Source organism: Rhopalosiphum maidis, chromosome 4, assembly GCF_003676215.2.
Source record: "Rhopalosiphum maidis isolate BTI-1 chromosome 4, ASM367621v3, whole genome shotgun sequence".
NCBI lineage: Eukaryota > Metazoa > Arthropoda > Insecta > Hemiptera > Aphididae > Rhopalosiphum > Rhopalosiphum maidis.
In genome coordinates, this window is record NC_040880.1 from 14,879,896 (window position 1) to 14,949,733 (window position 69,838).

At 27.0% G+C, this 69,838-nt stretch overlaps 4 protein-coding genes and 1 non-coding gene across 6 annotated transcripts; all 5 read left to right on the top strand.

The window, feature by feature from the left end:
* Window positions 1-7,614: 7,614 nt before the first annotated feature.
* LOC113550054 lies at window positions 7,615-12,981 on the top strand. The gene is given in 14 exon segments (XM_026951664.1): window positions 7,615-7,769; window positions 7,868-8,138; window positions 8,211-8,345; window positions 8,347-8,409; window positions 8,682-8,797; window positions 8,855-9,046; window positions 9,144-9,276; window positions 9,336-9,473; window positions 9,599-9,747; window positions 10,885-11,089; window positions 11,198-11,278; window positions 12,034-12,189; window positions 12,385-12,740; window positions 12,774-12,981. Coding segments are annotated over 14 exon segments (2,358 nt in total).
* Window positions 12,982-17,955: 4,974 nt separating this feature from the next.
* On the top strand, window positions 17,956-18,074 carry LOC113550736. Its single transcript, XR_003405047.1, has one exon. It is a non-coding gene; the product is annotated as a 5S ribosomal RNA (ribosomal RNA).
* Window positions 18,075-26,829: 8,755 nt separating this feature from the next.
* Window positions 26,830-31,122, top strand: LOC113561230 (ATP-binding cassette sub-family B member 10, mitochondrial). Its single transcript, XM_026967532.1, has 10 exons — window positions 26,830-27,206; window positions 27,274-27,474; window positions 28,121-28,323; window positions 28,398-28,508; window positions 29,408-29,578; window positions 29,679-29,910; window positions 29,998-30,284; window positions 30,355-30,608; window positions 30,690-30,799; window positions 30,905-31,122. Exons 1-10 carry the CDS (start codon window positions 26,972-26,974, stop codon window positions 31,021-31,023), a joined length of 1,923 nt encoding a protein of 640 aa, XP_026823333.1. The 5' UTR covers window positions 26,830-26,971; the 3' UTR covers window positions 31,024-31,122.
* Window positions 31,123-34,538: 3,416 nt separating this feature from the next.
* Window positions 34,539-37,262, top strand: LOC113548403 (galectin-9B). Of its 2 annotated transcripts, XM_026949267.1 has the most exons (7): window positions 34,539-34,683; window positions 34,816-34,932; window positions 35,169-35,257; window positions 35,354-35,564; window positions 35,648-36,022; window positions 36,350-36,427; window positions 37,011-37,262. In XM_026949267.1, exons 2-7 carry the CDS (start codon window positions 34,906-34,908, stop codon window positions 37,209-37,211), a joined length of 981 nt encoding a protein of 326 aa, XP_026805068.1. In that variant the 5' UTR covers window positions 34,539-34,683; window positions 34,816-34,905; the 3' UTR covers window positions 37,212-37,262. The 2 variants fall into 2 exon arrangements, with proteins under 2 accessions (XP_026805068.1, XP_026805069.1); XM_026949268.1 differs by lacking the exon at window positions 36,350-36,427 and having other exon boundaries at window positions 34,612-34,932.
* Window positions 37,263-46,585: 9,323 nt separating this feature from the next.
* On the top strand, window positions 46,586-51,947 carry LOC113548269. Its single transcript, XM_026949069.1, has 8 exons — window positions 46,586-46,655; window positions 46,743-46,916; window positions 47,802-47,989; window positions 49,209-49,341; window positions 50,202-50,344; window positions 50,893-51,006; window positions 51,068-51,133; window positions 51,759-51,947. The coding sequence occupies exons 1-8, from the start codon at window positions 46,586-46,588 to the stop codon at window positions 51,945-51,947; spliced, it is 1,077 nt and encodes a 358-aa protein (XP_026804870.1).
* The last annotated feature ends 17,891 nt before the right edge of the window (window positions 51,948-69,838 follow it).

Sequence of the window (69,838 nt, forward strand, 5' to 3'; positions counted from 1 at the left end):
ATGATTGGCATTCATTTTTGACTCGATTGGCCGTGGTTCACGTACAAACAAGCACTGGACTATAGTGACGGCACTAAGTACTTTTACTCTGCGATTTGGCGGACGCCACAGGTGCTCTGTTGGGCGTATCGATTTACAACAATAATAATAATGATAATGAATAATAACCGATAACTAGACATTCAAACTCGGCTTTCGTGAACTTTCGTCCCTTTAAAACAAGATCACCAAAGTTTCAGTTTTCTAATCGGTGGTACCAACGTCACAGACATAACTATCACACATCAACAAAACCCGCAACTTGCATTAATGACTTACTAAAAACGGTCGCATTAAGAGACTATTAAGACCAAGGCAATTTATTTCTAAAACTAAACAACATAAATATCATCATCAGAAACTAACTCTTGTTTCAAAGTAGACTTCGGATATTTGTAATTTCTAACAGACATAGTGTATTTCAACACAGAGGACATTTTCTAGGACGTTTCAATATTGTGATTACAAATAATTCACAAACGATCACAACAAAATGAAAACGTCTAGCTCAATCATCATCGTTTTATTTGTATGCCTCGTCTGTTCCCTCGCTGAGGTGAGCTGCAAAAAAACAAAGGCGGTGCGCCTAATTATCAAGAATTCTCAGACGTCATAAACTCAACAATATATAAAGTAAAAGATACATTTTACCCCAATATCAGTCATGGTGATCTGTACGCAAATAAACCGACGTTATACAATGCCCAATCGTGTGATGGCTGTTCAAATCAACCATTCGAAAATATCCACAATTGCGTTAGATGGTGTAGACCGCCGTGCATGTGCTTTAGTCCCGCGAATGGAAAACACGATGACATATTGTGTTCAAAATCCACCATTTAGAAATTCACATACAGCGTAGTAGCAGATACACTATGTAAACAATATATGAATTAAGTAGGGTTGATTAAAAAATAATCTAATCTGGTCAATACACAAAGTTAAAAAATGTACATATTTTTAAATTGTATATGTTCTCAATTCAAAAACAACAGAATACAATTAATATAAACAATTTAAAACTAACTATTTATCAAATTATTTATCCAGTAAAGATATAATATTAGCATCAATTTAAATATTGTTGCATATTCCATAGGTAAAGATAAACTTGTTTGAATCCAGCGTATGAATTATGAATGTATGGATATATATGAACGTATTTACATATACGCAATGAATAAAGTCGATCTGGCACGTACTCAGGTTTATGTCAAGGGGAAGGAAGCTTACAAATGTTTCTGCTTTTCCTATACACAAGTAAACAAAAATTATACTTACTAAATAACATACCTATATTGAAATTTAAATAATAATATTATGCACTCTTTAATACGTTTAAAAGTAATTGCTGTTTATGAAAAAAATACTATGAAATAAATCTTTTTTTTTTTGCCACCGCAGTAGTGCAGTTACATAGATGAGCAAGTATAGGTAACATACCGCTGTTAAAAAGCTGTATCTAAAATGGTTTTCGATGGGTATAAATAAATGATACAGAAATATCATAAAAATTTATCAAAAAGACTTATTTATTAATTATTAAATTCCGTGGTATTGTGGAACACTTTGTTTGTCTGCAACCGCATTATTAATTGTGGTTACTGGAAGTTAGGAATTGAGTGCATGCTGGGAGGGATGTTTTATTATATTGTTATCATATTATAGTATTATACCGACGAAATGAAAATAAAAAAATACCATAATATCTTTTTATAATATTATAGTGATATTAGTACTTAAATTGTATAACACGTAGCGTGAATTTATTACTAATTATTAATTGTTCTTGTACTCGCAGTTGCATAGATTATAACACGATATTATATTTTAACTTACAATACATAACATTATACTACGTATTATTGTTGTGATATTCGTGACTTTCTTTTGAATAAATACAATTTTAAAGGTCGGTCATTTTTATGTAAGCCGTTTAAACAAACATCTGATTTTAGAGCGAAAAAAGTTTCAGCTCGTCTAAAATATATATGAGTTGCGTGCTAAATCTCACAGACGGCGTGGCGTGGCGATGCAGTCGTCCGACGGTCAGGTGGTTGGTGGTAGTAGGCTTTTCGGCGGTTTGAGTGCGTGCGGGTGGCATTATGTCGTCATATTGCACATATTATTAAATATATGTATATGTATACATATATATATATATATATATATATTTATGATGTGTTTAGCCGAACAGTCCGACGGCAGAACAAATCGGTAGTCTGAGTCGGCGACGACGACGATTGCTGTTGCAGCGGTCGAAAAAGGGACCGACCGCCGTCACCTCTGACGTATGAGTTTCGCGGTGACTGTGGTTGCGAAACAGGCCGTGCTCGTGTATCTATATATATATATATATACCTATAGTTAATCATTACCTATTACATTATATATCGTACGAAATATATGCGCACACGTTGGCATCGGTTTCACGGACTGTTTGTGTCGGTATATCGGTCTCCTGGCTGTCTGGCAGCGACCGACTGCGCACGATGTATATATATATATACAATATTGCACACACACACACACACACACACATGTATATTATGTTATGTTATACATCATATAATATATCATATTATATGTGTTTATTACGATAATAACATGACCCACAACACGCACGTACGTGCGCGTGTAATATAATATTGAAAACTGCTATTATACATGCGAATGTAGTGCGCGGGCGCGTGAGTTCAGTATATAGGAGGCTAAACGTGAAAATATTATCCTCTGTAAAAGCAGTGACGCTGACGGGGCGGCGTGTGAGTTGGGGGTGGATTGATGGGCAAAGGGGGCGGCGAAAATAAAACGAAAACGACAGAAATATAATATTTATATACATCGCATTATTGTTATAGCCTGCGCGCATGTACGAGTATGCATGTGTGTGTGTGTGTGTGTGTGTGTGTGTGTGTGTGTGTGTGTGTGTGTGTGTGTGTGTGTGTGTGTGTGGTATTACTTCTCGACTGCTGAACTGTATACATATATATATATATATAAAAATAAACGCGGGGGCGGTACAGCAGCGACGTTCGCATAACAACCGTTTTTTTCGTCATCGCGACGTGTCGTAGACAATAAAATATATAAAAAAAATCATTGAGAACTTTGTTCACTATAATCACAATTCACAATACGTGCTGCACAAAGATAACGACTAAATAAAAATGTCCTGTCCATTCATTATATAGGTACAATAGCCCTAATGTGTATACGTACTTCATAATATATATTATATGCATAGTTTATTATAAAATTTAAAATAATATACGTATGCAGTATGCACATATATGTTATTTAATATGTGGATACCTATTATGTGTGCATAATGTTGAAACATTCTTTTTTCTATAATTTAATACTTTTTTCCAAAGAGTTGTTAGTAGTAATAAACTATATTCTGCCTTTTGGAACGTAAATTAATGATCATTGTTGAACTTTTGATGCGAAACTTAAAATTATTATTTCTACGTTTTATTGTTAGAACAAGGAATATTGAGTATTCAGTAATATAAAAAAAATCATCGGCATGTACTGTGTTTAATAAATGTGTCTTTGTTAAAAATAAAATAAAAATCTACAAAAAATAATGTAAGTATTATATTATTGTATTGATTATAATTTAAAATGCGATTTGCGATAAGCTGCAAGTTTATCCACTTCATACCTGTGTTAATAACACGCCAAATAAATTTATAATACATTGTCGGTCTTTTATATGCATATGATCCACCTGCAAGGCTTCCACTAATAGACACTAACGATAAGACATACTTATAAATATCATTATAACTTATTTATTATAATATGATGATTTTTAATTGTGATATTGTAATATTTTTTATTGCTAAGCAACTGTATATAACATATATGATAATTTATGTACGAACACAAAATGTAATACATTTGATGAAAATGTCATAATGCGTTGTGTATTGCCGTATTGTCTCTGTATGTATGACGTATAGGTATATGGTAATTATATATATATATACCGTACAATTTTGTGCTCACAGTTTGTGACTCCGTACTACAGTATAATTAATTTTGCTAAATTGATTTTATAATGTCTGAATTTTCGAATTTGGAAAAGTCATTTCAATCATTAGCTCCTACAAATTATTCCTCTGAAATAGAAATTGAGCAACTAAGCATCCATGGCGAGCGAAGGTTATCATTATCCGTGGAAACAATCGATACCAAACCGACCGATCGAATGTTACAGAAAAATTTAATAGACGTCGTCAATAATAACGAAACGATTAGTGACTGTGAATCGTCCGCGAAAAAGCAAATTCGGCACGAATATCCGTTGACAAAATGGTCGAAACGCAAGAGAGCCGCAAAAATTAATACGGAACGTGATAGGAAATTTGAAAATATTAAAAGGTTTAACGAGACAATTACGCGTGGCGCCGAAATCATCAAAGTACATTCTATTGCAGTGTACACAGCTTTTATTCTCATTTAACATAATCTATTATATAGATGTGTTTTATTTCAGAACCCTTCTGGAAAAACGCACATCGACAAATTGGATAAGCTTAAAAAATTAAACAACGACCAATTGTATCACGACAGAAGCTCTATTTAGTATGCTTCTATATTGTTTTCAACGTATTTAATATATATATAAATATTTGAGGTTTCTTTATTTATCCACAATATTTACTTTAGTAACGATGATATGCAAAGTGTATCACTTAATACCAAAATAGAAGCGCTTGAATTGAATTTAAAAAAAATTCAAGACGAGTTGACAACGGAAAAAAATCGGCTTGGTGGCGATACGGCAGAACATTTGAATATAATCGAAGATCATAATATTAATAATAAGTCTGAAGAAAAATCTATTAATACGTATATCGATACAAACGATGAATTAGCTGAAAAATATCGTTCAAATTCAGTGAGACGATAATACAGAGTGATTTTTTTTATCTTTGAACACTTATTATTTCGGAGTGTCGACTTTTTTAAATTTTTCTTTTTTTTCAAAATATTTAGTTTTATGCTTTTCTAAAACATTTTTATATTTTCACCCTTATATTTAAAAGTGAAACCACTCAACTTTTGATTTTGAAATGACAACCTATATCATAAAATAATAAGGCTATTTTTTATGAATTTTAACGTTAAAATTATTATTTTTCATTTAATCGTTATAGGGAATTATAGCTGCTCAAATTTAGTTGATTTGAAGTTTTCAGGTGCTCGTTCTACAGGTTATTACGGCTGTAGCATGTAAGGCGTTGATTGTAACACAATTGCTATTTACAAAGATTACATTTTTTATAAAAACTACTGGCATACCCCTGGTTACTTTTTAAGTGGAATATTACAATATCTTTTATTGTACTAAAGGTACTAAGTTTATAATTGAGTCGAACGGTAGTGGATAACGAGTTTATTACATGTGAAAATAATAAATATGTACCTATTATTATTATTATTATTAATATTTATTAGTTATTACTATTAGTTATTTGACTATTGATCTTTAGAAATTTAAAGTAGATTCATCCAACTTTGAAAAGCTATACCTCGCTAACAAATAGTCTTATTAATTTAGTAAATTTTTAATATAGGTTGCCATTTGAAAATCAAAAGCTGATTGTGGTTTCACTATTCAGTAGAAGGTGAAAAAAATAAAAAAAATTACAGTTAGAGAAAAGCATGAAACGACAAATTTTGAAAAAAAAATGAAAAAAATCTATACTTGATGAAATAATGAGTGTTGAATGTTAAAGAACCACTCTGTATGAATATAAAACAAAACATCATCTATATAATTTTTATAATTAATTAAATTATTTTTTTAAGTACAATTTTATAATACATGTATAAATGTATGATACATGTTTAGATAAAATTCACATTAGAAAACATTGATGACAATACGATAAATGTTGATGATTGCTCTATAAACGAGCACGTTTTTGAGACAATTTCAAATGTGGAAACTAGATTAAAATTCAGTCCAAATATTATCGAATTTAGGGTTAGTCATACATAACATATTTATGTATATAACATAAACATGTTTTAAATTATAAATGTATTTATTTTCTGTGGATATAAAATTATTAAAGGTTTTGAGAAGTTATTCAAACGACATGATGGAAGTTAGTATTTTGGAACAACAGATAAAAGTTACTAATCGTAGTAAAACCACCGTATTGTGTCTTTATAGCCATTTGTTTGATCCAAACTCGGTACTTCGAGATAATATGAATATCATAAAAGTATAACATAACTTTAATTTAGTTGAAATGGCCAAAATAAAATTGTTTATTTGTTGGTTAGGTAATACCAGTCACTTGGTGTCGTGTGCAGCCTGCTACAACGATCGTTTACTCGGTAATATTTAAACCGACGGTATTGCCCGATTTCAAAACCTATCTGAGTTTATATGGAATAAAGCTAGTGTTTGAAACTGTGACAAATAATCAACCGGATTTAAAATACGTGTTGAATATTCCAGTAAAGTTTTGCATGATTAAACCGGAACCGGAATTGGTTACCAAAACGATAATGTACGAAAATATTGTCTATACTATAAATTATAATACGCACGTCATCGATACGTCATAATAATATATAAATTACCAACTGCGTGTACTATTTTTTATCTAAAATCGTTTCAGTTTTCCGGTTACACGCAACTCAAATGAAAATTATAACTCTAAACAATATTTAATCATGAAAAATAACGGTTATGCCGATTGTGTTTTTAGCGTACTTACAGAGACGGAGTATCAGAAAAAACAAAACTCCAGTAAATAATATACATATTACTATAATAATGATGACAAAAATATTAATCATTAATATTTCTCAAAACAATTTATTGCGATACTCAATATTTACTTTATTAAAATAATATTTAGTCAAAACTAATTATTGAAAATAAAAACAATTGAATTAGGTACACATATTTAGTGCCGCCGATAAATATTGACATTGATTATTATTTATATTTGCTCTTTGAACAATTGCATTATCATATTGTTGTATAATACCTGACTAATTTAAAATTTAAAATTATTTTTTTGTTCAGGTTACTCATCAAGTTATGACTTAAATGAAACGGAAACGGACGATGGCGGCATAAAACCCGGTATTATTATCGATTATATTATTCATAAGATGTTCAGTTACTTTATGTGGAGACATCATATTAACGTGTTATTACCAGCGAAAAAATCCGTTAAAGTTCCGGTTATATTTAACCGACATTTGGCCCATTCGCCGATCACTGAATGTTATATAATAGAATTTGATAACTCAGAATATTCGATTCCAAATCAGGTACCTAATAGGATACATTTAATTACCTTCGACGAACGTTGCCACTGTGGGTTATGTCAAAGCCTGACGTTAAGCGCCGTCTCGAAATTGGACGTATCGCATACAATATTATACAGACTACGTTGCATAATAACGGGTTATAGTTTTTTCTCTTTTTCATTTTAGAGGGTAAACGTTATCGGACGGGTCATGGATCAACAAATCGTCATAGACCCAAACGTGATCGATGCCGGGCTGTGCTACTTAACAAGTTCCACGAAGATGGTCAGCTTCCAATTGCACAACACCAGCAGGGTGGTAGTACCGTACGAAATTAGACTACCACGGGAACTGTTCAAACACGCGGAGCTCAGTCATTCGAAAGGATACCTCAGAGCTGGGTCTTCGCTGGAAATTTTCATTCGGCTGCGTTTTAAGTGCCTATACAATATTCAATATAATTATAATTTATTGTACCTAAACACGGAACGCGTGTCGTTATACTTACAAAGTTGGCGAATACTATCATTTTAAGGTACGAAATCTTGCTCCCAGGCGAATGCAAATTATATTTTGACGCAAAAAGCGGTGTTCTGAATTTCCCGGTTCGAGTTTATCCGTCAAACAGTCAAAAATTTCACGAGGTACGCGTTTTGGCGGTGGTGACCACGCCATTCGGCCTGAAACTAACACCCGACACGTTAGATTTCGGTACGGTCAACACGACGGAAACCGTCGTTCGGAGTGTCATGTTATCCAACCATTCTAGAACCAAAATGGATTACGGATTCTTGAAACTACCAGAAGTAATTATGTGTATAACGTTAACAAAGAAAAACACGGTGAACAACATTCAAATTGTTTTAATAATTTTTCAGAGAGTTTCAGTACGTCCGAATGCATTTGGTACTATATTTTCTGGCGAGCAAATTCGTTTACACTTGCATTATAGCCCCAGTGCCAGTGACTTGCCACAAAATGTCCATGCGTACAACGATGATTTCGTATTGACAGTGCAATACAGTTACCGGCGTAAATGCAGAAATATGTCCTTTTCAAAACGATGCAATCGCACAAGTAAGCCGATCGAGCACAACATAATGTTATAATATATGTATTATTCATATGTGTACACATTGAATGCAAATATTACTTTAGTATCTGTAGAAATTATATTAATTTTATAATTAACAATTATTTATAATAATTTGAGTCCGGTAATATTATTGACTGTAGTCGGTAAATAGCGAATTAGCCAAATTGTTAAATGCAAATAACTGTATTATTGCTTGTTAAATTTGCAAGTGGTCAAAAAAGTCGAAATTCGTTTTACACATATTTTTTTTTAGATTGATGAAACAATTAATGAAACAATAGATGAACAAATATCAAGTACAGTTATTATAGATCAAAAGCCAGCAGTCAGCGAAAAACAAATAAAAGAATTAGATCACGGAGCAGATAAGTTAATAATTTTAAGTATATTGATTTTCAACAATTGACTCAAATTGATACGAAATAGGATTCACTTTTCTGCAATATTAAAAGACGAAGTTGAAGTATGTTTTTTCGACGATAGAAATGCTATCCTTAAAGAGGCTACTTTAAGATGCCATGCAAAAATTCATGATGTACCTGTAGAACTTTCCGTCCAAAAAATTATATTTGGAAAAACTCATTTCATGTCTTATTCGGTATTCAAAATTGATTTGAGGTAATTAATTGCATACTATGTATCTATTTTACACGTTTATGGAATTAATAATACATAGAAATTAATGTTAAGATTTATAATTATAATAAAATTTAAGAGCATCGAATTTGGCATATATAACCGAGCGCAATATCAATTCATTTCCGGATTTCAAAATTAGATTTGAGTTTATCTCCAATGATTCTGCGGTAGAATTTAAACCAAGGAACGGAATACTACATTCAAATGAAGTTAATAAATTTAAAAACATTTGTCTTTATTTTTATGATGATTACTATTTTGTATTTAGGTGATTACTATTAATGTGTTATTTCGACCAAAACTTGATGATGAGGTCCAAAGTGTTTATGAAGAATGTCTGAATTCTGAAGTAATAAAATTCAAGGTCGATCAAATTTTAATGGATACAAATTCTTTCATAAATAAAGTTAGTATAAATATTGGAAATTTTTTATTCTTAAATAATATTATATTATAGTAATACATAATATTATACACTTTTGCAGTACCATTAGAAATAAATGTAATAATTATTTCTATATTCAACTACAGGTTTACTCGAATAAACCGTTTTTTCATGAGCAACTAAAAGTATTCGAAACCAACAAAACATTTTATTCTTTGATGTTTGATACAATGAAAATCATTTCTGCTGCGTGTTTTATACAATTCACAAATCAAAAATCAAAAGAATATTTTGGGTATTGTAATATCAAAAATTTAAATAACTGATAATTATTTATTAACAGTGTTAATTTAACACCTAATATAATAGTATTCTATTATAGTGTTACCTATTACTCTGTAGTCTCTTTCGTAAATACCTATATTGTATAGTTAAATCATTTTTTTTTTTTTTTTTATTAAAAATAAATAAACGTTGTAGGAAACAAGTCATTTCAAATAATAATAAATGTAAAATAATAAATAAATGTTATAAAATTGATTATTATTGATTAGGTATCACTAATCATATTATACTTAGATAAAATGAGCAGAATACGTCAAAGTAATTATAATTTATGATATTTTTTTTGAGTACGATTCATAATAGTCAATAAAAATAATCTTTTACTGGGAAACTATTTTATATTTCATTTTTACAAAAATGTTAATTTTTTTACTTGTATTTTTAATTTTTTTTTTTTTTAACTCATAGTTAAAACGATTTTTGCTTTTAATTTTAGTGATATTCTGATAATGGACATTGAACCACAATAGTATTTTAAATTTAGATAAGTGGAGTAGTAAGTACACCATAACATGTTACGGGCACCTTTTGCCATTGTTCTATAATAATCTACTTTAAATATAAAATAATTTTTATTCAATACTTATAAATCCATATTTTTAGACAAGTATAAATTGTAATCAAAAAAATTAATATATTAATAAGGCATTTAATAAAAAAAAATAAAAAATAACATTTTTCTTTGAAAATTAATGTAATGTTATAAAAAAAAAAGTAATTTTCAAACTGTATAAAAAATATTTTTTCAAACATAAAAATTGAATAAGAAAATTGCTAATAAATTTGAAATACCTAAACAAGTGGACTGATTGCCTGGATTGTGTAATAAAATAATAAATAAATTATTATAAACTTCAGTAATAATGTGAGTCCGACTATCGCGTGTCTCGAATAGTTGCTGTTGTACAGTTCAGAACTCGAGTTTAAAATAATAAATAGTGAATTTGTTAAATATTATTATCCAAAAGTTCGTTCGTTCCAAGTTTATCTTTCCACAAATCGTAATATTTGCCATTGCAGGCAATTCATGCACATATAATATTAAAAACGCAGAATGATATTAATAAATGATATTTATAAATGATAGATTCTGCACGGAATCGTTGAAGCTGAGTCTCGTGTGTCAGACAACAAAACCGAACATAATCTTGTTTAGCGATCGAATAGATTTTGGCAAACGGACCATAGACGTTCGTCACGACGAATGGCTGTTTGTATGTAACCCAACAACACGTCCTGTGCCGTTGAAAGTTTCGCTGCCAAACCCTGTCGGACCATTTTTCTGCGCATTTGTAATATTAAATTATTATTATTAATAACAATAATGTCAATGTGTCATTTTATATGTTATGAAATTGACGGACGGGCGGTAATTTTTATTTCTCTTGTTATCCCATTAGGCTCTGAACGGTGAACAGTTATTATATCCCAATCACACATTGCCGATCAACGTTTCATTCATACCCGAACACGAGGCGACGGTGAGTGACTTTAATGCTGCTCTGTATAATATTGTTGTTAACAGAAACACAAGACAATTTTCATTGCATAATAATATTTTAATGTCAGGAGGTGACTGTGTAATATAGCTGATGCCACAGTGCATATAGCTGCGACGATGATTATGATATCATATTGCGCAGATAAAATTGTATAAAACCGCCGTATAACAATAAAACAAATAAAACCGTATAATTATTACCAGGAAATGTTCCATGGTCCAATCGTCAAATACTCAGTATTGTCAACTTTTTGAAGCAATAAAGCGTACATAAATAAAATCGTTAAAAAATAACATCTTGTGTAGTTACTAGTTTTTTAAAACTCACTACAATTTAAATGGCTTCTACTATAAAATGCAAAAAACATAATAAATATTTAAATTATTTTTTAAATATTTACTGCAGTAGAAATTATTAACACCAGGCACCGGCTAATTTTCGAGGAATCTAAGACATAAAAATTAATTTAACACTATAGCTTGGATATTATAATATGCTATTACAATATAGAAATATAATTTAATATAATACATTATTCACCTGTACTACAATGGTTTATCACGAAAATACTATTAGCATACTCAAATGTAAAATATCTTCAAACACCTTCTTATTAATACACTCTGTACATAATATTATTATAATACTAAAACGTTTATGCATCACGCACATATAACCCGAAAATCCGTTCCATTGCACGTGTACTTATGACATAATTTTGTATTTGCTAAAAGGTAAATGAAATGTTAGAGTTGAGTTCTGAAGCGATGCGGCTACATGTCGTGGTATCCGGTAGTGGTCTCGGACCGTCGTGTACGATCACGCCCGATGACATGTTCAACGTCATACAAACTACGCACAAACACGCGAAAAAAGCGCTTATTTTCCGAGTAATTACTGTTGGCTTTGCGTGTATCAATATCATTGAGTCTATGATCAATCTATAGTGAGAACCCTAACCAAACTGAAATCGTGCGTACACTATATACTGATTTGGGCTGTCTATATTTATTATTCTGACACATTCAAATTTCATATTTTCAACCTATATTTTAAAAATTTTAATTATACATACATACGTGTAGGTAACGAACACCAGTGGGGCGAATGTCCGATTCAACGTGCAAATAGAATGGATGAGGGAGCGGTTGGAGCCAATGACCAACGACGAGACGTACGAGTTCGTCGAAAAGCTCCGTTTGGCGGAGCGGGCAGACCCGAAGCAGCGTGTGGCGATGGCATCGCAGTTCGAAGGAAATGAATGGACCGTAGAACCCGCTAAAGAAAGTGCGTTTGACTTAGGAAACAGTGGTAGGCCACTGTGGTTTCGTTTAGACCCGAAAGGGTCACGTTACATTCAGGTGACTTTAACGCTTCCTCGGCGCAACCGACAACCAGACGAAGACGGCGACGGCGACGGTGACGATGAAGAGTCGTTAGAGTCGCCTTTCGGGAGCACCGAAGAGATGTTAAGGTCTCCTGGCGGAGCGGAAGAGGAAGCGTTAAAATCGCCCAACTACGGTTATGGGACGGAGTCAGCCAAACCTGGTCGAACGGCCACCGCCTTGATTGTTTCCAAGCGTCGCGTCCACGTAGCAAAGTTCAACGTGCACGTAGGCCATTCGGTGCTGCGACAGTTCTACGTCTTTGGTTTTGTAGACGTGGATGAAACTGACTCTTAGATTTTATCGCGATTATTATTACTGTTTTTATTAGTGTCGTACAATATTATAATATTCATATTACGCATTTACGCAATGTAATGTTATCTAGTGTATTATTATAAATCGTTATTGAGTGAAGTGATACAGCCTAATAACCCAAGTATAGGAATTGATTAAAACACCGATAAAAACTTATCCTGCAGGTTAATACGTCGTATTTTAATTTATAATTTTATAAATATTATTCAGCGTTCGTAAATTATAATTTTTAATTTAGTTAATTTTATTATTTTTTAAATTTATTATAATTAATAAAAAAAATAAAAAAATATGTAAGTACATAAATAAAAATTAGCTAAATTGAGCTTATTAATTCGTATTAATATCCAGCTTTACAGTGGTTTAGATTAAAAACATTTAAATAAAATGTCCATTCGGCATACACAATATGCCTTCAATAATATATGTATACCTAATTAATTTATAGGATTTATTGGTTAAATTTCGTCCATCATTATAATGATAAATAAAATTCTTAGCACGTTATGTAAATACTTGTTAATGGCATGCTAGGTAATTTACTAAAAACAGAAATGTTTAAATATTTACCAATGGTAATGAGGGGAGGGGGACACATAAATTAATATGTTCCAATTTCCCGTTTTTATAAACAACTTTTTTGTTATTAGTAATCGTATTAGATTATGTACCAAATTACACTATTATACACATATACTCATGTAGTAATGTATAATATTATACTAAAACGTTGCCAAAATCATTATATTAAATTTTTTCAAATATACTTAATGATAATATTGTAGTCGTCATATAGATTTTACTAAATTAGTTAATAAATCTTGTCAACATGTCAAAAAAACACTTTCATCTTAAAATCTATGTTCTATATTTATCAAAATTATAATGATTTCCTAGAATAATATTTTAATGCTTTTAGAATCAAAAGCAAAAACTAATAAAAAGTAACAAAAAAAATAATCAATCAAAAATGTATTATTATTACTTGGTATATTTTATAATTTATGAAAAAAAAACCTAAAACATCAAATATGAATGCGATCTTATTTGAAATTAATACTTACATTGATTAAAAATAAGATCGTGGTGCACTTTTCTCAGGACAAATAGCGCAGCAGCTATAAATTATTAATTTTAATTTAAAAACAATGAAAAATCAAAGACTATTTTATTATAATACATAGTGGTAATATTTTAAGCGCACTATAGACTATGATATTATAGTAAGAAAAATTTCAATCTTAAATTTCAATCAAGTTTTTAAACAAATTTTAACTAAAAATATTAAATTTAATATACAGTGAGTTCCGCTTAACATGATCATTGTTTATAGAATCAACCGTTTATTGAAATCAAAATTGAAAATCCCAAACCAGTTCTTATGTAACTAATGTTAAATTAACCTTTTATTAAAATTACCAAGTACCGGATATTGAATGAATCATTTTTAAGAACATTTTTATCGCTTTAATGGTATATTAAACTTTCACTAAAAAGAAACAAGAATTGTTTTGAAAAAGTTAAAAGGAGCTATTCAAAAATATGTCGAAAATGATACTTTTCATTTATTCCAAAAGTTATAGTTATAATATATACAATATTATACATACATTATTATTTATTTTTAAATTATAAATTATTATTTTTTATTTTATTTTGTCACACAACATTTAAAAGTCATCCAATTCGTATAATGTAAATGATATGTAGATAAACGCCGCACTACGTAAAATTTGAACGTAATTATAAATGCAAATTATGATCGTGAAGGAAAATAATAATTAAATATGCGTCAAAAATGTATAGTAACATAATATTATTGTTTCCGGTGTCAATATTTTTATGAGTGATAAAATGGTTTATTCTATAATGTTTAAACTTTAAAGAGTATAGTGATTAATGAGCAAAATTTAAATCAAACCATTCGTCCGTATCATTAAATGTTTATGCAAATTTAATTTGACTGATAAAAAATACATCAACGACTTAATACCGAATAAACGAATACATTTTAATGAAACTATTTAATTAAAAACATCAGAAAAATTAATTACAATTTAGAGCCCATCAATAATTAGCACATTACAATGAAAACTAAAGGAAAATAATACTATTGTCTTAGCACCTATTTAAAACAAACTATTTTTTTGGTAGTTAATAATAATAAATTATAATTTGGTTTTAATTTTCTTGATTGACAATAAAAAATTTAGGAACCAAATTAATCAAGTTTTTGAGTAAATGAATTGATTTATTGTAAGATTCATGTATAATCCATTCATTTATTGTACACATATGTAGATATTATACGATTTTTATAATTCTGCTAAAATTAGTATAAAATTACCGTTTTTAAATTGATTAGTTTTGAATTGTTAATTTATAGTAATTAGAGGCTAAGATTCAATGTAATAATATTGTGTAAAGTGTTTTTCTAGAGGATACTATGTAAAAAACAATATATCTTTCAAGTTAGATTCTATTCAAGTAGGTAACAGATATATCAAAATTTAAAAAATTATTTTATATTTTTAAATTAGTTTAATAATTTGTACATTTTTTTGTGCTTTTAGTACAAAATGAAGCAATTCAAAATATTAAGAATATTATCTCAAGAATTTTTTCTAGGTTTAGTACAGTGCGAATCATTTAACAGGTTTAATTAGAAATACATAAATAGCTAAATTTAATATAATCTTAATTTTATAATTTTATATATTTGTATGTTACTTAGAACCAGCCCTAAAGAGATGTTATTCGTTTGTGAAAATTATCCACGATTTTCGGATCATTTTAATTTTTTATTATGAAATATTATATAGTAAATAAATTGTTGTAGTAAAATCAAAAATTAAAAATTGTTTATCAATTCTTTAGTGTATTATTATTATGATCTAAAGACAATAATTTAAAGTGTTTTTGATTATTTATGATAGTTTTAAGGGCATTTAAATCCAAGCCCTAGTTATAAATCATAAGTATCGCGCTCAACAAAATTTATTAATTTACTGTATAATACTTTTTATTATTAATACTACATACAATTTTACGAGTATGAAATAATAAAATCAACGAATAATCATTCTCGCCTGAAATTTAATACACAATGTATTTTATTTATCTTGTGTGTAGACGAGTTTGCCTATGCATCAGGCGTTGCATAATCGACATCACATTCATCACATTGAAGTGTTACATTTAAAATAATAATTGTAACAAAAAACTGTCAAATGTGTATAATATAATATTATATCAATTATATTATATTTATTATCAACAATACGAAAAACAAAAACAATATTTTCTTTTGTAAGACAACGGTAATTTTATTATTGTAACAAATGTCATTCAAACTGTTCAAAGTGGCAGTGGCTCAAACAAAGTTTTATCGAATTTTAAATGTATAGCTTGAATAAGTGGTTCCTCGGTTAAAAAATGTTAGGTTTCGAAATTAAAGCGAAAAAAATACCATTGATGCTTACCACGTGATCAAAAATTAAAAGAAAAAGAAAGAGATATTAATGAAATTATTACGATTTACGCCTCTAAGTGGAGAGAAGATAAAAAACATTAGACTAGACGTATAGGATAACCGTTGAAAGTTCAAGTAAGATGTATTATTAGGACGCAGGGATAGATTCAGGGGGGGCCTAGAGGCACAGGCCCCCCAGACATATTATTTCTCAAATTTTTTTTATAATTCTTCACCTTGTGATATTACTATTTTTCAAATCACATATAATATATATCTGATAATATAAGAATATAACTAATATATAATATATTAAACAAGGTGGATATATATATATACAATACACACCACGAATTAAAATATTTTAATTCGTGATACACGTTACACACTTTGATTTGTACGTATCATCACAGAATAGTATCATTCTGTGGTGCACAAACCATAGAGTATTTACTCTATGGCACTAACATATAGCTAAAAGTTTAGGATTTGATATTCAATTACCACGTATATCCAAAACACAAATGAATAGAGCCAATTACCCTACTCAAAGTGTAGAGGATTATTATCGTTGGTATTATTTATAGATCATTATTAGATGGTGTTCTTGTGGATATGAATACTCGTTTCTGTCCAGATGTGATTGGTGCATTTAATTTAAGACTGTTAATCCCTAAAGTATTTTGTGGAAAAGAAAACAATACTTTGAGTATAAATATACTTGAAGCAAGTAAAAGATTTTTTCCTCTGCTATCATCAGGATCAGATAATACAGCTGATTTACATTTGCAAAGTATTTTTTTATTGATTAATTTGTTAAAGTATGTTTAATTCATTGATAATCGATAAAAATTCTTATTATTTCAGGTGAACTTGAGCTTTGGTTTAAGTTTTGGAATAAAAATATTGGTGTGTGAAGTGAAGATCGAATTCCATCAACATCAATAGACGCCTTAAATAAATGTGATCCAAATATATTTCCTACAGTATACCAGCTTCTAAGTATAGTTTGTACATTACCAATGAGTGTAGCTACCGCAGAACGAAGTTTCTCTACTCTGAGAATAGTAAAAACCTGGCTACGCTCTAGAATGCAGGAGGATCGCCTTATTTCTTTGTGTTTACTATGTGTTCATAGGAAAGTTAAAATGAACATTGACCAAATAATTGATAGATTTGGAAAAAGCTACAATATAGAAAGACGTTTAGATTTTATAATTTCATATATAACGTTTATAAATTAAATAATCATTAATTTATTTATTACATTGATTACCTATGTCCTATACCTACCTACTATTATGAAAAAATTTTTAAATTATGAATTAAGTAACTAGAAAAAAATTGTTGAGGTCCCCTCCCAGATCTTTACTCTGGATCTGTGCCTGTTAGGACGGTATACTGCAATGCATAAAAATTTTTTTGAACAATATTTTTTTTGGTTGATCACTTTAATAACTATTATTTTCACATTATTTGTCGCCAACGACCATACCACGTTGAATACACCAGTTCTCGTCCGATCACTGAAGTTAAGCAACGTCGGGCGTAGTTAGTACTTGGATGGGTGACCGCTTGGGAACACTGCGTGCCGTTGGCTTTTTTTTTGATACTGTAAATCATTATTAAAATACAATTTTTGAATTTCATTAAAAAATTTTCATCATTAATAAATTGTTTATTTTTTAAATGAAACAATATCAATTTTTCAGTCGTCAAGTTTAAGGACTTCTTCATTCTTCATAAATATTATTGCCGATAATCGATATATTGTGAAGTATTTAATTTAAAATTTAAATACTATTGTTTTATCATTTATCGTATTAATTCGCAACAAACTCTTTTTAAATCACAAAAACCAACAAATATTATTTTGTCAACAGCTAGTTATGCATGAAAAATTGAGTTAATTTTATTTCACTTTTTTGTTTTTCTAACAAAGATTCAATATCTTCACTTATGTGCATAAGACCACAAAATCTGAAACATTTTTATCTCCAAAAAAATTGTAAATATCTATTATTAGCTCAAAAATATTTAAGCTGCTTATAGTGCCATCATAGAACATAAGATTAGGTTATGATCTATGATGGTAGGTACCGTGTAAGATATAAAAATGTTAATATACCTAACCTATAAACATTTTGTGAAAATATTAATATTTCAATTAGGAGTAGATATTCGTTTTTGAATTACAATAATATAAGTAAATCGATTTTCTTAAAAACTAATTTTATGTAAAAATGTCAGCTCTTCAAAAATGTTTGTTTGTGGTTTTTTATAAATAAAAAGAAAAGTGTTGAAAATGTTTTATTTTTAACCTCAAATGTCAATTGGATTTTTTTTAATTTTAACTATCTTCAGGTACAAAATAAAAAAACACACATCATTGTAAAATCCGCTCAGAATCTAAATTAAATAGTTTTTGTTTAAAAAAGAAAAAAAGTATATCAACGTACTACCTATCATATATATAAAATGTATTGTATGTGTAATATATAAATGTAATTGCTAATTTGTCGCATCTATATTGTTACATTAATATTATTTATTGTAGACTGTTTCATCGTTTCGTGAAATGAACAGGTTATAATCTATTTTATCTATTTCTATTGGGTATATATAAATATAATGTTTGCATCCTAATAAAATAGGTACATAAAACGGAACATTTTCTTCACATCGTATTGTATATGATCGGGCGATTGTAAACTCCGCCAGAATACCGGTTAAGATAAAAAGGTAATAAAAGGTCTATCGTAAACTCCGTCAGTTTTTTTTCTTACCTAAAATGGGTATATGTAAACTCCACCAAATAAAATAAATTCGAAATCGAAAAAAAAATGACAGTGTTACGGGATGCTATAAATAGGTACACTAATGGAGTAATACAAGACTTAGAATATTTACAAATTGTATTACATCATTTTAGCTTACATACTTGGATTATTAGGTACAGGGCCCCCACATACAATATCGAGCCCATGTACTAAATATTTGTCTGGGTTCTTTATAAAACTTTATAAAAATTACAAATAAATTTCAAAGGGCCCCTGTACTCAAAGTCCATCAGCTCCCCCCTCCCTCTTGTGAGGGCCTTGATTAGGTATAACGATTATTTATTATGACTTTTTTACTATGATTTAAATATTTAATGTGAACGATATGATCATATACATTAAATTATAATTTTTTTTAATAATATATTATATTCATTTTATACTACTACTTGATTTTCTTCACTGGCGGAGTTTACATGAACTCAATTTTACCTAATTTTTTTCAGTGGCGCAGTTTACAGGTAAACGGAAAACTGGTACGGTCCACAATAATCAAGGTTTCCCAAACTTTTATCAAAAAAACTAATAATAAAATATCAACAATTATTTTTAATTTCATTTTACCGACGATCGATTGGAAACCACATACGATTCACGAGTGATTGTGAGTGAAAATAATACGATAACGACAAGATACGATAAATATTTATTAATCGATAATTGTCATGAACTATAATATACAGCAAGTTCTCACCAGTTCATCATTCGCAATAGTGGATTGAGTGTGTTATATTTTTCACTTAAACAAAAATTATACCTAATACTTATCATATAATGGACAATTTTGAAAGTCAAAGAGGCAGTGTGTTAATAGTACATCAGAAATATTCTTATGTGGTTTTGAGGAAGAATAATAATTCTATAAGGTAGATATGCACACAAAACCCCGGGAAAAGTAACAACTAATTTGATCAAACCGGTAGACTATAATATTTTTATATTATAATATATTTTATTTATGTATTTATGGAACTAACTGAAATCCCAGTACGTAAATTTTACTAATGAAATTTCACATAAGTGCACAGTTAACAACAAAATAGAGGAGATAATTGTTGTTTAAAATAGTATTAAGGAAAAATCTGTAGGAACACGAGAAACTCCAAACTAAATATTGCCAACTATCATGCACAACATTCCAAGTTAGACAATAATTATTTAATTATTTAAAAATGTATTGAATATCGTTGTAATTTTATGAATTATATGTACAGAGAATACAGCAGTAGCAGTCGGAAATTTTTACGAAATTATATTATAAACATTGTAAATATTTTAGAACCCCTGAAAATTAAATTTTAAATAGTACCAGTTTTCTGTGTTTTTTTGTTTCTTTTATTATAAATGTATGGACCGTACCAATATTCCGAGCATCGAGTTTACATGCGCCCAATTTTTCTTTCTAATTTACTCTCAGGTAAAATTGACTCCCCAAATCTCCCCTTTTGTATCTGTTTCAAAATTTTTACTTTGTCTATTTGTAATAATTATCGGATTTATATTTCTTCTTGTAATATAAACTATACTGTTAATGACTAATAAGTAATGAGCTACTTGTAAGAATAATGAGAATTTTCAATACTGAACAGTCTCACTCTTCTAATTAACCTATTGTATTTTACTATACATATTTAATGTTTTCTTTGTGGTTCATTGTACATTTTTTCTTATTTTATCTTTTAATTGTTTTATAATATTTTAATTATTAACTGTTACTTGTAATGTAACCATTACTGTTGAGAAACCAGACCATATTTTTAATAAATAAATAAATATAATTCGATATATGTTGTGAAGACATATTTTGTTGCTTGGTCAAAAAAATTATCAGTTATTCTACACAAGATTTTCTACGCGTTTTTTTTACAATCCAAAAATACAGTCATAATTATTTTCATATTGTATAAATTAATTTAACAATACCATTTTGTAATTTTTTAATAATATATGAAGTAAAAACTAATATGAAATAAGTTAACAAAAAACATTTATTCAAGATAGGTAATCATAAACATTATAAATATAAACATAAACAAATATAAACAAACAAGCAAACAAACATGAACATAAACAAACATAAACATATTATTATATATATATATATATAATAAATATATATATAAACGTATAAATATAAATATAAATAAAAAAATAAAACGTATAAATATATGTTTTTCAACAACGACTAAAACTGCTTCAACTATGCGCAGCACAGCATTCGTCTCATACATTTTTTAGTTCTACACCATAAAGATTTACGTTTACGACGTGGCGTATCCGTTATGTGTGATGCCGGTATTGGTGTCAGCTCCTGCGCACCAGTTAAATCTACTTTGCTCCTCTTTGCCATCGGCTGCTATTGTATATAAATTTGGCATTGAAACCGCGGTGCGGCGTAGGCATTTCGTTTTTTTTGTTTCTAATAACTCGTCAGACTCTGTTGATGTAGAAATGTTAGGCAAAGACTTACATTTGATTAGGTTCATGCCATTCATGATTGTTTTCGGCTGATCAGACTCATTCGATAGAATAGTTGTAACGATCACGTCCTTCAACAAACTACTAGAATTTTCCGTAATAGATATATTCGGCATGGAAATTGCGTTGCGGCGTAGGTAATTCAAATTGTTTATTCCTGACAGGTGCAGGTTAGACTCCGATGAGATGTTAGGTAAACTTCCAAAGTTAATTTTGTTCATTGTGACCACAAAACGTTAATATAATTTTAGATAGATACAAGACAGAAAAATAAAAAAATGAAAATAAACTAAGATGACGATTCAAAAATATTCAATTTGGCAGTTAGTAGTTATCCAGCACACTTCTGAATTGGTAATGAGACATAATTTATAAATGTTCATATTTCATACTCATGAAATAAACAATAAGGCTAATCTTTTCCTTGACGACAGCAATTTTATTATTTTTGATAAAAAAAATGGCCAGTATAAAGAAATACGAAAAATAGTATCATAATAGTATAACATATATTATTACTTTGTATTCATTTTTCTCATAAAAATCATTTTATAATACATATTATGATTAATTTATAGTTTTTAGAGTATTATGTTTTAAGGCTATATTTTTGTTGAATATATATAAACAATGGCGAACTAGGAGAAAATAATAGCCCAGGAAAATCATAATTTTAGAGGCCCTCAGTATACTTACGGCCTTATATATATGTATAATATATATTTGTAAACACAATTTAGCTTTTACATTTTTAAGTATTTTAATAAATTGATATAAAACAAGATAAAATAACTATGTATTGTATATTTGTATATACTCTAGTAATTGTCGTGTACATAATTTAGATTACAATCAATTTGATTTTAATGAGAACGTTCATTATTTTTATTGTACTTTTAGGTGTTTTATTTTTAATTATAATATTTTACTTCTTTCGATTGAACTATACGTGAAAATATTTAAACAACACTAATCATACCAAAATTCACTTAACAAACTAACTTCTTAATATTATTTTGTAAAACGTTCAGTACAAATAGTACAATATGAATGCAATAGGCACCAAAGTCAGTTACATATAATATTATGCGCGTTCGTACGTCTAATATTTCCACGGACTGCATAATGATAAATATATATACATTATATTATATTATATATTATATATTATTATTGTTATTATATAATTATTTATTATTATTATTATAATATTATTGGTGGGCAATTTCCGATCGATTGATTGGTAACGTAAATATAACATCATGACAACGCGTATGTTTTGACGACGTCGTTGTTTGTTTAATCAGCAAAGTATTTTAATTTCGAAAAATTACCGACGATTTTTAACCTAATAATGTATATGGCGTAGATGTTTTTATGATTATTTTTTTGTTTTAACGTTTCTTTTAAAAAAGCATAATTCAATATATTATACAATCATCGAGTATAATATAATAATTAATAATTCACGTTTACGAAGATCTTTTGATTCACTGTATTATAATATTATTTCTAAATCAACTACCCGTATCGTGTGTGTTTCGCTTTGGGACACCAAACTTTTTACACTACTGTCTGTAATCTATTATTATTATATAAGTAATAATATTATAATATATCGTAGTCAGACACAGCAGGTCTGTAGACCACGATCGCTCATTATTTTATTGTCTGTTCGTGTAATTTACGATAGTGTTTAAGACGCGTAAAAGTTTGCCTGCGCCGCTGCAGTACCACGATAATTCAATGAACATTTGACGCACCTTTGTGCGACACGTGCACTGGATATCGTTTGATGTGCAAGTCTGAATTTTTTTGTTTGACCAAAACAGCCGAATGAAACCTACAACCGCAAATCATAACGTGCCAATAATATGACGTGTTTAAAACGTCTACGCGTATATGCCCGAAGTCGTATATGAAAATCAGTAAAAACGGTTTCGTGGATGAATGTGTATAATAGATTAATAGCTGTTCAGTGCAGGCAAATTCCGCTTAGATCAAACCAACGGCGACGACTGGACATGAATTAAAATTATATTTTATTGCAGAATTAACGAACATTATATTAGCCACCCCGTGTGTGAAGGAAAGCATTTTCTCTTTTATTCCTATTACGAATATGTAAGTCGATTAAGCGCCATTTCACTATACATAATATGAGTTGTTTACCAATTTTTATTTTCGTTTTTAGTCATTATTTCCGTAAATTATACAAATATTTATGATAAGAATTTTTTCTCAGAAATAATCTTAAAAAAATATGTTTTACAATAATAATATTAATACGGTCATCAGTAATCTTATAAAATGTTTATTCATCCATACACAACCAACGCGTAAATCATTAAAATATTCACATTTCAACGTCTAACGAGATTTGTATTCTATTAATTAACAACACAGAAAACGATTAATTTTGTATTCAATTTTGTAGATTTGTACGTTATCGAAATTCGCGGTCAGTGTCAAGACGATCATATAATACATGAATAATTATGAATGTTGAAGACGTTTGTGGGTATCCAGTCCCGGATTCAGTTCGGTTGATCGTGTAGTAAGGTACCGGCTGATGAGAATTCAGCGCTTTGACATATACCTAATCCAACTATGTTCGCCGGAGTTCACGACAAATAGTATCCGGGAACGGTGTACATGAATTATCTCTGAAGACTTCGAGGAGTCTTTCACAGTCACCTTGGCCATCTTTGTCCTCAATAAAATCTATGAAACGACTGGAACCCCCCAAACAATACGGTAATAAGTTTACGGACATAAAATCGCCGGGCAGAATTCCTGCTTTACCTTTCTGACGGGGAACTATAATACATTATAACCAGTACCGAAGAAATGCTCCATTCTGCAGCATTAATTGTTACCGTGATTATGGTATGAGCCTGAAGCCGTCGGGGACAATTCTATATACTTGGCGAACGGCTCGAGAACAGCAATATAAAAGTGACAGGATAAGTCTGTGCACTACCGATTAACTGAGTGTAGAATTTGAAATTAATTATAAAACGTTAATATTTTTAACATATCTATATATTATTTAATAAAACGTATACGATGTTATTTTTGACGTTTGCAGTGGCGATTCATTTTATAATCATGTAGGTATGTGTTCGGGATTTTTGGATTTCTATGTTTCTAATAATTAAAAAAATTAGGGAAGTAAAAAAATGGTTGAAATATTACTCCCACTTTATGTATCAAGACTATAAGTTAATTTAAATTTTTACACAACTTTGTCAAAGTTGTAGAAGATTGTTAGAAAGGCACAATAGTGGAAGTTTATAAAATATATTATTAAAAAAGCCGTATATAAAAAAAGCTTTGTTAGAAAATGTCGTTAAATCAACAATAATTAAGTATAGAAACAAAATGAATATTTATTAACCGATTTATCATTATTTTGGTTAACATGACAACGAGTTTACCCGTGGTCATTGAGGATGGCTGGACGGTCTGAAAGAAAGTACAACAGGCATACATTATAAGAATTTCTTATAGAATTTAATTTTAAATTTTAAAAATAGCGGTATTAATGTGAAAAGTTTGTGGTAAGTCGTGAGATAATACCTATATAATAATCAAATAATATATTCCATTATAATTGTGCAAATGTGCAATGTTATGCAAAGCAGTTTGGAACTATCACTTTAATTGTTTCGTTAATGTTGAACGAATATTAATATAGTTGCTTATTTAAAATTAATAAATTAATATGAACACTTCAAAAGTTCAAAATTCAAAGTCATAGAGGTTTTATTTCAAAACACAATGATGTGTGAAGAGCTAGTATTAATTAAATTAATTATTCTACATGATTGATTAAATATAGATCAGTCACTGCTTAACGTGACAAAATAATACGTTGAAAATAATACAAATATTCAATCGTCTTAAGAATAACATATATGTTAAATTATAATTTAATTTATTTAATGAAATAATTTGTGCAAATATTGTATACAGACTAATCAATAGGTGATTTTAGCACTATTTATATAATATATAACTACAAAACAATTTAATTTTTAATTACTGTTGTATTTAAATATTGCATACACTTACAAATAGAAAACATTTAATAAAATTTAATAATGTATCTTTTTATATTTTTAAAATCATGGACTTACATGCATTTTGAATTTTCCATAAAATTTTTAGCACCTATTATATGAACCCAATTTTACCTACCTATTTTTTTTTCTGGAGGAGTTTACAGTAAAAAAAGGTACTTATGGCGGAGCTTACATGTGCCCATATGATCAGTACCTATATAATTCGTATGTTTAAAATGACAATCTGGATGTTTTTTATTCTGTTATTCATGAAATAGTCAATGGATACTTTTTATTTTTTTTAACTAACACGATACGGAATCAAGTGCAGATAGAAAGTAGAAACCGGTGAGTTCAGAGTTACCGAATACCGAGTTTAACTTTTTAGTTGTGACTAGATTTCGGTAGATTAACGATTAAGTGTTAAACTTTGTCGTTCAAAAACATTTAACATTTTTACCGGGTTTTGGGTTAATAAAAGCTCTTAAACTTGGTGGGCTAGAACCACGAATTAAAATATATCTTAATTCGTGGCCAAAATTTACTCATCGGGCACTATAGTACTGTACCTGTACAGAATAATGACAACAAAATACATAAGTAAACTGCAGAAGTGTAGAATAGATTAATAGGTGTAAGTAATACAATTAGTTGTTAGCTATCCGTCAACACTCGTAAGACAGACTCAGTCGCCTTTTAGATTTTGGTGACACTACTGCAGAGTACTGACACTGAAATGTAGACATAATATATTGACAACCGTTTCACAGAATATTCTGTGACCGTTTCTTAACGTTATCATAGTTTACTATCAGTTATCGGTCTACAGCTCCGAGTACAATTTTACTAATCACTTGTGACTATTATCACGGAATAGATTAAATATAATATTACAATATTATATTTATTACTGTTACTAGTTAATAGTTAATATGTTTTTATTTCATATTTTATTAGTATTACATTTTTAATTAATTATAAAATTATTATTAGTGACATATATATATATATATAGTTAGTTGCTTTAGTATTTAGATTTATTGCATTACACATATTTTATATAATTTTGTTACTTACAATAACTACTTACAGTAGTTGAATTACTGTGCAATATGACGTTTGGCCTATTGCGTTACAGCTTGTGTACAAAATTTAAATTGCCCATTCATTATCAACTCAATTTTACAGTTCAAATCCCTCGTTGTAGGGCACGAAAGCCTTTATTTAATGAAACTGTACGATGGATGAGCACAAAAAGTACAACGAAGGAATCAAAGAAATTATTTTCTGAATCCAAGTTTCTGAGATTGTATTCGCTTGCTAAACCAGAAAAAAATAAGCTCATATGCAAGTGAAATATGGTAGAAATAGATAAGTTTATATTGTTGACTTATTTTTCTTATTACTTTTTCAGGTGCTGTATGTTTTTTATTAGTATCTAGTGCAGTTACGATGGCGATTCCATTTTCGTTTGGACGGATTGTTGATATAATTTATAAATCTGATATCACAGAAGCTCAATCTAAATTGATTACAATATGTACTATACTGTTACCTATATTTGTAATTGGAGCTGCTTGCAATTTTGGACGCATATATTTAATGAATACTTCTGGTAACCATATTGAACAATTTGTTTCTTTGCATATATTTTAATAATCTATAATACTACAGTTTAAATATATAATAACATTTGTTTTTCTAACAATTTTGTGTATATAATATTAATTTTAAATGATTATAATATATTAATATACTTTAAATTTAAGGTAGATAATTATATATATTTTATAATAAATATTAGCTGTACTAATGTATACCTAGGGCCCTAGAGAACACCTTTAACTCCCATTTCAATCATACTTTTTTTTCTTAAATTTCACTTCCTTACATTGCATAAATTAGGTTAAATAGGTATCTAATTAATAGATAATATTCTACTGGTACTTACCAGTCTTCTACCCAAAAACATAGTCTTATTTATCATAGGACTGTACAAATATTATTTGAATAATTTTTATGTAAAAATTATACATTCATTTTTAATTGTGAGCTTAGAGCCTTAAAATATGATTTTGTACCATTACAGTTAAATCAAATATATGTGTTTTACACGTGTAATTAATAATAGATAATTATATATTTAAATTAAAAAAGAAAAAAGAAATTTCAATTTAGTTTTTATTGATTTTATGTATTTTATGTATCTTATGAATTTATTTGTTTTTTTTATTATTAATTATATTAATTTTATTTATAAGGTTACAAAATAACAAAAACACTTCGAGAATTATTATTTAAATCCCTGTTGTCACAAGAAACTGCATACTTTGATCGTCATAGAACCGGAGAACTTATTAATCGACTATCATCTGATTGTTTACTAGTAAGCCAAACCATCACTACTAATATTTCTGATGGACTGCGTTCTAGTATAATGGTTGCCAGTGGTGTTTCTTTTATGGTAATTTCAATTTTTTACTAATTACTTAATTCTTTAGTGTGACAAATAATGTTTTATGTATACTATGTATTTAGTTTTTTGTATCTCCAAAATTAGCTTTGGTTGGCTTATCCATAGTGCCTCCAATTGCTGCATTGGCTGTGATATATGGACGTTTTGTACGAAAAATTACACGATCTGTACAGGTATATATTATGATACAAAACATTTTTCTTTTTTTCTATTTTTCTATTATAACTTAGCTTTAGATCAGTGGTTGGTAACCGGCGATCTATGGGCTGCATTCGGCCTGCACCGTTATTGTGTACGGCCCACTTTAAATCTTAGAACTACAACATTTTTTTTTATTCATTTCATTATTTCAAAGTTTCAAACAATATTTTTTTTTCATAGTAAATAATTTAGGAGTGCAAAATTTATATTTTTATCTGGTCCACCAACTCTTTTTAATTAGTGAGTGTGGCCCGAAAGTCCAAAAACGGTTGCCGACCATTGCTTTAGATGATGCTTGCTAGATTTTAAAGTTCTAAAAATTTACCTTTTAGTAACTTTGAGCTGCTCATTCCTGTATTAGACCAATGGGTTAAACTAATTTCTTCCAAAAATATTGCATATTAGTATATTACTTTCATGTCAATACATAATATGTAATAAAGTTAGTCTGAATATTTTTAAAATATGTGTTTAGAAAATAATAATATATATTAAAGTGAAACAAAAAAATAGTTTAAAGTCCTTGTAATTTATTTTTTTGAATCACACAAAATTACTTGTATTGATTGAGGAAAAACCATAAATTTTTATTTAAAAATTTAAATTCAAAAATGTCAAGTGTCTATTCATAGCTTAAATAGTGAAATATGTCTAGCTGACATACTTATAAATCTTATAATCTTATAGTTTTCAGTTCATATAATATTTTAATGGCATTTATAATGATAATATTCAATTTTAATAGTTTCTCAGCTAAAAACAAGTACATTCTTGTAATGACACTGTATACTATATATATATTTATTATTCTAATAATATTTTACTATTTAGTATTTATTAAGTAGACAATTAAAGAGTATTGATAATTTAGGATTCATTAGCTGTTACAAATCAAGTTGCTGAAGAAAAAATATCAAATATCAGAACTGTAAAAGCATTTAGCCAAGAAAAAAAAGAAATGTTTTTGTATGAAAAAAAAATGAATGAAGTATTGCAGCTTTCTATTAAAGAATCATTCATGAGAGGGTTGTTTTTTGGGATGGTAAGTTTAACTTTGAATCATTGTTTTAATACTTATTCATATTTTATAAACTATCATTATTGTACCATATTAAATGTTCATTGAATTAATTGTTTGTTAGACAGGATTTGCCGGTAATTTCATAATTATATCTGTATTGTACAGTGGTGGATTGTTGGTCAGTGAACAAGCCATTAGTGTTGGAGAATTGAGCTCATTTTTATTATATGCCGCTTACACGGGAGTGTCTATTGGTGGTTTATCAACATTCTATTCTGACATTAATAGAGGTTTGGGTGCATCATCAAGAATATGGGAAATTATTGATCGTAAACCATCAATACCTATTTCTGGTAATTTTTTTAATTTTAAGTATTACTAACTTAAATATACATTAAATGTTAAGTGTTAGTTTATATATAAAAATATTGATTTTACAGGTGGGCTAAAACCATTGACTGATCCTAAAGGTGATATAAGTTTCCAGAATATTGTATTTAATTATCCAAATCGACCAGACGCACCTATTCTTAATGGATTGAACTTAGAAATACCTAGTGGTATGATATATGCATTAGTTGGCCATAGTGGTAGTGGTAAAAGTACATTAGGTCATTTATTATTAAGACTTTATGATCCACAAAGTGGTCAAGTGTGTTTAGACAAAACAGATTTAAAAATGTATGATCCAATTTGGTTACATAGTCATATTGGAGTAGTTAGTCAAGTAAGTTACAATGGTTTCTCTAAAAGTCTTAATACTACTACTTAAATTTATCAGTTATTATTATTTATAGGAGCCGATTTTATTTTCTGGGACTGTTAAAGAAAATATTGCATATGGCCGTGAAAGTGTTACAGATAATGAAATTATTGATGCTGCTAAAGAAGCAAATGCTTATGATTTTATCGTGAAAACATTTCCAGAAAAATTTGATACAGTTGTTGGAGAACGTGGTGTTCTATTGTCAGGTGGCCAAAAACAAAGGATAGCTATTGCTAGAGCATTACTAAAAAATCCTAAAATCTTATTATTAGATGAAGCTACAAGGTAATTATTATTGTCATTGATTTTAAAGTTATAAAAGATTTATAATTTTTTTGTTTTAATTAATTGATAAAATTAATTCAGTGCATTAGATGCGGAGAGTGAAAAGTTAATTCAAGAAGCGTTGCAGAGAGTTTCAAAAGGAAGAACTGTATTGACAATTGCACATAGGTTATCTACTATTAAGAATGCAGGTAATATACTTAATACATTAATTATAAATTTAATGTTTAAACACAACTGTAGAGTTATTTATTAAGTTATAAATTCAATTGATGTTTTATTTTCATTCATTTTAGATAAATTGGCTGTAATATTCAATGGAAAAATAGTTGAATTAGGTTCTTATGATGAACTTATGTGTATAGAAAATGGTTTATTTAGAAAACTCAACAAAAATCAAGTATTGACAAGTTAATATTGGTATACTACAAATGTAAACTAATATATGGTATTAAGGTGTATTATAAGTGTTCAACATATTATTGTTATTCTTGTTATATTATATATATATATGTGTGTGTATGTACAAAAAAAATAATGATGATAATAATTACACATTTTAATTTATTATGCATGTTGTCCTTTATTAAAGTATATAATTATGTTATGAACTGAATCTATTTAATTAGTATACAATTTGAAAAATGACTTCTGTCAATAAATTTGAAACATTCTATTTTTATAATAATATACAATGTATGTTATACATGAATACCAGAACACAAGTATGTGTCCAAAATCAACGTAATCATATAAAACTATATTTTTAAAAATTTATGAATTTAATGGAAAAATAATATGCATATTTTTTAGCAATGAATGGCAACGCCAATGAACTTTTTTCAACACATTTCGGTAGCTATTAATAAAAAATTAATTAATTATTAGATAATGATTATCTGATACACCCGTGGGGTTGGTAAGAACTAATAATATTTTATAGAAATTAAAAACATTCTTTTTTTTTGCATCCTAAAAATAATGGACTTGTTGTTTTGTGACAAATCAAACATTTCATTTTACTTTTAATCATATAAATGTGTGTGTTAACTACAATACTTTTCAGATTAGATAACCTGTACCTACCTACATCAGTACATCACTAAAACATTCAACAGAACTTGATTTTTTTAAATACATTTTTAGGAAGGCAATACATTATAAATTATCACTGTTTAATTAGGCACATATTGGGTAACAAAATGAATTTGCAAAATGAAATAATGGATATATAAAGTCAGTATTGGAACCGTATTTTATACATTTTTAAAAGCAATTTTTATTAATTAATAATTTACTTTTAAACGGCCACTTCTTTAGTAGTTGCCTTGGTGCCCTGTGACCCTTAAGTTCAGCCCTGACCGAATTTGAAGATAAGTAAGCATCTGTCAAACAAAAGAAATGATATTATTGTTTACTTCTTTTTAGTTATTTTTAAACTTTTATACTTCATATTTCCAAAAGGAAGTTTTGCTTGAAATTTGAAAGTTTAACACTATTTTGATACTTGTTAGAAATACTGGGGCACATAGCTGGGGCATACATGGCTCAAATATGGGTATAAATCATGAATATGTATCATAACTCATAAATTATAAAATATATTTTTATTACTTAACTTAACCGGCACTTATGTATTTAATAATTATATTTAAATATAGTTACGTCAATTAACATTTAACATTATTCGACAAGTGCCTACGCCATCTTCGATAATGTATTAATATTTTAATGCAACTACTGAACAACTGAACTATACCTATGTTTTGTTATGTTGTAAATATATCTAATTATATAAACAATTATGTTAAACACGAGGAGAGCCCACTCGCTGATCATGCTAATTTTCGGGGAATAGTATAAATTAATAAATAAAAATAAAAAATAAGTTATAAGAAGTAATTTGATAATTTATAGGTATATGCCATATGGTTTATCAGTGAAATAGTAATTTAAAGCGATAAGTTAAGAATATAAAAATATTCTTCAATATTATGATATTAATAATTATTAAAAATAGTTTAAATTTGTCGCATGAGGCTTTGTAAAATAGGTAACAAAATATGCAGTAAAACTTTGTACCTATTTAATTTAATCATTTCACAAAAGAAATATATATCTTATATACCTATACCTATCTTACATTCTTATTAAATCTTACCTGGAATATTTTGACTACCACAAAAAAACATACAAAATGCAAACAATTCATAATTTATAATTATAATTCAGAGGCGTATTTGGGTAAACAACTTGGGGATGTACCAAAAACATAAATAAAATAGCATATTGCATATATTTATATTAACTTATTTATATTAAAAACAAATATGCATATCATTCTTTACCTACTAGTTATTAGTTTACTACTGTATAGTTCTTCTCTGTACCTATCGAGAATCAAGTTGTATAGTGCTTTTATATTTTGATAAATTATAATAATTTTCGACGAAAAAATAATACCTATAGCTAGTTATAATGCATTGTAATCTCCAGCACATAAATTCCCAACCTAATAATAAAAATAATAATTAAGAAAACCATACGTAATAAATCATAATATTATTGAGTATTTTCTGTTTTATATAAATTCGTGACAAATTGACAAAATAATAACGTAGATAACGTTGAAACCTTTAAATTATTAACAACGATAGTGATATGAGGAAAACGTTGAAGAAATAATTTAGTAATGTGGTCACTTTACTAGATGTCTTTATATAATAGGCGTGCACAGAGGCAACATGTGATACCAACTCCCAGTGGCGTAACTTGGAAAAAATCTAGGGAGGACAATATAATATATTTATTATTATCAAAACCCTGACACCCCTCCCCCCGGTTAAAACATATACGTTTATCCCTCAAAAAATTGTCAAGGGGCGAGTGTGCCCCACAATTACGGTACTGCCTACTACTAAACTTTTTTTTAGGTAATCACGGATTCACGGCTGTTAAAACATTTAATTATAGCCTATAGGCCTCGGTAAGTTTTTATCTCTTTAAAGTTAAATTTTCACAAAATAAGTAGATTAAAATAAGAAAAATTGATATAGAATCGCAGCTTTAAAATACAAATCCATTAATATATTTATCAGGAACAGTAATTTTAAATTGTAATTATTATAGTATGATTGTTAACAAATCTGAAAATAAATTCGAGTTTTTGAAAAGTTCATCTTATTCAATAAAACTTAATCAAAACAACGTTTAACTAATACAATTTTAATTTTGATACCTAAAATAAAAATGCGCTTATGTGCTGCCCACATGGGCGCAAATAGTGTTTGAAATTTGGAGAAGTTTTGGCCGTTTTAGGGGACTGTATAGCTCAGTTTTACACTGGATTTCCAATGTATTATGCAGTTAAATCATTAGTTTTTAGGGGAATTAAGCCCCCTAAGCCCCACCTTTTTTGCACCTATGGCTGCCCCTGAAATCGGAGTATGGCCAGTATGCGCACGACTGGCCTATGCTAAACATTAAAAACTATTATTATAAGGATAGAGAATATTTGCGCAGGTATGACGTTCTCGTTCTTAACCGCATGCAAATTTATACCTATTTTGTAAATTCCTAAAACGTTTTGGAAGATCGTCAGTATAGTCGAGTGACACATTCTCGGGGTTAAGCCCTAGGGGGTTTGTGGTGTGAAATTGTACATTTATCTATAATAAAATATCTGTGGTGGAGAAGTCAGCCCCCAATTGTCCTCACAATTAAATATTTGAAATTATCGTAAGATATCATCGATATCTGTCTCATCGTCTAATGATTTATTTAGAACGTTGTAACTTGTAAGTGACTTTATTAAACAATCCAATATTCAACATTTCAACACTATTACCTATTATATTTTATACCACGGAACCGGTTCGCCTGTTACTCTTATTTTCCCACACACACACACACACCGCCATAATATAGTGACGTCAATTCAGCGTTCGTGACGTCAACGTGGACCGACCACCACACTTCATGATATTCGTCTCCGATGATAAACAAAAATCTTTTATCATCACAAGTCACACAACTATAAACAAGTTCGCGAAGTCGCGACATTCGGCCGTGAATGGTGAGTCATTACATAGACTTAATATTACAGTGACTAGTCACCACAGTTGATCGTAGTCGATCTCTGCGCTCGACCGTTCGTCGTGTGCTATATAAGCTAGATGATTCATTTCTGACGACGCACTGTTTGCAGTACTTCTCGCAACCAAAGTTCTAGATCTCGTCCAAAGTCGAATCATTCGAGTTTTCTGTTCACGCCGTTGTTCCGTTCATTCCCGTCAATATGGCTCAAGCTCCATTCCTCAATCCGGTAAGTTCCCTACACCATAATATTAAACTTACTGTTGTTTACTTGTATTTTGTATCAACTATTTTTTTACCAATCACTACAAACGATATTGTAGACAGTAGGTACCTAGTAGGCACTGTAATATAATAATAATAGTGCGCTCGTGTGCTGTTTACAGTATTCGATTTAGTTAATTAACCGATCAATAATAGGTATATAGTAATATTGATCAACACATTCAATATTATGGTTTTCAGACTCTTCCGTTTATCGGACCAATCCAAAACGGTTTAAAACAAGGAACGTTGCTCAGCTTCCATGGTACATCATTCCCGTCTTCAAACAGGTAAATATCAATATACAATATTACCATGAAATCGTGATATGTTAAATATCAAATTAATATTAGCATCTTTTTTTGATTTTGTTATTGTCTGTGTAGGGTCTGCATAAATTTACAAATAGGTCCGAGTGTTGCTCCTCGAGACGCTGTCGCCCTATTTGTCGCTTTAGACTTCAACCGCAACTTGATTGTCAGAAATTCTATTCAAGCACAAAATTGGGGCGTAGAGGAAACTCACGGTCCACCTGTGGCTCTCATTCGAGGCCAGCCATTCAAATTGGATATATTGTGCGATACTTATGATTATAAAGTGAGCTTGGATAAATAGTTTGATTGTTTTGTCAAACATGCAGAATTAAATTGTTCTAAACTTACTATTGTATATTATATTAGATTGCATTCAATGGATCCCACTACGCAGAAATGAAACACAGGATACCTTTTCAAAGTGTGTTTTATTTAGCTATTGACGGAGAAGCACAATTACATAGTATACATATAAATTCTGCTGGAAGTACACAGTTTGGTGGTCCGTCAATGCCAATGCCTGGTAATCCACCTGGGTATATGCCAATGCCCGGACAGATGCCAGTCCCTGGACAAATGCCCATGCCTGGACAGATGCCTATGCCTGGTAGCTATGCGCCTGGACATATACCATCAGCAGGTCATATGCATATGCCTGGAGCACCACCTGGAACTGTTCCGCCTTATGCTTCTGGTTATAGTGCCTATCCTGGTCAAACACATAATTCGCCTTATTTACAGGTTCGCTACTAACATAAACATTTTTTTAGTCAATAAACACTATTGAATATCTTACTTTGTACCTACAATTTTTTGTCTTTGTAATTGTGGTTTTTACTAATAGTTGATTAATAAGTTTTGATTGATGTTAGGTACATTTTAATTAAAATGACTATAAAATACTTAATGTGTTAGATAATTGGTAAAGACAATTTATTTCTGAAAGTGTTTAGTATATTACTTACAAATATTGTTATTTATTTCAGTAGGTAGTATATGATTTATTATTATTTAATAATTGTAATATTTAAATGAGATAAATATAGAATATATTTGTTTTAAATATAGAAACACACAAGTTCACCGATTAAAAATGCTATCAATCAAGGATTAACTAATTATGCTCTAACTGGACATATTAGCCCTGTAAGTTTGTATACTAATGTAATAAAAAATAATAATTACAAATAATATATTTATATACACTAATATAATATTCAGATAATGCATGTCATTTGTTAGGTTTGGTGTTTATGTTTATCATATATTATATGCAAGTTATATGTCGCTATTGCACTACATATTATCAAATTTTTTCTTAAAGTAATAATATGTTCTATCTGCTAAGTTTTTAATTAAATCTACTTCATTATAAATATTTTTTTAAATTTTAAATTAAGTATGGAAAAATTACCTACATTATATAATAATAATATTTATAAATCGTATCATTTGAGCATTAAATAATAAAGTTTAGGTGATATTCTCACATTTAAATATGATTATAATATAATTAATTATTGACCTAATAACCCATAATTATATGGATCTCATAATATTTGTTGTTTTGATATACTCCGAGATGGATAATTTGATATGTTTGTGTATAAATAGGATAATACTGTAATAGACAACAATAATAAATTTTACAAATGAAATTAACATTAATTATTAGTATTTCTATTGTTTTAATTAAATAATTAAATAAATAAATTTTGTTATTGTTCAGCGTAAGGCAGCAAAAGCTCAAAGAAAACAAGCCAAAAAAGCTCTGAAATATGGTATCCCTGTAGCTGGAGTTGCTGGAGCTGGTGTTGGTGCTTATGCCATGCACAAAGCTCATAAGCATAAAGGGTATAAACATAAAAAGGGTTCAAAGTCATCAAGCAGTAGCAGTAGTAGCAGTAGCAGCAGCAGCAGCAGTGATTGAATGAATGTTAATTACATATTTTAAAGTTGCTGGTTAACAATTTTATTGCTTTAATATAAAGTTTTAACTGAATATCTGCGTAACAATTATAGTATTATTTTTATATTACTCAGCATAATGAGATCTAATATGTGTTTAAATTAATTTAATTTGTATTTATCATTTGAAAGTTGAAACATACATTTTTGGTATCTACTTATTGTTATTGTTGTATGGCTCTGATAAAATGTAATGTTGTGTTGTTAAATTAATTTTGTAATATTGTGTAAAGCTAATTTATTTTGTTATATTAAATTAATAATTTCAAATTTTTTTAGTTTACCTTTCCTGTATCCTGTCTATTAATAAAATGTGGCAGTTTATGTATATGATTGGATGGTTGTAATAACTTATAATATATGTATTATATTGTATTATGCAATTTGAATCATTGATTTTGTAGTATTCAAATTAACTATTCAATAGGACTATACCATTTACTATTTCATTATGTGTATTGTTTTTTATATTACATTATTAAATCAATGTTACCATTAAGCAATAAGCCCTCTAAAATCTTATAACAAACCCAGTTAGTAGTATTTATTTGAAGTTAACGTTCATTCATTTAAATTATAAATTAACTAATAGGGCTATTTACAATGTGATTACGACTTAAGGTACTATTAAAGATCTCTGATGGATGTCCTTGTATTGAAGTGAATATTTTGGAGAGCTTTGGGGGTACTTAAATACACATTTATTTATGATTTTCAAATTTTTTACTTTTGGTATGCATATGCAGAATACAACTTACAATTTTCTAAATAGTAATACTATTTTTTTCTATATTATAATATCTTAATGAATAGATGAATTAATGATAGATTATTTTTTTCTATTTAAAAAAACTGCCCAAGTTGGAGATATCAACATTTGAGTTTATGTATAATTCGTGCTTAACAAAATTTTCAATTATAATTAGATATTCCCCTGCTACTTTAATAATTTTGAGACTTCATGTAGCCAAATTCATCAGATGCAAAATTTTAATTTGTTAGCATAGAGTCTAGATTTATAATATGCTATGTCTTATCTACATAAAATATGATTAAAATATATGTACCTATATGTTACGGCCAATGTAAAATACAGGGGCATTTATACATTTTCCTGGGCATTGTATTGAATGACCAATTTATCTAGGGCAATATGAAATTAAAAAAATATTGCCATATTTTGTGTTTAGTAAATAACCAATAATATGTAACTAAATTACTATTTACCAATTTAACAGCCTGACTGAATTATCAAGGTTAAACGTACTGAAGAAGTGGCGTACCTATGTATTATTGGACATTTTTACTACTTTTGGTGCACCTTCAATTTTGCAAAGTAATAATGGCCAAGAATTTGCGAATAAAATTGTGACAGAACTTTGTACCATTGGCCAGAACAAAAATAGTCAATAAATAAATCACGCGTCATTCACAAAGCCAATAAGGTTCAATTGAAAGAGTCAACCAAGACGTAGAAAATATTTTAGCTACGTGAGCCACAGGATAATTGTACTAAAAAATGGAAAGAAGGAATAAAGTTTGTGCAGTTTATGAAGAATCGTGGATTACACCAGGGAATAAAATATTCACATTATGAAGCCATGTTTGGTATGCCAATTAAAATTGGACTAAAAAGTACAATTTTACCAGATAATATAATTTGCAGTTTAAAAAGCGAAGAAGACCTCGAAACATCTTAATTCTATTACCACTTCATCAAAAAATTCAGATGACTGCAGTGATAGTGAAATAGAAAATGAAAAATAGAAAATACAATATTATTATAATTTTATTTTATATTAATAATATTATAAAAAAATAATATATATGATTTAATTAAGTCAATTGCTTGATTATACAACTTCTATATAATATTAGATTTTATTTTTGAATTTTTTTTAGGCATATCTTCAAGAATACAACGTATTAAAGACAAAAGAGATAAATCGTTAAAAACTTGGAAATTCAAGCCTATAAGCTTGATTCAAAAAAATGAATCAAGCTTCTGAAAATAGTTTTAGTCAAGGTAAAGTTGGAGTCAGTGGCAATTAAAATCCCAAATATCGATAAATCACGTAGTGATTTTCGTAATATTATTAAAGTCATATTATCTGCAGGTATTTCTAAAAACTATTATTATTTAAGTATGCTTGTTTTAAAAAATAATTTGTTATGGGTTTATATTTATGGTCAATAATAATATGTATGAAATTGGAACATCAGAATGCCGCCTTCCCAACTTCTCAGCCGTAAGCGGCCAATTTAAAATATGTAAGGAGTCCTTCATTAAAATTGAAAATGTACTACAATTAAATATTACTTTAAGGGAAATGGTAAGGAAATGATCAAACTTGGGTGATAACTGTTCAGAGATGTGATAGATGTTCATAGTTCATTACAAAAATGCAAAACAAAAAAATGAAAATGGAAAGCTGAAGGACGCCTTTGTACATCAAAATGCCACGGTAGTAATCCATGTTGTAATAAATATTAATAAAATATAAAATCTTTCTTTTTTTAAAAAAAATATTTAATTATAATTATATTTTTAATTTACCTATATAATAATTTTGTTTTACTAGTTTATAGTTATCTTTACATAAAACACTAAATATTGCATGTTTCATATTGCCTGTTGATTAAGGTTATCGTATAGAATGACTGGGGCCCTGGGCCAAGTGTAATTTTTCTACATTAACCGCCTACATTGGACATTTTATAAATTGCTCGGGAATTTTATAAAATATACCCGATTTAGCCCTATATTGCCTGTAACATATACGCTATTTGTTAGTTTTATATACGCTTCATAATCTGTAAGTACCTGATAACATTAAAAATTAAAATTGGGTATAATTAGGTACCCACCTACTTAATTGTGACACTAAAGTTTAATATTTTTAAATAAATGCATATAAGAATGTTATATATTTTATAAAATAATTTAAACTGAATATTATTTAATAGTAAGCCAAAAGGTATATCTAGTATTTTATTTTTCAAAAATCGATTTTATGATTATTTCAGAAACATGATTAAAATAAGCACGGATGACAGGTAAGATTAGTTATCCTATTCTATACTTTAAATTAATAAAATAACTAATAGATAATTATTAAATGAGTGAATGGAATGAAATCGGGTAATTGCTAGTTGGAGATTTTGTTTTTGTTTTAAATATTTATGCGCCAATCGTATTACGTGACGTCAAAATAAGCGTTTTAAAGTAAACGAATAGATATAGGTATTTAATGTGCCACGATAGATTCATATGAATTGATATTAATTGAATTTTAAAATATGTACCTAATCAATTTTTGTAATTTCAAAAAAATATAATTTGTTAATTTATTATCAAAAAAACCCGTTCGCCATCCATACGAGCACGCGGGCCACATGTTTGATACAATGATATCACTATCGCACTATGGCACTATCGTATTAAATAATTCGCAGTTTTTTTCGAAACTAGAAAAAATATTAAAAATCAGGAAATTAATGAAATTAAAATGTTAAACGTCAATATTTTCAGAAAAAACTCTACGAAATGGCTATCTTCAATTTTTATTAAATAATTAAATAAAAAAATATATTTTTTAATTTTTTTACCAAAACATAAAAATAAATTAAAACATGAAAAATTTGTAGTTCTTATTCCTGTGAATCTTATTATAAAACCAGAATTAGGATATCTTTATTATTTCAGGAGATATCGCAATGGGTAAATCCTCGCGGGACACTCTGTATTTAAATAAATAAATAATCATACGACGCGCCGACGCCCTGTGATATTTTTGTTGGTTGTTAGATTTGTTCAGTATCTATTTATTTTATTTGAAGACCGTTGTGTTCAGAGATTTCCATTTTCAATTTATTCTAGCATAACGTGATCTAAATTCCACAAATCGGTACGGTTTTTTAGCGAGATATTTATGCAAAAGTCCGTTTAATTTTTTTCGAGGTTACTCGCGTTTTTCGTTTTTTTGTTTTTTTTTTTTGGCTGTAGAGCACAATTATTATATTTTAATATTTCCGTATTCTTAATTTATTATTTACATTTTACAATAAATAATTATGGAGTCTCCTGCACCGAATTGCGAACATATTTTCTCAGAAGGTCATAATAGTCCAAGTGTGTGATGTGCACAAACTTGATATTTAAATATACACGACTCAAAATCCGCATTAAGCACCTATCCACTTATGTACAACCCTGCAGTTGTGTACTAGGTAATATTATAGAACCCGGAGTGGTAATATGCTAATGTGGTATAATATATAATTATAATTTCATAAAAATTATGATTCCAGCGCATTTACCGTACAGTCTGTAGCACGCGTGACCGTAATAATTATTATATACATATAATATCGAAATGCTGATAATAATTTTAATATTATATAATTTATAATAATTAATGTGTACGCATTAATAAATCATAAAATACGACATCATGCGTAGTAGGTACCTATGTCAATACTTATATCATATATAGTAAATGCCATTATGATAATGGTGTCGTATGCTATCTACATACTACACATTACACATCACCAAACAAATACATATTAATTGCTCATACAAATTATTAAAGTAAACTTTATTAAATTTTGATTTATGAAAAAGCACGTGATTCATAACACATTGATTTAACTTATCACTTAAAATAACTCGAAAAAACACGAATAAATAATTTATTGAAAGGAGTTTTAAAAAGGTCATAGTATCAAATACAAATTTTACTATTATTATTCTAATTTTATTGATCACTCTCAAAAGATTGCTTTTATGCCATTTAGAAAAATACATTTTTTGATGGGCCGGTGCGGAATGCATTAAATTTATCAAAGGATTCAATAGATCTATATAATATAGATTCTATGGATTTACGCCATTCTTATTGCAACTGTCTTTCAAGGTAAGTTTCGTTGACTCGTATAGAACATTTTGGTTTTGTAATACGCCATAAACATTTACAGGATTGCCGGCTGGATATGGTCGGTGATCTACGTGTAGATGGTACATCATTTACGAAATTGTCATTCATAGGCCATATTTTTAATATGAAATATTTTAGTAGTTGCAGGTGCTGATTTCCCAGATTAAAATTATCCAAATATTTTGTGTGCTCGAAGATCGTGACTAAAATAAAATGTTACCATATGTTTACATTATGTATGTTAAATAAGTAAGTAGGCAAAAATATAACCACGAAATTCCATTTTTAATTAAATTCATTAACTGTAAAATATCAGAATAAAGTATTGCATAAAATAGTTATATACATACACTTAAAATATGTTATAATGAAAACCATACATCTAATTAATATGTTAGAAATAGCACAATCTGCTTCAATATAAATATATTTGAACAGTGAATTTATGACAATACGGGGTAATAAAATTAAACGATGTAAATAATTATTAATATAGTTGCATGAATTCGCGGTAAATGATAAATATTGATAATATTTAGTGCAATTTGTTATGATGTGTTATGTAATACTTAGGCACTAAATGGTATTTGTTCCTATTTATATAGCTAGTTTAAAATTAATATGATCTGGATATTTATAAGCCTTGCAGTTTTATTAGATTTTGCGACCGTACGAAATAGGTACATCATTCACATGACTGACGACTGTTCAAGTTAATCATTTTACGGTCAAAAAGTTAAAGTTAAAAATAGGCGTGCGCTGACCTGAATTTCAGGTGGTGCCTACAGTATTTTTGGATCCCTTTCTATATTTAGGCCTTCTCCTAACAATTTAATTAACGCTAATAAATGATTAAGAATATTTAGCTATCAATTAATTTTTAATGTAACAAAAAATGATGGGAAAATAAAAACTGTAGGTTTTAACATTAATATTTATATATAAACCAATACAATGGTAATGTACATAAAATTATTATTATTATTTTATTTAATGAGATTTTAACAAGTATATTGTAATATTTCGACAATTGCCGGGGACATATAATTTATTATCAAACATATATATGGTAAGGCTCACACTACTAAATTTGGAGGCCAGATTGGAGTATACAATTAATCGTATGTTTAATTAAATTTACATTATTAGCTGGAATAGCGTTGATGAGGGAGAAGTTGATATCTATCTAGAGTAAAAAAAATAGCTTTTAATTGAGTTCTTTGTGGAGAGACAGATGGACAATTTAGGATTAGGTGTTGGAAATCGCATTGTTCGCTGCCGGAGCCAGTTGTAGAAGGTATTATATGAACTAATTTTGAGCCCAATTTTAAATGAATGGTGTGGTAGTAGGCTGTGGTTTTGTTCGTAATTTGGTGTATATTTTGATTACGACAGCGCGGTTTATCTTTAGAGATTAAAACCATAGTTAAGAAGGTATACTTTTAAATAATAATCTATATAACCGGAAGCATAAGACTGGGAGGTTGTTCCATTCCAGGTTCTATAGCTTCTGTGATGTAAAGTGATTAAGTCAGTATAGCTGCAAGGGCACCAGTGTGAATTACACAGGATGGTGGTGGAGCCAGCTAACGAATCAACCATTGCCATTTATGCCTGTGTGTCCTGAATATTATTATTATAACGATGATAATACGATTAGAAAATATATTCTACAAACAGATTTCCAACCGTTCCGGTATTCGGGTACACGTGAAGAATTTGTACGTAATTCTATTACGTTGCATAATATATAATATTATTAATTATTTATTTATAGTATATACTTATTACACTATTATAGTATTACTGACTATTAGCAGTGATTAAAATAAATAAATTATATTAAGTCATTATACAAAGAATAAATACCTTATCAATGCAATTTTATATCATAAAATTTTTCTTCTTCTAAGAATAACGGTTGTTTCGATAGTTGTAGTTTTTTAGAGTAGTTTATTAGTTGTAATTTCTATGATCTAAACCACATGCCATAATTATTAAAGAGAATGGTTTTTTCGGGTGTGTTGCATACAATTTTGTATAAAAATTGTAACTAAAAATGTTGTCCATTTAAATTTATATATATATAATATGTGTACATACTTTAAATTTTCAAGTCAAAAGTCCAGTCAAGTAATGAAACAATTAAAAATATTATTATTTATCATTATTTAATAGATTTTTCTCTAATATTACATAGGTACTCAATAACAATAAAAAAAAAAACGATTGTGAATAAAAATGTTTTGTCTGTGTTGCGAGTTTGGCTAGAAAGATACATCAAATAGTGCGCTGATATCCATTTACTTTATTAGTAAAAAATATTAAATTATGCTCTATATGTTTGAATTGTGTATGAATTTTTATTTATTAAGGTATTTATCATAAATTATTTAATATATATTTTTGTTTTATACAAATATTACATAAGTTAAATATAGTTGTCTAAATTACTATAAATCTTGTACTCTAAAATGTGTTTTGAATAAAAAATAGTAATTATTTAATTGATTGGTTAGAAATAGCATTTGGATTTTTGACAATACGATGTATTTATATACCTATACAGTTTTATAATTATATATTACAAACAACAAATATTTATTTTACAATTATACTTCAGGCGTGTTATATATATTATATAAATATGGGCAGAGGTTATTTAAAATGTTTTGTTTTTTATGATCCTATATAATTTAATTAACAGTTTCTACAAAAAAGAAATCAGTATTTTTTCATGTTAGTAATGTTTTGGTCTTGAATTGAAGTATACAGTTTATTTATTTATAATAATTAAACAATGATTTTGTACTTGTTATTTTCTTATCTCCTCGGTGGGTCGATGGCTGCAAACGAAACGATGAGTATGTATATTTTTTTAAATGGGTAAAGCTATTATTATAATAAATTAGTTTTTTCAGGTTTTATCAGTACAATATAGCACTACGTTAACTCAATTTAAACTTTATTTTTTCATGAAAGCATTAAAATTAGCAATACTTTAATTGAGAGACACTACGAAATGCACAATGAAATTGTAAAAATCTTATCTATCTACTGATGTAACTTGAAGAGGAGGGTGTTTATGCTCAAGAAAATTGTTTGTTGCTTACTTAAAAATTTTCGAGTAAATGTGTGTATAGTATATTTATAATATTGTAAACTTTTTTTTTTGTATGTTCCGTTTTAAAAATATTTATTGACATAATTTTTCGTATAAACTATCAGAAAAATAAAATGAATATTGACTTATTAACACTTTAATACTATTAAGTATTGTTTAGTAATTACAAATAATTTTGACGACTTTTTTAAATTTGTATTTTAAAAACTATCAAAAATAATTGTGTCTAAATATTTTTTAGGATAAAATATGCGTGAGACGATTGTGTATTAACTTTTCATACATTTTTTTTAAACTTCCTATCAATAAAGTCTGCCTATTATGTAACACATTTTAAAGTTTATGTGATAACATTTCAAAAAAATATAAATTTAAAATTACAAAGTACTAGTTGAAGAATGAAGATATTCATGATCTTGATGAATTTCGTAAAAACCTAAATTTGATTATTTATAAAAAAAATTGTGACTATGCATTTATGATATTTTTTTTTTTACTATAAAAACTATTTGCCAAAGACTGCATTACATTTTCAAGGTTTTTTATTCATCCACGAGAACGTTACAAATATTTGTAAATAGCACAACAAGTTCCTAAATACCTGGAAAATTATATCATGCCCATTAGAGGCTAATTAGAGATTTTGGTGAATATTTCAAGTCTCTACAATCATAAAAATAATAAATTATTATTCATTTATGAATTACAAAAAAGAAAAAAAAACATTTTATCAACACTGGTTTTGCATAAAAATTACTGTTTTCCCGATTATTTTGGAAAGTGCTATAAATGTTGACCTTCTATAATATCAACTAAATCTAATTTACTGACAAAAAACACCCTTCACGTGGAAGATCGAAGCATTTTGACATGTATATGTCTTATAGCTGGAGTCATTCTATAAATTTGTTGGACACGGTGAGCGTTATCGTGATGTCACGAACCACCTGTAGGTTTATAACGATCGGTTAATTAGTCAGTAGCCATAAGACATTTACATGTCTGATGTATCTGCATGCAGTGGACGGCTACCGTACCCATTCGATGGACAATGATACAGAGATAATTTTTTTCTAAAATTAACGACCACTATAAACATTATGTACCATATAACATAACATAACATTATTACATTCATCGCTGTGGACAAAATCTAAAAGAATTGTGGAAAAGTATATTGATGTATGAAGATTTAGATTTACAATACAAACTATACAAGCATGTTGTTGTTATGCGAGTATGCGACCATCGTTACTTTTGATCAATGCAATAATGTCATTACTTATTATGTTAAAACTATCTATAATTTATAAACCTAAAGCATTGTCATTTATTTGTAAATGTAAATTACAAATATTTCCTACATAATAATATTAAAATTATAATTTTTTTACCAATATTTAAAGATAATAATTATTTTTTAATTTAGGTGTAGGAGGCACTGATATTTCTAAAAAGGTAATGTGCTATATTAAAGGAAATTTGATGGATTCTAGCACAGATTTAATTAATCTAGAGGCTAAAGACATACCATGTGAATGTGAAGTAATTATGTACTCTCGATTTTCAATCAACGAAGAATCCATAATAAATGTTGATGAAGGTAAATTAATTTTTATTGAGTATTTACCTATACATACATTTAAAACTTTGTTTGAAGTTTATAAAGTACTTTTATACCTAATAACAATATCGTAGAATCGGTTGATTTACTGTAATTTTGTAACATTATTCTATGATCTTGAGTGATTTTTAAGGGGTCGATAATATTTGAATATGTGATAGGAGTATTTATAGGACTTACTTATTATATAATAAGTTATAGGTTATAGCTATAAATACTTTTGATTCGCATAGTTTTGGTCTTAATTTAGTGGTATTAGTTGTAGCCACCGTTACGAAAGTAGTCGTTTTAGTGAAATGCATTTCAATGATAAACGTAAACGATAATTTGATTAACTCAATATCACATTTAGGAAATATAAATATATTGATAAATTATTATCGATAAGTAATAACCCACAATTCTTTTCTATTTGGAATGTATAAAATACTTAGATTTACCAAATAAAATTGATTATTACTTTTAACTTGTTTATATTATATATACATACTTTATGTATATAATAGTACAACGTGCCCGTGTTCTGCATTTTATTTTTTAACCAATTTACTAAAGTTATAAAATAGCTACAAGAAGTTATATTAAAGTCATTAGATAATTATATAAAAAAAAAGATAATAACTTATTATGAGTCGTGTTAACAATAGACTAAAATGTTTTTATAATGATGAAATTATCATGCAATATATATAAAATAAATGGTGATTAAGTTTTAGAAATTTGGTTTTTTCGTTAGTAATATAAATAAATAATATTTTTTCAAATAATTTAAATAAATAAAAAAAGTTATTTATTTGATAATTTATTTAAATAGTTATGACTAAAGAATTTACAATACTAATAAATAATATAAATATGTTTTAGCTCTTCTTAAATCAGTAACAGACTTGAATAAACCTGTGATCCTGACAGTTTCACGAGAAGAACTGTATTTAGATTGGATTAAAATATTGAAACCTGATGGTAATGCTAAAGACGCAAAAGTCTTATGTGATTTCGCATTAAAACATAATGTACAAGGATATATTTTAAATTCGATTACACCACAATGCGTATGTATACTCAACGTGTACTAATAAAGTAACTATCACGCGTGATGAGTTTTTTATTATATTATATTGATAAGTACTAAAAATAATAATAAAAAATTAAATAGTATTATAAATAATTAAAAAAAAAAAAATTCTGGAAAGTTGCTTGTTATATAGTTTGTTTAGAATGTACTTTGAAGTTGAGTAGACCGCTGTAATGTATCTTTTATGTTTGAATATAATATCTTTGCATACAAAAAATTAAGTAATTAATTAAGTTTACATTTGAATTTCAAAAGCATATAAAAAAATATTGTACCTATGTTCGTTATTTTTGAATTGCATTAAGTAAAATTTATGAGAAATCATATTCATACTTTTTACTGAATAATTTTTATAGAACTAAAATAATAACAGTGGATAAGTAGGTAATTACTCTGCTGCTGTACTGTAGTCTGTAGGTGTCAAGTATACATCGCCATTGAATAGGTCGAGAAAAGTTGAAAACCTCAAATATCTATAAATAGCACATAATAAACAAAACAATTGAAAATATAATATCCTTTCTAGTAATATGAATATTAAGGGATGTAAAGGTTTTACGGTTAATGATTTTTAAATTACCTACAAAGAAAAAATTTTGAAAAAATATTATTTTTCTCGATTATTTTTTCGTTGATTATTTTTAAAAGTAGTAACTGAAAAAATTCACTTTTGACTTACCAAAAAATAACTAGATCCAATTTGTTACCAAAAACCACCATTGAAATAGAAGATCTAAATATTCTAAATATTTTTCGTTTGTTAACTATAATAAAATATGTACATAGATACACCCACACAAAATAACATGTGATCGTAAAATCAATATATTCATTGGTTCGGTCGGAATATAATATTCAAAATTTCAGATGCTTATAAATAGCTAAACATTATTCTTAATATTTTGAAAATGTTACAGTTACATACAATGATAATTTTTATAAGTGACATTTACGTCAATACGGCTATACTATGCATATCATTTGAATTATAACAAAATAATAATCATTAATTTAATTATGAATTTGTTTCAAAAAAAAAAAACCCATTTTTTTAAAAAAATTAAGTTTTGTGTATAATTATCTTTTTTCCATTACTTATTTTGTTAGTTTTACATATATCTTAATAAAATATAGGACATTTTCTAACTTAACGACACTTGACTGTTACTTACCTATTTGTTTTTGTACGTTTTTAGGTGTTTAGATCGTTCAATGAAAACGTTGGAAAATATATTATACCTTATATAAAACAATTAAAACAATGCGGTCCTGACTTAATAATCGGTGTCACTGTTGAAGCAATTCCATCATCTATAAAGAATCCATGCAGTACGTTATAAATGTTTTATTTTGTATTAATTTAAGGGGCTGCTACACCAGAATTTGTTTTCTCTGTCTATCTCCCACATAATATAGGAACAAAGATATTCCGTATTTCCACGATTACGACTTTCTAGTTCAGTTTAGGACAAAAGCACCTATTATATATTTTATAAAGTGTGCATTGACCGGATAGATTTTTAATATTTACATTTTTTATAAATATAAGTATGTTTTAATTTAAAATAATTTCGATTATTTTTAACCATTAATTATTTATTCAAAATTGTAAACATTAAAAATCTATCCGGTCAATGCATAGGAGATACTCTTCTTTATAAAATATATAATAGGTGCTTTTGTCCTAAACTGAACTAGAGAGTCGTAATCGTGGAAATACGGAGTATCTTTGTTCCTATATTATGTGGGAGATAGACAAAGAAAACAAATGCTGGTGTAGCGGCCTCTTAATTAATAAGGTCTAATAGGTTATATATAATTTTACACAGAGAATTATCGAACTTTGTTAATTTGTATACAATTCGAACACCATTAAGTAGATACTTGGGAAACGTTTTATTATTATTTTTCATCAATTAAGATATTTTACAATTAGTTTAGAAAATAGATATATTTTAAGGTATTCAATTATTGTCGATCATAATAAAATCATTAAAATACAACAGATACTCCAATACTCTACGGTTTGTTGAATTTCAGATTAATATTATAATTGTTTTATATTATTTAAGTAAAAACGATGAATTAACTATAATATTGTATTGTAACCTAAAAATTAAAAATTATATTTTTAATTTATTTTTACGCATTAAGTATGTTATAACTCACATTTTTATTTTTTATTAAAGTGTACAATTTTGAAGAATTGAACGATTTAGTAAACTTCTATGAAGTACAAACGTTTAAATTGAATGAATGTGTTCCCAATTTGTATAATGGCAGAACTCCAATTACAAAAAGTGAACATGGTGCTAATTATCTCTATGGAATGGTAAAAATATTTAATGTTGTTTTTTAATAATGGTTGAGGTGTTTATGTATAAGATAATACGTTCCAATTTTAGGAATAATCGAATTAAACATCGATTAGTATTGGAAGAATAGCGGGAAACCGATTGCCATTATTATTATTTTTTAAACGTTCTATTGTCTCGCATATAAAGAACTATTTTAGTCATTAATACATTACTCAATTTTCTTTATATTTTATTTAATTTGTAGTAGGCTAATCTTTTTTACCCAAGTATCATTTCCTATTATCTACCATATTCCTAGTCGACCATTCTAATATTTTAGTTTAACGCTTATGAATTTAAAAAAATGATGAAGTATTGTAATTTTAACTAATAAAAAATGTCTGGAAAAGCCTAAATTATTAAAAAAATTATAAATACTTTTAAAAATGTCTTTGGCAGAATTAAAATTTAATAATCCAAAAATGGTTAGTTATTACTGTTATTAGACAAGAAAATATAATTTATAATATTAGTGTAAAATTGTTTCAACATGCTTTTAATTAATTATGTTTTAATTTTTTAGGAAGAAGTAGCATCATATCTGAAGGAATCGAAAATATGTCTTACAAAACTAAGCTATAATATTGAAATGTACCCAGTCTACAATGATCAAACAACTTATACTTCTTATAAAAAAGTATCGTTAATTAAATATTTTAAGATCAATATTGATTATTTCATTATTTTAATTGTTTTAGGTGTGTAAAGGAGAATTTGATTGTTCAACTTATTGTGTACAAACTACAAAAAATTTTTATGATAAGGTAAAATAATAAATTTTAGATTGAAAATATCAATATACAAAATAATGAAATTAACCAAATGCAATCATTTCTGGAAGATTTATTGTCTTGAAATTATATTTTACTACACAATATTATGTACTTATTTACTTATTATTAGTAAATAAGATTGTTATTCAGAACCATAATAATCGCATTTATACTCTCCTCCATAGTTTAAATAAAATCGTAGGGTTAAAGGGCAAAACGGCGAATAGTAGCAATAGCCTCGAAACCTAAAGTGTTACTAGAGTTTATTGTGTTTTACTGAAAATATTTAATATATACTTATACCTACATAAAATATTTATAATTAGAGAAAAATGGACAATTTATTTTCTTGTGAATAATCTAAAAGTAGCCAAACCCACATTATCGTGTTTCTTTCACAGATATCATTATATTATCTATCAATAATCAGTACATTTTCCGCATTTTCGGACATAAAACGTAATGCTTAAATATAAAACCAAAACCTTGAATATATATTATGTTGAAGAGTAGACACGATATTATTATTTGAACTAGGCATATAAGATTTTGTTTTATTTAAATAGTTATTCTTTTAAAAACCAAGTAATTATATTTTTTTTTTATGGTTTTTTAGGGGAAATTTGTACATGATGAAAACAGTGGAATAATTGTCATGATTTTGGATCTTGATGATATTGGAAACGATTGTCAGTGTACTTCGGCGTTCATTGGATTTAAAAACATAATTGCTGGCTTCGTTGGTGGTTCACACATACCCTGTACAAAATTTGACATTCAATCAATTGAATATCCAATTAAATAACCAGTAATTTCATTAACTGATAAATAAATACAGAAATTTAACCAATTTTCAAATCTTTTTTACGAATATCCTAGTATACAAAGATTTAAAATATTTTTGAAGTCGAAGACTAAAAGTGGTATGAGATATTTTACTGTGTCGCTGAAATTTCAATTATTGTAGTCTTGTCTAATATAGACAGAAGTAATTAGTTATAGTTATTATACTACATCGCATCATTATAGTTTAAAATAACTATAAATATTTAATTTATTGATATTTTTAATGACAGTTGTGTTAAACAAAAAATATTAAATTAAATAAAATATTCAATCTTCCTAAAATGTATGTATTTTTACCATTAAATATAGAAATTTGATATTTTTTCCATAATTTTAAAATCTAAGTTGTGTTATTATTATTTTAATTATGCACCATCTACCTAGCTATAGTTGAATTGGAAACATATTTTTAATCGTTTTTAATAATATTTATATATCTATTTAAACCTTCTTATAAGTCGTTACGTATTGGTCAAACAAGTTCAGTAGTAGCCTTGTGGTTTTAATAGACGTTTGAGATACGTTAACGCATGAATAATATTGCTTAGCATATAATAAACGTTCGTTAGTACCGGCGATGAAAGTGTAATGAAATATATTATATAAGTTCCAACACAGTGTTTATTTAAGACCATGTAACGTGACAGCTGGACTGTTCTGCAGGAAAAAAGGATGCAGCACGTGTCGTCACGTTATGTTGTTCCATTCGTGAAAACGTGAACGTTTATCCGCAGAGTACGCTTAATTTTCGCTCTTTGTCCGCTGTCGATCTGTGTAAGTGCTTTTGAAGCATATAAAATCTTAGTAAAATTTTAGTCGAGTTTTGAATAGCCGAGTAGAGACTAGCAAGCATCTCTACTTTTTTAACATAATATTTTATATTTTATACTTTACAGATAAATCATAATAATTAAATTGTTTAATTCTAAGTCCAATAATCTTGTGATTTTAAATAAGCTATCGTCAAGAACAGGGTTCCTTAGCAAAGAGTATAGTGTATAATACAAGTAATATTAACTAAACCTTTGTATAAATTGCTATATCTATTGATTATTTTGCTAGTTTTTTTTAACCACATATCAATAGAATATTGAAAACTTTCTATTGTTTTTGTGCGTTTTTAGAAGAATTTTGCATTCTATGAAAACATTGGAAAATACACTATACCTTATATAAAACAATTAAAACAATGCGGTCCTGATTTAATAATTGGTGTTTCTGTGTATTATGCATTTCTATCAGCTATAAAAAAATCCATGCATATGATTTATATTTTATACTAATGAATTGGTTTAATAACATTGATCACTAAACATTGTTAACTGTTTATAAAAAATGAATACTCAAGTCTAATGTAGGTATTTGGGATATTTTTTATTTTATTTGTATAATATACTAAACAATTATTTTGGAATATTTATGTATTTTCATATATTATTAATAATAATTTTTAATTATACGGAAATCATTAAAATATAATAATAATAAACTTAGTATAATATAACTATGAACTTGTATTTTAATATTTTTTTAGTCATAATTTTGATGAAATGAACGATTTCGTAGACTTTTATAAAATAGAAACGTATGAACTGAATTCATGCAATCCAGATTTGTATAATGGCCTGGCTTCACTTTACAAAAAGTGATTATGGTTCTAAATAACTCTACGGAATGGTAAAATATTTAACGTTGATTTTGAATGTCCTCATCATAGTCATCGAAATGTTTACGTGCAAAATATGTAGTTACCATTTTTGTAAGTTAGATATAAATACGTAGTGGGAAAAGAGCGGGTATTCGATTGCCATTATAATTTTTTTTTTATTATTGTTTATTAATTTAAATAGGTAATAAGAGATACGTATAAAGATAAAACAAGTTGTGAAATCAACAAAATATTAAAATATAAGTAAAAATACTCGAATCCTAAATTTTGCAAAATAAAAATTACAATTAAAATCATTTGTAATACATTATAAGCGTAAGAACTTAAGACATTACCAATACTTTTGAAGTTAAAATTTTTAAAGATCTGTATCGTCATAATAATTGTTATTAAATAAATTAAATTTTTTATTTTTGTTATTAAATATTACGAATGAACAATAATTTCGTTTCTTAGTTCCTTCAATAATTTAAAATATTTTGTATAATTATTTTACTGGTTCTTAATTTACTTCTCAATTACATTTAAATTATATAAAATTATCGTTAGGTAAATATATTTTAATATTACATTCTATCACATTGTCAACTAACGGAATATCCGTGTTGACTATTCTGATTTTTTATATTTTAATTTAATTATTATGAATTTAAATAATTGATATAATATTGTAATTAGAGCTGCTAACAAATGTCGGCCACAGTATAAAATAATAAAAAATAACATAACCAATTAAAAATATTTTATAGCAAAATGAGAATATAATATTTCATTAGTGGTTTGGTAAAACTCAAGAAAATTTAATATTTTAGTTTTAATGTTACTGTATATTTGTTTTAACAATGTATTAATATTTAATATTGATGATTTTAGTAAGAAGTATATCATATCTAAAAGAATAGGTTAAATAATATAAATAATATGTCTTACAAAATTAACCTTTTATATTGGAATGTACCCAATTAGCAATTAACATCGATGCAACGATTTTTAATTTTTATACACAAGTATCGTAAATTTAAACATTTTTAAGAAAATACGTAATTTTATTAATTTATTACTTTATTGGTGAGTTTATCCCGAGTGCGTCCCGTTTTTATTTTTTACCCTTTTCATAGTCCGAGTACGTCCGCAGTTTTATCGACAAATTATATTGAATAGCCGGAGTGCGCCCGCAGTCATATCGATAAATTATGTTAAATAGTCAGAGTGCGTCCTCGGTTCACAGCTATAGGTACCTATTTAATATAAAATAATCGAATAAACCTTTCAAGATACAGGTTTGATGATCGAATATGGTGGTTAAAATAATTAGTTTACCAATTGCACTTAAAATTACTCTTTTATATACCTACCATTGTGCTCTATATATATTAGGGTCGACAGACCAATTGCACTCAACACATTTTAAAACACCTAAGAAAAACTTATTACATAGTTATGAATTTATGATTATATAATAAATGTATACACTAGCTGATTTTTTGGTGAGTGTTAATAGGTACATAATATAACATATATATATAAATAAACAAATAATTTTTTTCTTAAAATTCAACAAGTTACTTTACTTACATAAAAATAATAACGTTTCATAAAATTCCCGATACTGTTATAAAATGTATTATAACTAGTCACTTTAACTAGTAATCAATTGATGATAAATATGTTTTTAATTTTCAAGTCTTTTAGTTTTTAGATTGTTTATGTTGATATAATTAAATCGAACAACAATATTTTGATACCTGAAAGTAGCCAAATTTGAATACAAGCACAATAATTGGAAAACTTTATTTTAGGCGCAATTGGTTCATGCCCATCAAAATCTACAACTATAATACTTTATAGGTGCTTACATTTTACAGCTATAATCGTGAATCACTGGAAATCGTGGGGAAATCGCATTTCATTTTCGGTGGAGTACGGTTGTGCGCGTTTTACTTTTTTAGGTATACGATTGCGCGCAGTGTCAGAATAACAAAGAACATGATTTTAACTATTTAAAGGCGTACGATGGCGTGCGAAATTGGTTGTGACGTTGCCAATTTTTTTATTAAAAAACAATTAAGTTATATCATAATTATTTTTAATATTTAAATACAGATACAAATACGTTTATTAAGTAACTAAGAATGAGAATAGAATGTAATAACAAGTAATAACTAAAAATTAACAACAATTTGTAATTATAATATAACATTTTTATTCATTTTTTATATTCGTGTTATCACATCTAATTAGTAATTATTTATGTATATCTATGAATCGAGTTTTAAAACAATAGTACCGATGGACACGAAATTAAACCTATTTCATATATTGATGTGTCTTTCATTTTAATAAATAATACATAGTTTTTTTTATATAAGATAGCAATAAATAATTAATAGAAAATATAGTTAAATTTATAAAATAATACAAAATATTTCGTTTTCATTATTTGCCTGACTTGAAATAGGTAGGCATTTAAATAAATGTCTAGGCGGATAGTGGAATTGCATAAAAATTAAATTCTTTGACTGTATGCCTAGGTATTTAGTAAAATGACTGATTTACCTACAATATATACATATTTAATAGATTTTATCGTTATAATTTCTTAAGCTTTTACTTTTTGAAAGACAACATGGAGTTTTAATTTTATAATCTTAGGCAGAAGTTCAGAGGTTTTCGAAACACAAAAATTTTAATTCGGACAAGACATTTATGAGTTATAAGCATAAAAAGTTCAGGTGAGTGAAGTATAAGGATAACCCGAAAAATGTTGGTCTCTACTCTGTTTATATAAAATTAAAATATTTTAAACTCATAAATTACTTGTCGGAATTTTGATAATTATGTATCAAAATATTCCAAAAAATATTCTGCTTCAGAATATGAAATTAAAAATGGTTCTTGTTATTCATAATAATAAAATATTTAACGAGAACATTTTTTTAAAAAATTTATAATATTTTTTCAAAACATTATTAGATAATAAAATTATGAAAAAAATAATTACCATTTTAGTTTCCCAAATTATAATAAAAACCGTACACAGACACTTTAAAATCTGCAGTTTTAATAAAATATTAATATTTATTATGTTTTTTTTTTTATTTGAAATAATTTCTGCATTTTATCTATACCTAATTATTTATTTATTTATTTTTTAATACTCTGACAGTTTAATTCTACAATAGGTAAATATTTACTTTATGATTTTATTAGGCATATATACGGGAGAGATATTTAAAATGTTTTGATATATGTCTAAATAATATAATTGACTATTAACAAACATTAATTCGCTTAAGAATTTATATTTTTAAAATCACCTTTTTATGGTGTTAGTAGTTTCTGGTCTTGGATTTGCTCAGTGAGTCGATGGCTTCAGACAATACAAACCAATAATCAAATACTGTATATTCTTTTAAGTACTTAGAGTTATTATTATGATTAGCTTTTCCGAGTAGGAATATAAACGTCATTTCGTTGCGGTAATTTTGACGCTGCCACTTTTAGATGCGAGCCAATATTGACGCTAAACAAAAATAAAATATACATAACATAAATAGAAGCTAATTTCAACGTAAAAACTGGGAATCCATGTACATTTGTATATTATATAGCTTTCTTACCTATTCACATATATTTAAATGGTATACGTTTTATTATTTTCTTTATTACGGTTTGCCGTTCAATTATACTTATACACTGTAAATTGACGTGTGCGTTAGTGTACTAAACTTGTGTACTTTATATCATACAGTGAGCCGTACGTTTTTTAAATTTAAATTAAAAAAAAAAAATTCTATAACATGCCATTGAAGTTTATAAAAAGTTAACGGGGAAAATATCTCCTTGTTCATGGTGGATTTATTCATAAAAAAGATAGAGAAGGTGAAAAAAAATTTTATGGAGATTATATGTATTTTATTATTCTATATATTATTTAAATAGAATAGTATTTTTATTAATGATAAAAATATTGGAACAACATTCCACCACGTCATTAAAATATTTTTTTTATTTAGTATTGAATATATTGTATAAGACTCATTATGCAACTATAAAGTACCTAGGGTCTATATTATATATTATATGTTTATTATCCATCTCAAATTAACAAGATAGATTAATATTAATTTAAGATACATTTTTTACAGAAATAATAAAGTTGTGTAGGTATAACAAGTATTGAAAGACTAACAAATGCGTGTAACGAAATCATACCCAAAATAAATTTGTACAAATAAATTTTAAATGTTTTTAAGTCTCTGAAAGAAAACCTTATCAGAAACTTTGCATTAAATTTTAAATCTTTGGCTATAATAATTGAATATTTTAAAATTTATAATTAACAAATTTAAATGATTTTGTCAATTTTTGAAAAAAAATTTAACTCCAAATACTAATAGAAATAATAATTTCTAGATATTTTTATTTTTATAAATCGCTATAAAAAAAAATTATATGCGAAGTCTTGTATTAAGTTTTCTTGCGCTTTGATCAAGTCTTATTTTTTTCAAATATTTTAAAAACTTAAAAATTGTTATTGCCTTTTATTTTTATTGTACATAGAAAAATACGTTATTTGTGGAAACCTTGAAATATCCATATATTTAAATAATAAGGAGGTTGCAAAAGGGTTGTGTCTGATTTTATGTTCATTGAAGCATGTCGGTAATAGTGTAAGAGTTAATGTTTCCGAACCTTATATAAACTAGATACTTTGATTGAATAATATATACGAGGTTTGTTGTCTTGAAATAGTATTTACTTCACAATGAGCATTATTATAAAATACTCTCATTTAATTATTACTTGGAAATAAGACTAAATTATAAAAGATAATTAGATAATTAAGGTATTTAAATTGTTATTTTTTTTTTAAATCATGGAATTTAATTTTTTTATGTTTTTTTTAGGGAAAATTTGTACTTAATGCAAAAAGTGAAATGACTGTTGTGTTAACGGATCTTGATGACGTTAATAACGACTGTCTGTGTGTTCAGCGTTTAATGGATTTAAAAACATAATTTCTGGTTTCAATAATACTTCAGTTATACCATGTACAAATTTTGACGTTGAATAAGAAGAAAATGAAAATAAATAACCAGCTATTTTATTAATTGTTTAATTTTTACTATAGTTAATCCAAATTTTAAATCATGTTTACCATTTTACTGTCATATTGTAGACAAAATTAAAATTTATTTAAATTCATAGATTGTATTAATTTTGTTCTAATAGACAACATTAACTAGTTGAAGTTATTATATATAATATCATTTCATCATATTTTATGACACATGTGTGCTTAACAAAATACGTTAAATTTATAAATGACTATAAACATTTTAATAATATAATATAAAATTATAAACGTAATAAGGAAAAAATATTATAATATCGATATAATATTATGTATAATATAAGTTTTAGCGTGTTAGTCATTAACATAGGTAAGTCTCGAGAAGAATATTGTATCGAGGCAACATAACATTATGTTGCTTAACGCCGCCGCTGACGTGTGTGCGAAGCGAGTCCCGCTGTTGAAGATTTTGGAAGGAGCGTTATAGATATGAGGGCGAGACCGTTTTCGACCAAAATCGTATGCTTCCCTTATCGGTCAAGTTTAAAATAGGTCGGACGACTACGAGCTGGTTCCCAATTGTCGAATTCGTTCCCGGGTTGTCAACAGGTAGCATATGACTATTGGTTTCCGCAAGCTTTCTTCACTGATGGTTCAACATCACCATGCAAGCATTTTGACGTTTAATCACTTGAATATCCAATTCAATAACCAGTTATTGTATTAATTGATAAATAAATATTGAAATTTAACCAAATTTAAATCTTATTTTATCCATGTTCTAGCATACAAAAATTCACAATATTTTCAAAGTACAAGACTAAAAATGGTTTTAGATATTTTACTAGGCTAAAATTTCAAATTTATTATTGTTCTAATAGACAGCAGTAATTAGTTATAGTTATTATATTATATTACATCGCATAATTATTGTTTAAAATAACAAAACATTTAATTTATTATACATTTTATATTTGTGTTAAATAAAAAATATTCAATTAAATTAAATATTCAATCTACGTAAAATATGTACTTTTTTAAATTTGGATACACCGTCTTTTTGTCTTCTTTTAACCAAGGCTTTAAAACCAAAATTATTTGATTGATACCAAGTAAATGTTTTACTTTAAATTATTGCCTTTTTGGACAATTATACTATAATTTTACAAATTTCTATGCGATTCCATGTATTTTTTTCACTAAGAATATATTTTTAGACATTACATAAATTATTTTTAAGACTTAATATTTTAACTTTAAGTATATGTTTACTTCAAATTTTGAACGATGTGCGCAAATAGGCACATATATATAAGGCACTGATTTAAGTAAATTATTTACTTTTAGTTTTACGACATGTTGATTTAAATTTTCCAAAAAAAAAACATTTATTATATTATAACAACAAGTATTTAATTAATATAAATATGTATATTTAAATCATATTATATTATTATTTTATTAACTTTTGATTCAATAAAATTTTACTATGAATACCGCAAATGGTGTGAATGGGTTCATATAATAAATAGATAAAATCTTAAAACTAATCTGCATATTTTGAAAATGCCATTGCGTGTAGTAAAATTTATAATATTATACGTAAAAGTTTTAAATCCCCACGAATAATGTTTTTAATTATAATAAAATAATTAACATTGTTATCCATTGAGTTATTCATCATTAAAATACGTAATTTCGTCTAAATCTGAAATACAAATATCTATGTATATAAAAAAAAATACCTAATTATGTTTGTATATTATTTAGATTTGTTGATTCTGGAAAGATTACTTAAGAGTTAAGAGAAAAATTGTATTAAAATGTTAAACCTTAACTATAAAAATGATAGATTTTATACATTTTTTACTACATAATACCCGTAGTTAGTAAATAGTTTGAATTTTAAATACATTTAAAAAAAGTTATAATTTTGTATTTTTATAATTTTATTAAGATGTAAGAACAAATTATGTGGGATTTTGCATTACTTTTTCAAGAATTTTGATTACTTAAGTAATCACTTTTTTATTGTCATTCATAGAAAAGAAAAACTGAAAATTTCAAACGTTTAAAGTAAATATAACATGTTAAATTTTTATTTTTATTTTTATTTATTAGAATATTTCAATTTATACAATTTGTAATTAAAACTTACAATATAAGCGTGAACAAAAAGAAAGGAGAATAGTTACCCAGCAATAACATACTCGTATGCGATAAATTTGTTCGGCTATTTTTATGTACAAATATATGTGTTTATTAAAAATAATCTAAGCATAAAAGTCTATTTCATAATGTAATTGTTTATGTAATTTAGTAAAATTAAGATGTTTTACACGATCAATTTAAAACTGACATTCTAAGGGACATGTTTTTTAATTTTTAGGTTTGAGTTTATGTAATCAGTTTTATATAATATTATTACTGATGTGTCTATTTAGTAGAAATATGATGGATATCACATCATCGTTGCTTAATAAAAATAGACTCAATCCTACGTGAAATGTACACAGTCCATTTTAGGTTTTAGTTAATTGTTTGTTAGAAATAATAAATTTAAATTTTCATTAAATATTCGTACTAAATGTACGCCGTACGGATGTCTATAATTGTTATTGCATGGATGATGTGTAAGTACTAAGTATAAAGCAGGAATAACTAAAATTAATAGACATTTAAAATTATTAATATAAATTTGTAATTTGTTAAAATTAAATGTTTTTAAAGAACAAAGTTCAATAGTATTTATGTTAATTTTTATTTTATTAAAAGTTAAATTAGTTATTATATAAAATTGTGTTATATTGAAATAGCAATAATGCACGGATGCAATGATTAAGATACGTAATTTTATCTAGTACTGCAGTTTAAAATAAAGATAAATATCACAAGGTAAAAATATTTTTTCTTTTTAAATAAAAAGATTTCGTGAGATAGTGAAAAAATGAATGCGTGGCAGTAATGTACTGGAATTGCATTATGCCACGTGATCATAGTATTTTATGATAAAATTGTAACCAATACAATATAATATAATATATCTAATCAGTGTCGATCGGTCACATGAACAAAAGTTTATGGCAGTTCTCTGTCGCTTATCTATAGATATTTGGAGTAATTAATAGCTCATTAGTGATGTTAGTAGGCAATTTTCATTAAGAAATTCGCATTTTAGAAATTTCAAAAATGGAAATTTCCAGAGGGAGAAAATTGTTTAACAATAAACTATTAATATATATTATATAAAGCAGTGGTCTTCAACCTTTTTGGATTCACGACCTACTTTTTTAGGCCTACATTTTTTGCGAAAAAAAAAATTCTGAAAATTTAACATTTGTAGCGCTCATAATAATTAAAATAGCGCGTTATCCCTAGTGATTATGGTCAAAAGTTTATCTCCACCACGTTTTCAATATTTTAACCAACCAATATGACCGCAAATACAGATTAACCTACAGACATGCATTTATCCTTGTAAAAATTATTATCTAAGTTTAATGTTTTAAGTCCAAGAATTTTAGCATACAAAGACGTATTTGACACACATATATATTGTATTGTCACTATGGATGAGCTCGAGCATTCATCTCCATGTCAATTTGATGAAATTATTTAAATTTCACTAGCACACATAAAAATATTTCTAACTTTTTATTGCTCTATAAAATCTTATTTGAGTAAAAAATTAATCTTCCTTGTAAATATTTTATAATTTATGATTTGTTATATAATTATTTCTAACGAACCTAGAACATAATATACAATAACAAAATATACAATTTGATCAACATGCCGGATTGACAGCGGTTTCAATAGAATAACATTAAAAGTAGAGTATCACAAGTATAAACAATTAAAAAAAAAAAAAAATAATAATAATAATAATAAAACGAGATTGGTGTAATACCGCATTATGACACAAAGGGATACAACTTGTCGGTATAAATGGTTAGTAATGTTAATTTACCGCTTTCATTTTGATAGTTGCATCAACAATAGCAGCAGCATTGTGGATGGCGTAATAATTATTATACAAATGCGAAGCATGGAAAGTCACAACTTCCTTGCGCCTCATTTACGTCCTTTCAGGGTAAGGGACCACTGCCATACCATCCTTTCTTCAGATATTACTGCTGCGCTGAAAATAAAAACCTTAAACTAATAATATTGAAGGATAGAAACGTACTAATTATATTGCATCGATTTAAGTATGTTTCTACTTGTCTTTACTGATACATATAATTTTTAATATCGTAACTTATATAATATATTAATTAATTGGAAAGTCCGTAACCAAATTTCATGATGTAGTGTAAATATTTTAATGTTATTATTAAAAAAAAAATATGTTACATAAAAAAAAAACTGTACTATCTCAGTAAATTATTTTAATCACTGTGCATCTCGATTTGGTATTACTGATTTTTTAATAAGTTGACACACAGTATAATGTAGTACACTCTTCATCGTCATCACTCATCATTATGATCTCCCTCGTTTTTATTATTTATCATCGTATAATACTAATTTTTTAAAAAAAAAAAAATCACCCCTTTATAGAACTATATCTCTGTGTAAGAATAAATTATTCTCATTTTGATTTTTTTCTTTGATCAATCAAGTATGATAACTAAACGTCACTTAAAGTGAGATGATACACTATGTTATTTACTATCATGTTAAAATGTTAGTATTGTCCGTTATAACAATATAAAATAATTCGACACATTATTTACTATTTTTATTTTTATTTTAAATACGCAATGCACATTACTCGTTTATATTTATTTTATTTTGTTTATCGTGGAACCTGTATGATTTTGTTTAAGTATATATAATATTATCCGTTGTTGCAAATTAGTCGTCTGTCGGACGTTCGTTTTATTCAAATAATAAAAAAATATTATTTATCGGTATAGGAAAAAAGAAGTATTATTATCTATAGCACAGGTAAATATTTTTGGGAAAAATTAGATAGATATTGAGAATAAAAATAATATTATACAATTAAAGATACAGTCAGTGCACTAATGTACGAGTAGTATCAAACACAATTTAAACATATATATATTTCTTTCCGTGAGCGTTGTTTATGTATCTCTCGTTAGGCGATACGCATGACGTACTGATTGTTAATACTTGTCTTATAACGTAAACACAATAACACGTTATTGAATTAGGAACTTTATCGAATCTCAGAATAGTCAGAATTATGTCTAAGTAAAAATACGACGAGAAATTGTGTGAAAAAACTAATAATAGGTAAACTATGTTGTATAGGTATATGATACGGTAGGCTCTTATTATTTAACCCTCAGTATGAAGTGGACTCATTTTTTTTTATCGTTAGACATTAATTTTTACTGCATTTAATATTGATATGATTACATTTAATTATTAATATGCTTTTTCATTTTTGTAATAAGTAAATACACAACGTCGTTTATTGAGGTTTAGTTAGCAGTCGTGTATTTTTTTCTGTTCAGTTGTTTTTCTTGTTTAATCATGTGCGATTATGACAAGTAGATATTATAAGTTAATATCAATTTGTTTTTTTTAAGCGAAGATAGAAAATACATTGTAAAATATTTTTGACACAACGCACATTGTGTAGTAAATGTCAAGTAGCTTGACATTGATTACATTGATGACATTGATGACATTGATGATATTGATGACATTAAACATGAATGCGGATGGTAGCATTGTAGCGCATTAACTGGAGTAGAAAATATATAATAGCAGTTTTCCGTGCTAGTCCACAAAAACCAAAAGTGTTAAATTTAACTTTCGAACCATAATATATTTAACAATTCACGATTAACCAATTATTATAACAATATAATGTTTAAATAAATAGTATACAACTTTTTTTTTTAATTACTAGAAATAGGTATACCGAACAATTTTGTTGAGTTTATAATTTAAATATTAGTTCAACTTAAACATAACACCTTTGGAAGATAATTAATGAAATCTTCAATTTATCAATAGTCCGTTTGAACAAATAAATAATAATATTTTATTACATTTAATTTTACTTAATCAAATAATTATAATTATTATGTTATACCTAATAAGCATTATTATGGTAATTGGAGTTTCGTCATTTTATCCATTGATGAAACTAAAAAAAGCGGTTTTATTTTTTTACCAATATTTTATATTCTACGTGTGAATAATAGTTTATTGTTCAAATTGTAATTAGTTTAAAAATGTTATTTAAAACTATACGTATTAAATAATAATACATTTTGATAAACATATTTTCTTACATTTTTTCGATGTGAAAATAAATAATCTTTTATCTGTAATTAAGTATGCAATTCTACACTATTTATTAATTTAGGTACTTATTTAATTGGAAACTTATTTAAATTTAGGATCTTAAAGTGTTTTGGTTATGTTATGGTAGTTTTATGTATTCAACGCTATATTCGCTATATTTAAAAATCTAACTAAATATTTTTCTGAAATTTATAATCTAATGCAGTGGTTTTCGATATTTTTAGTACCGTGGACCAAATTTACCCCGAAAAATCTTTCGCGACTCACATGGTTTCACTTTTAAAATAATAGTTATAAAAAACAAAATTTGTATTGTATAAATATATATAAATTTGTAATATATATTTAGTATTTTATAGGTTTATAATCAATTTATTTTTATAAATACACTTTTAATAATGAGGTGTATGCGAAATCTGTGCTTGTTCTCTGTTATGGTTAATAACAGCATTGACATCATAATTCAAAAAATTGTTCGCGACCCATTAAAAATTGACTGACGACCTACCAGTAGGGTCACGACCCACACTTTGAGAAACGCTGATCTAATGTATCCACTCGATTCAAAATAAAATAAGTTAAAACAATTAAAAAATATCGTGTTGTGAAAAGTTAAAACTGTCCACGCTTTTCACTATTATAACTTATTTTTAAAAATACGTTTGAATTAACCTCTGCTGTTGATTATTCAAATTTAGTTTATCCGTAGACATCTAAAATACGTATTTATGGCTATTGATAATATTGCCCAAAGTATATTAAACTAATCTAATCGATATCATACTATATTATGTACCTCATTATTAGTGCATCATAATATAATATGACGATAGACCTACAATAAATTAATATATCCCTTGGGCCTTAAGTATGATCCATCCTTTTGAGTTCGATTAAGTTATACATTTGGTTCACATTAAGTATTTAAGATTGGAATTGCGATATTTCTGAAGTAAGATATATTATTTGATTTTATCCTTAATTATTGAGTAAATTTAACAAGTTTTTATAATGGGGTTGATTATAAAAAAAAAGCTCTTAATTTAATAAAATATAATAAATATTTGAAAAATTTGTATTAATAATCTAAAAAATAATTACTTGTTTTATTATGCTGTTTAAACGATTTTCATTTTTAATCAAAACATAATATTAGATGAATTTAGTTGTTTAAAACATCTGTACCTTGGCTTCTATACATGAATATTATTATATTTATTGGCTTTCATAAGTATAAAATATCGAAACAGTACCGTAATTAGTCTTACAAGATACATTTTTCAGAATTTCCTTTTTAATAACCCTAAAGTATTGGACTCAGAATTAAAAACACAAGACAACAAGACAAAAAGCTAACTTCAGAAACAAATAATTTTTAAGATATGTATAATAAATGAATAATAAAATTATAAAAGTATTGATTGATTGCAAGTTTTTTTATATGAAAAAAATGCAACTCTAAAATTGAAAGAAATAGAAGAATATTATTTTTCTAAGTTCAACATACGTAATACGTTTAACTAACCTTTGAAAAAGAACCAAACGAGTAATACATGCTAGAATTAACATTAAAGATTTACACTTGAATTAATAAATTACTATTAGTACTACTTATGTTGAAGCACTTCTAGGAAATGTTGAGTGTTGAGTGTTATTTAAAAAAAAAATAATACATCAAGGATAATAGTTTTCTATGATTGTTGTGTTGATGGGTAATTCGGCTTTTAGCCATTAAAAATAGTAAATTTATTATGCTACAGAAATGTGCATTTTTTAATTCATTCATTCTTCTCGACGAAGAAGAGTTGTTTAATTATTTTGACCAAGAATATTTGAGAAGAATGATTCATAGAACGTCTGCTTTACCCTTTAATGTTTCCACTAGGAACTTGGAATATGCACCCAACAATAATGATCACAGATAATGCATATACGTTGTTGTGTAATTCATTTGCTCATTTAGTTGGAACAAAATTCGTAAAATTGTACAATAAACTATTGAAATTAAAAAAAAAATGTGTTGATTCATTATACTGTTACTGTAATTGATAGAAGTTTATCATTATAACATCTATAATACTAAAAATAAATATAATTTGTGCATTTTACTTATATGCAGTTGCGTATTATAAGTAATCACTATAATAAATTGTGTATTTAATGCCTAACATAATAAAATTACTAAATAATATAATACATAATTAGATTACCATAATGTTATAAATCGTATATATAGTATTTATGTAGATACTAATGTTAATATCGTTATTTTTCTTTTTAGTGCTATTTTTACAGAGATTGAAGTAAATAATATAATTTTAAAACTAAAGAGTGGTAATGAATCTCTTGGACTCGATAATTTAACGGTTGAAATACTTAGAAACATTGCACCTTTAGTTATTAAATCTTTAACAAACTTTATTAACTTAAATTTAAGATAAGTCATATTTAAAAATATTTTGAACTATCGACGTTCTATTGAATTATTATCAAATATAAGTAAAATATTTGAGATGCTTAGAAAAAAAAAAACTCCAATATATTTTAAATCTAAAGAATTTTATTAATTGTAATCAATATGGTTTTAGAAACAATATGAGCATTCATGATGTATTTACTTTACTCTTTAGTCTTATTTATGAGACATTCGGACATTGAGAAGGATGTCTTAAGATCCTTAAATACACTATAACTGCTTGTTAGAAATGTTTAGAATAGTTACGTTTATACTGCCATACCAATATTTAATTAATTGCTTAAAGAAGTTCAATTAATTAACGATAAAAAATTATTTAAGTCTAATATTCAACAAATCGTATTTCAAAAACGCAATTATTAATTATTACAATTATAATATTAAATTATTGTCGCATGTTGTTGTTGTTTGTTAATATTCTAATTAAATGTAATGTTTGTCATCATGTTGTTATCTTTGCTAGATTTTGTTGCATTAAAATAACTTAATTTGTTTTGTTTTTTTTTTTACGTTTTTAATATGTATTATTATATAGGTTAAAAAGACTCCATCCCCTTCTCATCATACGTTTGCTTAAAGAGATGGGTAATAGACTCATGTATTATATTGTAGGTTGTCATTGTTTATATATCATGTTGCCTTTAACGAGTTGAATAAAAATAAATACTATTATTTTGTTGTTTTTGAATAATTTTAATCATAATATTATGTGATATGCAATGTACCAATATTCAAAAAGTAATAGGATTACAATAATTAGTATTTAATAATAAGATTAAACGTTATTCGTGAAAAATTGTAGTATTGCATGCCCGGTATAGTTAATAATTATAGAAGTCGTTTTTAAATTATAGAACTAAAATGCATTAATGCATTAATGTGTCAATAAGATAATTGTATTAATTGTAATATTTAATAAATTATGGTTTTATGTGATATATATTTTAAATACGTTAACTTATTTTACTAGAATTTACTTAGAAATTATATCTTGTCAATGCGTACACAGAATTGATTCAAAATTAAACGAAAAATATTAAAATTACTAGACAAACACTCGTGTAAAAAAACAGACTTAAAATAATAGAACTTAGCTTTTAGTAGTATTTACCACGGTTAATATCATTATCAGACTAAAAACACTTTAAAATATTTGTAATAGCATATATTTGTTGTGTTGTTATTTAACTTAAAATAAATAAAACAAATTTGGAAATTTCTATGTTAGTGTATAATAGGGTAAAGCAAACTTCTAAGCACTTAAAACTGATTTATATGTACCAAGATTTAAGTTTATAATAAGTAACTGTTAATTTTTAGATGATCTCAAAAATTAAACATCTATTTTGTAGAATAAAATTGCAAGCAAAAATTGCGTGAGGTATAATGGTATAAACTGTATTGTAGTATAAATATAACTTATTATAACTTATGAGGATTAATATTGTTGTGTGTATATATTTATTATCCTTAAGACTACATATTTTGTAACGATTTCGAACTTAAACTCTTAACATTTTTGCTGAGTTCTATTTCTCTGGCATAAAATAGTTAAAGAAATCAATGCTTGTGACCGCAGATAGACAGCCTAAAACTTGCCAAGTGATTTTAATTTCTATAAAAGGTTCAACATTGCGTGCTGTTAATAAATGATTCAAATTACAAATGAAAGTAACGACTTAAGTTTCACAAATAAAAAAGAAAAACACAATTTTTCGACATAACCATAAGTTATATTTTGTTTTATCTATTATTATTGCTACATAATGCGTTATTATATTTTGTCTATTGTGAGCAGACTCTCGTCTTGTTTAAATGGACCATCTGAGTAGTTTGTAGCCGGCCATATTATTATAAAGGTGTCCAGGCGCACGGACTAAGATAATAACAATTAATAATAATATAATCAAGTAACGATGAGCTAGATGGACGCAGGTCAAAACAATTATACATTATTGCGGCGTGTTTAAAACCAAAAGGTGGTATACCAAGAAGTATACCAAAATATAAAGTGGTACAAAAGAGACAATTTTAACTTAAAATTGTTTCCTATATTTTATTTCGTAATAAATTGTTAAATCTTAAAATAAGCTATTCTGCATTAATAATGCATTATTCGGGTTTGTTTGTAGCAACATTTGATAAGACATAAAAGATAATGCAAAACCACTTTAACCACTTCAGTTAAGGACCAAACAATTTACAGGTAGAAACTTTTGATTGTGAATTTATTTTTTTTCTCATATAGTTGGAATATTTGTTCTGAGATGAATATGATATCTACCTTTGCTTTCTAGGAAAGAAGATTATACAAAAGAAGATATGACGTGATGTGAA

What these genes read in the sequence shown, in the direction of transcription:
- LOC113561230 (XM_026967532.1), top strand. Translation starts at nt 26,972, where the DNA reads ATGACGTTTGGCCTATTGCGTTACAGCTTGTGTACAAAATTTAAATTG. An exon ending in GAGGGTTGTTTTTTGGGATG is followed by an intron (nt 29,579 to 29,678) that starts GTAAGTTTAACT and finishes ATTGTTTGTTAG; the next exon opens with ACAGGATTTGCCGGTAATTT. An exon ending in TTATTAGATGAAGCTACAAG is followed by an intron (nt 30,609 to 30,689) that starts GTAATTATTATT and finishes AAATTAATTCAG; the next exon opens with TGCATTAGATGCGGAGAGTG.
- LOC113548403 (XM_026949267.1), top strand. Translation starts at nt 34,906, where the DNA reads ATGGCTCAAGCTCCATTCCTCAATCCG. An exon ending in AAGCTCCATTCCTCAATCCG is followed by an intron (nt 34,933 to 35,168) that starts GTAAGTTCCCTA and finishes TATGGTTTTCAG; the next exon opens with ACTCTTCCGTTTATCGGACC. An exon ending in ATAATTCGCCTTATTTACAG is followed by an intron (nt 36,023 to 36,349) that starts GTTCGCTACTAA and finishes TTTTAAATATAG; the next exon opens with AAACACACAAGTTCACCGAT.
- LOC113548269 (XM_026949069.1), top strand. Translation starts at nt 46,586, where the DNA reads ATGTCATTACTTATTATGTTAAAACTATCTATAATTTATAAACCTAAA. An exon ending in ATTCGATTACACCACAATGC is followed by an intron (nt 47,990 to 49,208) that starts GTATGTATACTC and finishes GTACGTTTTTAG; the next exon opens with GTGTTTAGATCGTTCAATGA. An exon ending in CAAAAAATTTTTATGATAAG is followed by an intron (nt 51,134 to 51,758) that starts GTAAAATAATAA and finishes ATGGTTTTTTAG; the next exon opens with GGGAAATTTGTACATGATGA.